Source organism: Sorghum bicolor, chromosome 7, assembly GCF_000003195.3.
Source record: "Sorghum bicolor cultivar BTx623 chromosome 7, Sorghum_bicolor_NCBIv3, whole genome shotgun sequence".
In the NCBI taxonomy this organism is placed as follows: domain Eukaryota; kingdom Viridiplantae; phylum Streptophyta; class Magnoliopsida; order Poales; family Poaceae; genus Sorghum; species Sorghum bicolor.
Window position 1 is genome coordinate 6429310 of NC_012876.2, and position 70156 is coordinate 6499465.

The window sequence follows — 70156 nt, forward strand, 5'->3', positions numbered from 1 at the left end:
AATCCTCACGAGACATGTTATTAGGGGAAAAAATTCCTATGAATTCCCATAATAACTAGAAACATCTAGCATTGATATGGTAGACTCCAATTATTTCACCAATGCCTTGGATTTATTCTGTTTTCTAAACTACCCATCTCGGCATCCAAATTGTCCACACCTACCATTATATAAAAAAAAACTACTAAATTTGCATCAAAACTACCGACATATGAAAACTAATACAAAGTAACTCCTAAATTACTTTTAAATTATCCACCTTTCGATTATGCAAGATGATATAAAATAATTTATTTATTTTGCATCTAAATTACCCAAGTTTTCCATTGTAAAAATACAAACTATAATATATCCCACGTAACTACATTTAGATTAGCAATATATGGTATATAACAAATGAAATGACCATACAAAATAGTAGATATGTTTCTAAATTAGCCACTTCTAGCTACCAGTATTAAGTTCAAAAGTAAATATAAATACTAGTGTATGTGCCACCGCGTAGACGGGGTACTCCCTCCGTATAAGATTTAAAAGTCGTTTTGGACAAGATTTGGGTCAAACATTGGGAACAACAATAACTTTTAAATTATTGAGTTTGCAAATGTGAAAATTATATGAATTGATTTGTCTTGAAAAATACTTTCATAAAAGTATACATATATCTTTTTTTCTAAATATTTTTATAAAAATAAAAGGTCAAAGTTGTATTTTTGACACCGTGTCGCTGTCCTAAACGATTTCTAAATCCTAAACGGAGTATATATATACATACAATAGGGGGTAATAAGTATATAATTTATAGTTTGTCGATTGTGAAAAAAAACACCATAACAAACTGCGTACGAGTGATAGTATGAAACTGATAATTTGTTTTAGATTATTTGGCATATAAAATATTCTATTCCTAATTTTAAAGGCTAGCAAAGATGATAATATCATATTTGAATTCTTACTTGGATAAATACTACGTTTAGCACTAAACTAAACACTATGCCAAAACAGCACAAAGGAGACACCTCAATAGTGACTCAAAACTGCAACGCGTCACTAATAAGTATATTAGTGACGTAGTTGAACGAAGCGCGTCACTGCTAAATTTTTGCCCATGTCCCACGAACAAGACGCGTCACTAATGAGACGGTATCAGTGACTCTTCTCAAGAAAAAGCGTCACTAGTAATAGAAGTGACGCGTTTTAACTCAGCGCGTCACTGATATATGGCTGTATTAGTGACTCTTCCTAACAAAACGTGTCACTGGTAATAAAAGTGACGCGTTTTATGTAGACGCGTTACTGATAATGAGAGATATTAGTGACTCGTCCCAACAAAACGCGTCACTAGTATTTAAAGTGACCCATATTGTCCACACGCGTCACTCATATTCATACATACCGGTGACTCTTCCTGTTGAGCCACGTCACTGAAAATCATTATACTGTGAGAACTAATTGTTCTAATTATCCAGAAACAACACGACACGTGGTCATGCCACAGTGCATTTGATCCTGAGTCAAGAGGCATCAGAGAATTCAAGAGGGACACGCAGGTTTTGGATATAGCTTCATCAGTGCCGTGGATGTGCATATATAATACTTTATCCTTTGCAAAAGTTCTGGCTTTGTTAGTTGAGTTGAGAACGATCCTTATTACGGAGAAGTCATTTCGTGCATGAGCGCACGTTCACCCCCTAGTGAGACTTTTGACTGTTCAAGAATTAAGAGTGACAACATTTGTTTATTACCATCGTGAATCAAAATCAACCGGGCTATGTTTTGGTAATGGAGTGGTAAGAATAATAAGAACTATGAATACTATCGCGCGTGCACTTCATCCTACCAAGATCTTGTTTATTTCGATGTAGACAGATCAATCTATATGTGATGGGTGGATAGGAGTGAAGCTTAAACTAAATTCCACTCGAGCACGAGGGGATGAGGCTGCAACTGCATTAAGAATTGATTACATTTTTACAGTTAGACCGGAATAAACTTCTTTTTTTTTTTCTAAAAACAAAAAGTGTATTTGGATCGATCAGGTGGAAGTCTAAAACCAAATCCCCTCTTCTCTGCAAATGAAGATCATGCAAGTTCACTTGAGATTGCACAGAAATCTCAAACAGTGCATGCATGCATGCTTTCCTGCAGAGCCACGCAGGGCAATACTTTTCTCCCAAAAGGCAATAATTTGGCTGAAGAAAAGGGAGCCAACGATGAATGCAGCAGCCACTGTCGATATGCATCCATATATGTCACCTCTCCCTTACCCTTTCGGCTTTTCCTTCTTCCGTGGGCAGGGAATATACTGCTTGCCACTTTGTGCATTGTGCCACACACAAATGGAGGAGGGACCAACACAAAGGCACATTGCTTTCAGTAGTTAGCTAGCTAGGAGCCTAAGGTTTTGAAGAATATAAAACTGAATAACACTGACAGCTGATTTGCCGGCCTGAAGTTCTGGAGAGTATGTATATGTAACTGAACTACACTGATAACTTATTTTCTGGGCTAAAGTTGTGGAGGAATATATGTAACCGAATTACATAGATAACTGATTTGTCGGCCTAAAGTTCTTTAAGAGTACAGTACATGCATCCATCTATCCATCCAAAAAAACTGGCATTCTGGTTTTATCCTAAATAATACTATCTTAGCATTTTACCAAGTTTACATAAGAAAATACCAAAATTTATATTACCGAATAAGTATAAACATATTTACCATGGAACATATTTTCCTAGTATACCTATTTGGTGTCAGATTTGACAATCTCTCTGTAAAAATTGATGAAATTTAAGGGTTTGTTTGGCACAGCTCAACTTCACTAGTAAAGCTATTTTTTTAGAAAATAGCTTCATGAGTGACTTTCTAGATGAAGTTGAGCTGTTTTGGGAAAAGTGTTTGGCAAAATAGTTTCACCAACTACTTCATGCATAGTTGAGAGAGAGAAATGAGGGAGAGAGCTGCAATAAGCTACTTTTTTCAGCTTCATCCAACTTATATCTTTGTGAGAGGAGGAGAAAAACAGCTTCACCCATGAAGCTATTTTGGAAATAAGTGTTTGGCAAAAAAAAACAGCTCACAACAGCTCATGAAGCTGTTGTGAGCTGTACCAAACAGGCCTTAAGATAGTTTGACTTGGGATAAAACTAAAATATTATGTTCTGTGATTTGCCTCCAATTGCTTGATCAGCTGTAAGCCTGTAAGGTGTGCACCGTAGTCCTGTTGATGAGCATGAGCTTATATAGGTAAAGGAGATCGATCTGCTGCTAGCCTGCTACTCAACAAATAAAACGATGCAGAGTCGCTAGATCATCCACTATATATGTTAGTACGTCCTGTTCATATGGTTATGGCGATGTAGAAATGCAGATTAGTTGTAGCTGCTCACTGATGTTGTTCATTTGAATGGACGTGTCTTTAAAATGAACATATGTAGATACCAAGACACTGGCCTCTTGAGTAAATTACAATTACTTTCAGAACATTTCATTTCATCGAGCATCAGAGTCGAATAAACGCCAATCGTATATACAGTATTTGCTTCATCATCAGAGAAAAACCAAGTAAACAAAAGGAATTAAACCCTCTCCACTCGATCCTATCATCACATTCACATGACATGAGCATCTACAGAGAAGAGAATCACGGTGCAACAACCATAGCACCTCCTGCTCCTCTATTTCTTCCCCGACCCTGAGTGGGAGAGCGGGAGGACTCTCCTGATCATCCAGAGAGCGCCGCACCTCTTCGCCGCCTTCTTCTCCGTCACTAGCTGGCCATGGCGGCTTCTCATCGCGCCGCCTTTCTCTTCCCCGCGCAGCAGCTGGCCTCTTGCAGCGACGGCCGCAGCCGCTTCGTACCCCATTGCTGCAGCTAGCTGCCGCTCAGTCCAAGAAGAACCGTGTGTGAAGTTACCTCTTGGTATATATGCTCTCAGTTACGTTGCTTGCCTGCCTCCAACTCCAACAGATGGTGATGACTGATGAGCCTGGCTGGTGGCCTATTTGTAGGGCAGGGCAGAGTTGATGCAGGCATGAGGATCCAGGGAAGAAGAAGATGGATGTGCGGGCTTGGCGGCCAAGGAACCGTTGAATCCTGCATGCCTCCAACCAGTGGTCAAAGCACACGTTTCAAACGAGCAGAGTAGCGTGTGCTTGAAAGAGTAGTGGCTTCTTGACAGCTGACGCCGTGACGTGTACCGCCGAGAGCAGCTGGTGGAAGTGGAACAAATGCTTGGGCCGTGTTTAGTTCCTCAACAATTTTTTTTTAAAACACTGTAGTATTTTGATTTGTATTTAATAAATATTGTTCAATCATATACTACCTAGTAGGCTTAAAAGATTCATTTCACAAATAAATTACAGACAAACTGTACAATTAATTGTTAATTTTGTCTATATTTAATACTCCATATATGCCTCTAAAGATTCGATGTGACGGAGAATTTTAAAAAATTTTGGGTTTTGGGGAGGAAGTAAACAAGGCCTTGGAGGACAACTTCAGTGAGGCCTTGTTTAGTTCTCCTGCGAAAAGTTTACTTTCGTTTGTATATAACAATTATTGTCCAACCATGGTCTAACTAGACTCAAAAAAATTGTTTTGCAAATTACATGTAAACTGTGCACCTTTCAGTAGTAATGCCTTTTTTTTTTAAGAAATGGCTTTCTTGAATTCTAATATTCCGTTTGGAAGGGATTTGTTCCACGAGGAGATATTCCCAAGGTCAACTCGTTCTGATTCTTGTGTGAAAGTGGTGTTTCTATTATATTTTATTTGGACTTGGTCCATTATAATTTGATTAAAATAAAACATTAAGACTCATATTAAATGCTAGGTGTATTTAAGTGTTTTACATTTGGATTTTGACTAAAGTTTAACTTAATTTAAAGGTAGCTTTCTGTTATGAAGTTTGGAGAGAAGAAAAATGTGCCAGTGCACATATGTGGCTAAGTGTGACGTGCACGGGCTGACCCGCAATGACATGACATGATGTGGTGTGGGGTGGATTGTTCTTCTGGCATTGCGTTTTAATGTTTTGTGGCAACCCTAATCACCTGGTTCCAGAGGTATAATACATGCATGATCGTGGAGTTAGAGAGCATACATGGTTGTTTATTTAGTCTAGAATTCTCTGTTAATTCATATGCTACTATATGTAATGGTCTATATGATGGTTCAAGTTATTTTGGATATCACCTAATAAACAAACTGGAGGCAGTTTCCACTCACCTCATTCTTTTTGTGAAGGCATTTTTAAATCTCCTCAAATATTTTGCTTAGGCGTACTGAACTACCTCTTCTTTTGACCTTTTTAGACATTTTAGAACATCAGTTCTGCTCAATCACAGTTAAATACAGACTATTGGATAATTTTCACAATATTCTTATTTGATTTACCTTTTTAGACATTTTAGAACATCAGTTCTGCTCAATCACAGTTAAATACAGACCTTTTTAGACATTTCAGAACATCAATTCTTCATGTTTGTCAATATCTATCACAATTTTCTTAATAAACCAAGTTAGACTGATTGTGTTGGTAAACTATCCTCAAGCATGCATGTTGGGAACTCAACCATGCCTGCACCCCCTAGCTATGTCAGAGAGAAAGGGCGTAACTCGACTGCGACGACCAAACCTTCGTGCCCTCAACCTTCGGGCAATAAGGAACGAAGGTCCGAAAAAATTTAACACTGATGCAGATCGGTTTGGTGAGACATGTGTGCAGGGACCAACCTGGAGCGGAGGAACTCAGGGAGAAGGGCCCATCCTCCGGCCCTGGCGTGACGAAGGACGTGCTGACCCCGACCAAGGGTGAGCCGAAGAACCCTCATGAGGCGGACGGAGATCCCTCGGCGGCCGTACGACGGAGGATCTACGGGCCTCGACGAAGGTTTGAGCTACGACAGGACCAGGGCTCAGTTCGAAATTACTCAAGTAGCCCTGTAGGTTGTAGACTGCGGTGGCGGAATATGCTAGAATATCCTGCCACCGTCACGGGGTATTTTTGTAACGGGTCTCGGTCGGGATCCGTGTCCTATAAAAGGGGTTGTAAATGCTCTTTCAGAAGTTAGTTGGAACCAATTTATTGATACACTGTCCGTTCTAGGGTTCCGAGCTTGACTGCTGACACACTCAAGCCTCTCGCTGCAGCGAGCGAGCGGGCTCGACTAATCACCGCTGCCGGAGGTGCTTTAGCCACTTTCAACAATGCAACACAATGAGGAATTAACTCTTTTGTATATTCATTTCTTGTTCACAAAAAGGTACATGTCACGACTCTCTATACAATTCCCCTTCTAACCTCTCTAGAGCAATCAAGACCAACTTTTATTTCTAAAAGTGGTTAAATGGTCATTTTATAGCCACAATTACACTTCAGCGACAACCCATCGACTTCGCTCGATGAGAAGAGTCTTTGGCTGATGGGGTCTTATTTGTAGGCTTGATTCTTTTGACTTTAATTGTTGTGATTTGGCTTTCATCTTTGCCATATCCTGAACTTGATTATTTGTCTTCGACTTTGCGCACTCTCCTTCGTCGTCATTCTATGAAGACTCCTTCATCCTGAGCACTCCTATGAAAACAACTGCATCTTTGAAGCTGTTTTAGTTAGTACTTGTTAAGCTACTTGGGGGGGGGGGGGGAGGGGGTGAACCCGCAAAAGGTTGATTGGTGGATAAAAAAAAGCCTTGTTGAACAATATTTCATTTGAAATTCAAGGCAAAGTTGCCGATGATAAATGTTGGAGATGGGTTGCAACTGAGATAAAAACAAAAGCTGGCTTATTCTTTTCCCAAAACCCAAAAGAAGCAGTATTATCAACCAAAAATATGAAATTATAGATCACCGTTATTATTTTAGATTAGATTCGAGGAAAGTAGTGGATTCACACAACACCAACAAAGTAATTCTACTATTCTCCCACTTAATCTTGCGTAGTTTTTTTTTTTATTTTTTGGGTTTTCTTTCCCATGGTACTTGTTCCTCTCATGATCTTGCTCCATCCACAATTTCTTGAGCTTAGCCAACAATTTGAAAGTGGGCTTCAACATCTAAATGGCCTTTTCAATTCTACCTCTTCCTGTGCTAGTGTCATGTGAGGACCATGATAGATGTGATTGCCTATTAGCTAGGACGACACATATAGTGCGATGTCCTAGGTCCACATGAACACTTTAATAATAACATTATTCTATATATGCTACTACGGGGTATATATTATTTATCACACATTTTAAAAGTTCCATTAACGTATTACAACATAATACCACATTTGTATCATTTTACTTGCAACACTAATTTTGTGTTATTATTATTGTCATTAGTAACACATTAACAACAACAAGATTTTAGTGTTACAATCCATGTCTGCAGAACATACTTTGTGAAACTATAAAATTTCTTTAGAACACACTGATAAATTTGTTATAAGAGTATGTTACAATATTCTTATATTTGTAGTGGTGTGGGGCTGTTTATATAGATTTAGTTTAGTATTTGCACATACCACTTGTAGTTAAGTCTTTGGTTTTTCTCTTTTGAGTAGTAGGAAGGTGTTTTTAATTTGTTCTCAAAATTGCCACTGTGGTAGTGATTGCTATTTTCAACATATAAAAAGCAAAACCATCCGGTTGTTTAGTTTACCCCAAAAACAAAAAAAAATTCAAGATTTCCCGTCACATCAAATATTGCGGCACATGCATAGAGCATTAAATATAGATAAAAATAAAAACTAATTGCATAGTTTGCCTGTAAGTCTATGATTGGACATTAATTGCCAAATAAAAATAAAAATACTATAATACCCACAACTAAAATTTTTTTGAAACTAAACAAGACCTGAGCCATCAAAAGTAAAAATGTACAAGCCTCAACGATGTTACTGTTGTCGGGACATTCATCAATTAGAGCCTCCACAAACTTGGATCACAAAACCCACTAGCTAGCTACCTACAACACACTGCTCGCAACACCAAGATTAACATCATAATATTCACTCTATATGGAGTAAGTACTTTAACAAGTTACAAATTATGACGGACGGAATGGAACCATGCATCAAGTGTACAAGTACCATTCATTTCTTCTTCTTCTCCAACGACGGTGATGCCTTGGGGAGCGGGAGGACCCTCCTGAGGATCCCGAGAACGCCGCACCTCATCACCACCTTCTCCTTCTCCTCCTCCAGCCGCTGTCGCTGCCGGCTTCTTCCGCCGCGCTCGTCTTCTCGGCTGCGCAGCTGGCTTTGGCTCCTCTCAGCAACGGCGGCAGCTGCCTCGTACACCATTGCTGCTAGCCTGCTGCAGCTAGCTGCTGCGCCCTTGCTTTGTTAGTTCTGATGCTGGGACGCCTGATGCTGGTGAGCTATTTGTATCCTACTGCTAGGCAGGAGCAAGAGAGTGATGCGGCCATGCAAGAGATCGAGGAGGGATCCAGGAAGGTGTGCAGGCTTGGCAGCCACGGAACAACTGTCAGCGGTACGGTCAAAGCCTCAAAGGTACTCCTACGCGTGAGTGTGACACACAGCAAATCGGTGCTATCCTGAGAGGTCATCACGTTCTCAACGAGTGCGCATGGTCACTGTTTATGCAACCTTTTTTTACCGTGCTTTCAGCAGCTTGTCAAGGAAACGTTTTTTTCCTGACCTCTCTACTAAAATGTACTCCTGCCTACTCTACTACCCTATTCGTTTGAACTTATCTGCTGAATCTGCTTTCACAACAAATTAGCGAACAATACTTTGACACATGGCTTTTCACACAAGCGAATGAGCATGTTTCGAGATGGATTTTTCAGGGTTACGTATCTAGCATTTCATCTTTTCATGTGCCCTGCTAGCCGTAGGCTACTAAAGCACGAACAGGAAACTGAACTTGCATACAAATCCATGCTAGGTAAATCTTTGGAAGATGTAGAAACTTCATGGACTTGTGTGCACCTACGGCTTAATTTTTATTCCAAATATAAAAAGTGACGGGAACTTAGAAACTTCATTCTAAATTTCTTATCCAAATTATAAATCATTCTAAATTTCTTGAAAAGTCAGAACATCTCAAGTTTTACCCCCTCATTTCTTACCCAATGGTAAAAAAGTGACGGGAACTAATAGAAAGGCTATATAGGAATTTAGTTTTCGGGACTCATAGGTAAATTCAAATAAAAAAGAGCTATGAAAGGAAGTCAGATTTTTTAGGGGTCTCATGGTAATTTTCTCATTTTCTATGATGCTTTTTACGGATGTGCCTGATTTAAGCGATCACCTAAAAAATGTACATGAAAATTATCTTCTTAAAACATATATGAGAACTTAGAACTAATATTTAGGTTTTAAATAAATTATTTTAAATAAAAAAAATTTTAACTAAAAAAATCATAGATCTCGCGACCTCTATTGGTTCATTTTTGTAAGAGTATATTTTTGGTAGAAACAATTACTCCATTCATTCCCAATTATGTTTTGACATTTTCAGATACAATTTTTTATTGTATATGTTTAAGGAATTTTACCATATATCTAAATATAGTATATACCTAAGTGTATATACATATATAAAAATAAAAATTATGTATCTATAAAGCCCAAAAAAACGTTTTATAATTTGGAATTGTACAAGCGCGACCCAACATCGCCACTGCAGCTGTTGGGCCTATTGGGCCTGCTATGTGGTGTTGATGAATTGGTAGCAGTTCAGTTCTCTCGCCTGTAACCCCGCTGCGTAGCGGCGACCGCCGACCGGCATGAGCACCCGGTCCCCCACCACAACTTGCCGCCGGCGAGCCGCGGTGAGTTCCTTCCCCCCCTTTCCCCTCCAGGCTACTCAAGTCCCGCCTCCTGGCCGCGCTCCACGACCACCTCTTCTTCTTCTTCTACTCCAGAATCCAGATGCCGCCTCCTCGGCTCACCCCGGCTTAACCACCCCACCTTGCAGATCCAGTGGGCGATTCCCTTCCTCTCCGCGTGGGCGAAAGGATCCAGTGAACTACTTCCACACACTCGCTGCTTCTCCCCTGCCCATGGTTAGCCTCTCGAGCTTCTTCTCCTTTCTCAATTAGATAGCGTTTTGGGGCACAAGTGTCGTGTATTGTCGTTTATACCAGTTTACCACCGCGCCGTTGCTTCAAAGTATTGCGTCCCTACCTGCTTTTAGTAGCTTTCTGATTTTTATATGGTATTATTGGGCTGCTAAACCACATGAATTTTCATCCCTGCTTATCTTTCTGTCCTTTGTAAGATGAAATGAAATGATGCTGCGGTATATTGACTGTAATTGTAGCTAGAGAAAATAAGTCCAAATTGAAAAGAACGCATGCTCTCTTTGCCATATTTAACATCACTTAAGAGCGCTGTAATATTAATCTGATCCCATGTTCAGTTTCTGTGTAATCTACAAGCTGTTTCCTGTTGCCGTTTCATTGCATCCTATTGATAGATGCCTACCTATTCATTTGTCTAGTATGATTATTTGGCGATCAGTGGTTCTGTTGTCATTTCATTTAGATGCGTGAATACAATGATATTCCCCACTCCCCTCCAAAAAAAAAGGAAATAGGTAAAAATTTGGATGCATAAGCTAGCAAAGTTGTTGCTATTGCTATTTACTCATATGCAATTTCTGCAGGCTACGCCGCTTATAGCAGGACTTGCAGTTGCAGCAGCTGCTCTTGCCGGTAGATATAGCATCCAAGCTTGGAATGCTTATAAGGCACGGCCTGTAGTTCCAAGGATGCGCAAATTCTATGAAGGTGGCTTTCAACCTACGATGACACGAAGGGAAGCTGCTTTAATCCTTGGTGTCAGGTGCACATTACATAATACCTGTACCACAGTCAATCTGTTTTTGTGTTTCTCTTTCATATCAATAACCTGGTCTCTAGCACAGTTTAAGTTTATGTTAATCTGGCTGTGGATAATCATTTGGGTCTAGAAATGGCAGTGGGGTGAGTGGCTGTTTGACACTTTTAAGAAGTGGCTTCGCAGATTTGCCACTTTGGAGATGGGTTTCACAAAACTGCCACATAGATCATTAGCTCTTTGATGACACTGCCAATATTCACTTTTTATTCATTTTCTGTGTCTTTCCTTATTTCTAACTAACAGGCCTTTGAAATGACCAGCCTAGCTATGTACATGTATTTGGTTGGGCAGGCCGTTAACGTGCCACTAGGAGCTGGCTAGTTCGTGCACTGGCCACTGGTTGGTTGGCCACATGGGTCACTGGCTGGCCTAGTGCGCAGAGAGTCGTGGCCACCAGCACACAGAGTCGGAGCCGCCGACGCTAGCGGAGTTGGAGCCTTAGGAACGCAGGAGGTCGATGCATCTGGCCCAGTCAGGGTTGGGGTGGACGGTGCTTGAGGACTTGGCAATGACGGGTGTCAGGCAGCGCATGCGGAATTGCTTCAGATTATCTGCCCTCAGTTCAACTCTTGTAACTGCATAGGTCAATAGGCCTAAGGGCATTCTGGTTTCAGGTGTCTGAAATTGGAAAAAAACCAAAAATAAAAGAAAAATAAGTAAAAGAGGGGAAATGACAAGCTAATCAAGTTGTTAACATTCTAGGGGCCTTTTGGTAGAGCTCCTCTTGCTCCAGATTCTGTGGAAGCTGATTCTAAGTGATCTGAAAATGTTTCTCTATGATTCTCTAGGATAAACTCTATGCATACAGTGATTATGCGTGGAGTGAATCAGGGGAAGCTGCCTTTTCAGTTCCCAACCCCCTAATTCATTTTAGAGAACCACTTCACAGAATTAACATAATTAAACAAAAAAAATGAAACAGTCCATGGTACACAGTAAACCACAGTACACATCCTTATCTTAAATCTATTTTATTGTTTTATTAGGGTGCCTCGTTAATTTCCAACTGTATAAATTGCAAAAAAGCATAGCGAACTTTACTTTTCCAAGTAAGGAGTAATGTTGGAATATAAGGCATTTTCATATTTATTTTAATCCGTAAAAAAGACGCAATAAAAGGGATAATTACGACATGAATTATTTGAGAAAAACAATTCATGACAAATATAAAAAGGATGACTATCAATTTGCAGAAGCAAATTAAGAAGACAGAACATACAACTAATATCATTTTATTTATGTGAATCATCATAGCTGTGCGCAAGGTATCCTCAATAACCGAAACAAAGATGAGTACAGAAATATATGGTACCAGTAAAATATTATTCACATGATCATCCAAGCAAAACATGTAGGATAATAGCAAAATGCTACCCAGGAACATCATGATATTAACAGTGAAATTAATAATAGGATGAAGGAGATTATACCCTGCGGCAGAACCGCTCGCACCGGGAAAAGTCATGGTGGTGCTTTGTCGTTGTAGTCGTCCCGCTCGATGCAGTGCAGAAAAGGTTGCCGTGTAGTCGCCGCAGAATCACTAGCGAGTAGTCGCGTCGCCAACGACACTCCCCAAAAACGTAATCGCCCGTCCTCACCCGAGCAGATGAAGCGCACGACGGAGACGCGTTCCGGAGGCCTACTCTTCCATCTCTGGTGCTCGCCGGAGATGGAACGGAAAGGACTTGCGCAACAGGATGTGGTTTTTGCTTCACTTAAGAACCGAGAGAGTGCGGGTCCTTTTATATAGGCAAGCGGAAGGAGGAAGGCCAGGCGCGGAACCAGAAAGGTCGCGACTCTTTGCGGTGGAGGGAGTTACCAGAAACTCCTCTCAATCAAAACCATGAAGGCAGGAGTTACGGGAGTTACCAGAAACTCCTCTCAATCAAAACCATGAAGCCAGGAGTTACGGGAGTTACCAGAAACTCCTCTCAATGAAAACCATGAAGGCAGGAGTTACGGGAGTTACCAGAAACTCCTCTCAATCAAAACTATGAAGCCAGGAGTTACGGGAGTTACCAGAAACTCCTCTCAATGAAAACCATGAAGGCAGGAGTTACGGGAGTTACCAGAAACTCCTCTCAATCATGATCATGAAGGTAGGAGTTACAAGATTAAAGGCCTCTCCCGCCCGTCCGCTCGCTCGCTGCCTGCCTCGCCATGCCACACCATGCCGTCTCTCGGTTAAATTCCCATACGGTACAAAACAAATTACTGCACACATAAGGACCATAGAGTTTAATAGATATTATTAAATTAATGGTCTAGGCCCATAATATCCAACAATCCCCACCAAACTCTAGGGTACACAATTTGAAGTTCTCAAATACCACATTCCTTTTATATACCAGTGTTTCGATGGAGACTGTTAAGTTGAACATCCATCTAGAAGACTAGCTACACTCAGCCACAACTGAACAATGGACAGAACCTTGAATTGACAGTTTTGTGTGAGATGAGTTTCGCAAAGCCTCTTAACTGATACTATGCTGCCAAGTGCCTTCCCTCTGTTTGAAGCATATAAGTCACACTTCGGGACCTTTTCATGAGCATCTAGAGAATACCCACATCTCATAGATTGTGACTAGCAATCGAGCTCATATAGGTGTGTTCCTTATAGGATGTTCTGTAGGACAACATACACGCTATACAAAGCCGCTCGGATCACATTAAGAACTTAATCAACCTGCCTTACAGTACTGGAGAGACGGTGCATCTCCAACGAGCTGAGTTATAGTCTAAGGGGTCTCTCCCTCAGTCAGTCAACAACTTGTTTCACCATCCTAATTCATGGGATCTCCAATCACATAGGACAGGTTACTACTGTTGCTGGCTCTACGTGGGTCTCAAACCCAACTCCCTCGACGCGCCTTCTATCACATTTCGTGACAGACCCTTAGTGAATTGATCTGCCAGATTGTTTGATGTATGGACATAGTCCAAGCTAATTACTCCGGAGTTTCTCAATTTTCTGACAGTCTTCAAACGCCATTTCACATGCTTTGTGGACTTCATGTTATCCTTAGAACTGTTTACCTTTGTAATCACAGTTTGGTTATCACAGTTCATAGAAATTGCCGGGATTGGTTTCTCAACAATCGGCAAGTCCATCAGGAGATCTCGAAGCCACTCAGCCTCAGCGCTAGCAGTATCCAATGCGGTCAGTTCTGCTTCCATTGTAGACTTCGTTAAGATAGTCTGCTTGCAAGACTTCCAAGAAACAGCACCACCTCCAAATAGGAACACATATCCACTCGTGGCATAAAGCTGATCCGCATCAGAAATCCAATTAGCATCACAATAACCCTCTAGTACCCTTGGGTACCCAGAAAAGTAAATACCATAACTCATTGTCCCTTTCAAGTAGCGCAACACTCTTTCAAGAGCGTTCCAGTGACTATCTCCCGGATTTGACACAAACTGGCTTAATTTGCTCACAGCAAATGAGATATCAGGCCTGGTTGCGCTAGCTAGGTACATGAGAGAGCCAATTATCTGTGAATATCTCAATTGGTCTCTTGCAATTCTGCGATTCTTTCTCAAATGAACGCTTGGATCATACGGGGTAGGAGCAGGCGTACACTCACTGTACCCAAATCGGTTCAAGACCTTTTCCACATAGTGGGACTGCATAAGAGTTACCCCACCATTTCCTTCCTCCCGTGAAAGCTTAATGTTAAGAATGACATCAGCCTCACCCAAGTCTTTCATCTCAAAATTGTTTGACAAAAAATCTTTTACTTCTTTGATCACATTTAAATTGTTGCCAAATATTAATATATCATCCACATATAAGCACAGTATCACACCATCACCACCACCAAACCGATAGTATACACATTTATCAGCTTCATTCACAGCAAAGCCGGCTGATGTTAAAGTTTTGTCAAACTTCTCATGCCACTGCTTTGGGGCTTGCTTTAGGCCGTACAAGGACTTCAATAACTTACAAACCTTACCCTCCTGACCATTTGCAATGAACCCATCGGGCTGATCCATGTAGATCTCTTCCTCAAGCTCTCCATTTAAGAAAGCTGTCTTAACATCCATCTAATGAATGAGAAAACCATGTGAGGCAGCCAGGGATAGCAACACACGAATGGTCGTCAGTCGGGCAACAGGTGAGTAAGTGTCAAAATAATCTTCACCTTCCTTCTGGGTATAGCCCTTAGCAACAAGCCTTGCCTTGTACTTCTCAATTGTACCATCAGGCCTCAGCTTCTTTTTAAACACCCATTTGCAGCCCACAGGCTTGCAACCAAATGGACGGTCAACCACTTCCCACGTCCCATTGGACATAATAGAATCCATCTCACTTTGCACTGCCTCTTTCCACATATCAGAATCAGAAGAGGAATATGTCTCAGAAATGGTTGTGGGAGTGTCATCCACGAGGTATATAATAAAGTCTTCTCCAAAGGATTTAGCAACTCTTTGCCTCTTACTTCTTCGAGTGACAGTATTATCAGCCTCCTCAGAATTTTGCTCAAGCTAATGGGTGTTGTCATCAGCGTGTATATTTGAATCATGAGATTCAGGAACAGAGTCATGACTAGACACGCTAGGTGCTCCTATTTTCATAGGAAATTCATTCTCAAAGAACGTGGCATCTCTAGACTCCATGACCGTCCCAACAGCCATATCAGGAGCATTAGAGTTTATTATTAAAAACCGATAGCCCACACTATGAATGGCATAGCCGAGGAAAACACAATCTACAGTTTTCGGTCCAAGCTTTCGCTTTTTGTTTATTGGCACGTTCACTTTGGCCAAACAACCCCAAACGCGAAGATAAGAAATATTTAATCTCTTTTTCTCCCATTCCTCAAATGGAGTAATTTCTTTGTTCTTCGTGGGCACTCTATTTAGGACATGATTCGCAGTTAGAATTGCCTCACCCCACCATTCCTTAGATAAACCAGCAGTCTCCAACATGGCATTCACCAAATCAGTTAGAGTGCGGTTCTTTCTCTCAGCAATCCCATTGGATTGAGGTGAATATGGAGGTGTCCTCTCATGGATTATACCGTGGACCGCGCAGAACTCAGAAATTTCAGTAGAGAAATATTCTCCCCCGCGATCGGACCTCAACCGTTTGATTTTCTTCTCAAGTTGATTCTCAACCTCAGCTTTAAAGGTTTTAAAATATTGCAACGCCTCATCTTTTGTTTTAATTAGGTACACATAACAGTGTCGAGTGCAATCATCTATGAACGTTATGAAATATCTCTTACCACCTTTTGTTAAAATTCCGTTCATTTCACAAATATCGGAATGGATGAGTTCAAGTGGTGCCAACTCTCTCGCCACAGCAGCCTTGTGAGGCTTGCGAGGTTGTTTTGCCTCAACGCATGTATGGCACTTTGAATTTTTGGCAACATCAAATTTAGGAATTAAATTTAAATTAGCTAAGCGAGACATGCAGCCAAAATTAATATGACATAATCGAGAATGCCAAACATTCATCTCAACATTAACGTTATTAACCACATTGTTCACAGCAAGAGGTAAAGTGTCAACTAGCGACAAGCGGAACAAGCCTCCGCTTTCATAGCCTTTTCCAACAAAGGTTCCATACTTTGACATTACACATTTATTAGACTCAAACACAAGTTTAAAGCCATCACGACACAACAAAGAGCCACTAATCAGATTTTTCCTTATGGAGGGGACATGATGCACGTTCTTGAGTTGCACGGTCTTCCCTGAAGTAAGCTTCAGATCCACCGTACCAACACCATGAACACCAGCACGCGCACCATTCCCCATCAGCAAGGCTCCACTCCTCCCGACCTGGTAACAGGAAAACAAGGACTTATCAGCACACACATGTATATTTGCACCTGTATCAACCCACCAATCTGGTGAGGAACAAACTGAAAATGCAGATAAATTGCCATACCCAGAAGCACCTGCATCAGTCTCAATGGTGTTAGCTGTCTTCACCTTTGGTGGGGGCTTCCATTTAGCCTCAGGACACTCTCTGGAGAAGTGCCCATTGTTCCCCCAGGTGAAGCAAGTCATCTTCGCCTTGTCAAATCCCATCTTCTTGTTGTTACCTTTCTTGAAGGAAGTAGTGGATTTCTGCTTAAGCTCCTGCTGGGGCTTCTTCCTCTGTGGTTTAGGACGAAACTTTTGCACCACGTGTGCACTAGTAGTCGCCTCACCGTTCCCGCTCTTTCCCTTCCCCTTGACATCCTTTGCTCTAGCCTTGTCCTCGACATCAAGACTGCCAACCAACAAGTTCAGCAATACTAAACTGCTGCCTCTTGTGCTTCAAGGTAGTAGCAAAATCAGTCCAGGAATGTGGCAGCTTAGCAATAATGCAGCCTGCCACAAACCTGTCAGGGAGAGGACATCCGTACAGCTCTAATTCTTTCACCAATCCCTGTACCTCATGAGCCTGTTTGACTACAGAACGGTTATCAACCATCTTGTAGTCATGGAACTGCTCCATGATATACAGCTCAGAACCAGCGTCAAAAAGACCGTACCGGGCCTCAAGAGCCTCCCACACAGCTCTGCCCGACGGGAGTGGTATGTAGGCATCAACCAGCGAATCATGGATGATGCTCAACAGTGCAGCCTTGCACATAGTCTCAGCATGTCCCCAGGCCTCCTCATCCTGCTCGGATCTCACACCGGCAGGCAGCTCCTGGAGCACATGACCACAACGTATGGCTGACAACCACAGAAGGGCTTTCTCACGCCACCTCTTGTAGTGAGTGCCCTCAAATGGCGTAGGCTTTAGCATGCCCGCAAAGCCAACAGATGAAAATGACCTGAAATTACGTTTTTGGATTGTTGGAATATAAGGCATTTTCATATTTATTTTAATCCATAAAAAAGACGCAATAAAAGGGATAATTACGACATGAATTATTTGAGAAAAACAATTCATGACAAATATAAAAAGGATGACTATCAATTTGCAGAAGCAAATTAAGAAGACAAAACATACAACTAATATCATTTTATTTATGTGAATCATCATAGCTGTGCGCAAGGTATCCTCAATAACCGAAACAAAGATGAGTACAGAAATATATGGTACCAGTAAAATATTATTCACATGATCATCCAAGCAAAACATGTAGGATAATAGCAAAATGCTATCCAGGAACATCATGATATTAACAGTGAAATTAATAATAGGATGAAGGAGATTATACCCTGCGGCAGAACCGCTCGCACCGGGAAAAGTCATGGTGGTGCTTTGTCGTTGTAGTCGTCCCGCTCGATGCAGTGCAGAAAAGGTTGCCGTGTAGTCGCCGCAGAATCACCAGCGAGTAGTCGTGTCGCCAACGACACTCCCCAAAAACGTAACCGCCCGTCCTCACCCGAGCAGATGAAGCGCACGACGGAGACGCGTTCCGGAGGCCTACTCTTCCATCTCTGGTGCTCGCCGGAGATGGAACGGAAAGGACTCGCGCAACAGGATGTGGTTTTTGCTTCACTTAAGAACCGAGAGAGTGCGGGTCCTTTTATAGGCAAGCGGAAGGAGGAAGGCCAGGCGCGGAACAGAAAGATCGCGACTCTTTGCGGTGGAGGAGACAGAAACAGACAGGTTACCAGAAACTCCTCTCAATCAAAACCATGAAGGCAGGAGTTACGGGAGTTACCAGAAACTCCTCTCAATCAAAACCATGAAGCCAGAAGTTACGGGAGTTACCAGAAACTCCTCTCAATGAAAACCATGAAGACAGGAGTTACGGGAGTTACCAGAAACTCCTCTCAATCAAAACCATGAAGCCAGGAGTTACGGGAGTTACCAGAAACTCCTCTCAATGAAAACCATGAAGGCAGGAGTTACGGGAGTTACCAGAAACTCCTCTCAATCATGATTATGAAGGTAGGAGTTACAAGATTAAAGGCCTCTCCCGCCCGCCCGTCCGCTCGCTGCCTGCCTGCCTCGCCATGCCACACCATGCCGTCTCTCGGTTAAATTCCCATACGGTACAAAACAAATTACTGCACACGTAAGGACCATAGAGTTTAATAGATATTATTAAATTAATGGTCTAGGCCCATAATATCCAACAAGTAATCCTAATGGGAAGTTTTTATAATAACGAATGCAACACCTAGCTTTGTACAGTTACGGGTTGAGAGTCAAGATTCTACCATTCAGGATATGTAATGTAGTAGAGGGCTTGATTAGCAACTAAAGCATTAAGAACTAATGTACAAGGGGAGGAGCAAGAGTAGAGGTCAAAGTGACAGGAGGAACAAACTCGCAGGGTTAGATAAGATAAGCAGCACAGCAGTGGTATGTGGGATGAGAACATCTAGGGTTAAGCTTGCCTTACTCTTGTCCTTAAATATAAAGGCTAATAGCATATATGTGACAAAGATGCTGCCCCACATTTTAGAGACCAAATCACATGATGTCGTGCATAGCTATCTTATGAGTTATGACCTTACAGGTACATTGAGATAGTGAGATGGGATATACGGTATTGCAGTGTTCATGTATCACCTCCGTGGCCCCTTCTAGATGGCTAGATGTGGGTTAGTTTGTCACTAGAGGTCCTTTGCATATGAAGTTTAAACATCCACAATTGGGCAATGTCTGTAGAGCTGCCCATTTTGTCATCAGCCGTGAGCATGCAATGTTGAATATACATAGCTTCAGAGCAACTATATTGGTATTATTTCAAGAGTTTTGATTCCCAAACTAATTAAATGTAGCCCAGTTAAAATATCCCCTTGAAAATTCAGGCTCACCTTGCAACAATTGTTTTGCTTGTTTTTTCCACTTTACCCCCAAAAAATACTCCCTCCTTTTGCTCAAATATGAAAGGTTTGGAATGTCATATCAGCTGTACTTGATGTGAACATACTGAACTGAATGTTGCATTGCATTAACTCTTCCAAATGAATGGAGTTTACATATGTGCCCGTCTGATCAATTCTTGCATCTGTATGAGTGTCACTTCTTTGCGATTCAATTTTCGTTTGTACCTTATAATTCGGGTTGCGTTATGTTCTGTCTTGATTCAGCGGCCCTCTGTTTACGTTGATGGCTTCAGGGAAACTGCCAATGCAGAGAAGGTCAAAGAAGCACACAAGAGGGTGATGGTGGCCAATCATCCAGATGCGGGTGGAAGTCATTACCTTGCTTCAAAGATTAACGAGGCGAAGGATATATTGACAGGGAAAACAAAAGGAGGTGGATCGGCCTTTTGATTGGAAAATGGACATGTCCTTCCACTGAAAGGACAATTTTGTACCTCCAGACTCGCGTTTTAGAAGATAGACAGAAATCTTTCTGCTACAAAAATTTGTGGACAAAAACGTAGTGGACCTTTTTGGAGTAGGCTATTCACTGCTTAATAAAGCTCGGTTCAAGCCTGAATCAATGATGTAACTGCTGTACATGGTAAAGTGTCCTTTGTCACTTGTATTTTGAGAACATCACTACACGCTTCTTTCAGAACTAACAGCCTCATGTCGTGGGCTGATTTATTTTCTTTGGACATTGCTGCTAATTGAGTCTCCTGTCCTTCCTTTTCCTTTTTTTTTTGGGTTATGGTGTTCTTCGTGTCGTGGATGCTCTTATGCTTGTTTTTGCCTTTGATTGCAATTTTGTAGTACAAATTGGATGGAATCCCGAGATTCACCAAGAAAAATTATCATGAACTGCCTTTTATTTATAATTCGGCCGATGAGTTACCTTTCTGGGTACCACAACAGTGAGCTCCTGAACCCAATTCAGAGATGGAGTTCTTGTTACTTGCACTGGTTCTACTGCATCCATGGGGATGGAGGTTCTTTGTGTTGTACTCTCTCCATCCCAAGTTATAAGTTATTATAGAATCTTGAAGAGAAGCATCTCAAGTTTGAACAAAATTATACAAAAAAATTACAAAAGTTCATGATGTCAAAAAGGTACAAAAATTTGCAAAAATTCATGACATCAAAAAGATATTACTATAAAAATATAATTAATGAATGACCTAATGATACTGAGTTGGTATCATAAGTGTTATTATTTTATCATATAAATTTAGTCAAACTTTAGATGCTTCGACTCTCCAAAATTCTTGGAATGACTTATAATTAGTAGGCAACGGATCTAACCTTCATTCTAAACTATAAGACTCTTTGACTGTTCCGTATACACTATGTCTAGATACATAGTAGAAGTAATGTATGTAGAAAAGCAAAAAATATCTTGTAATTTTAAATGGGGTTTTTGTGATGAGTCACGCAGGTTGGTGTGCTATGAATAGGTTAATCGTTGGCTTAGGTTAGTTTAGTACTATGTATGCATAATTATTAATACTCCTATTTGGTAACAAATGATAATATCCACGTGTCCAGGCCACCTTGCTAACTGTACTTAGACCTCACGTCCCTTTCCTTTTCGAGAATAAGGCAGCAGTTCCTGCCGACAGTATAAGCTAGCTGGTTCATCGTGGCTGCAACTGCAAGGAAGGAATGTTGATCTGTTGATGGCACGCCATCAGGTTTTCAGGTCTTATTAGTCGAGGATGGCGGTATCGACGTGAAGCCCATCAACGCTCACCTGCCGTCGGCAACCTCCATCCATTGTTTGGTTGTGTTCACAGTTAACAAGTCACAAATAATCACCATTCTTTCTTTCTTTTTTGGCATGGATACTTTCTTCATCAAGCTGCTGCTCTGTAATCTAGTAGTCTGTAAAAGTAAAACCAACAGGTCCTTCTTCTTCTAGTCATGGCGTCATCAGTTTCTCGATACAAGTAACCTCTTTCTTTTTTTCTTCACCACCACTATCACATGGCTGTAAGTTGGAACTAGTACCACCAAGTGTACTGTCTTCTCTTGGCAATCCCATTTGGACTTCAGTTTAGCATTTTCACACGTCCTTTGATGTAGCCCTCATCAGGTCTAGGATACTGGATCCTGCATGGGGGAGCACTAACCGTGCTGCTGCTCCAACGAATAGATTACTCATCCTGAGGTCATCTCTGCCTGGAGATCCGGGAAGAAGCATAGAAGAATCTCATCTCATTAATTGCCGGCTTACAACCTATGTTGACTTTCAGAAATTCTGTGATTTGCTTAATATAAAACCGTCAGAACTGTCGGTCCGCAACCTTCAACCACCACTGGACCGTCTGATGCATAATCGAACGGTTCCCGGTTCATCAGAACATATTTACAAGTGCAGTTGTCGGTAGTCAGTACTGAGCAGCCACTTCTCACCTGCAGTCAAAAATCCTCTTTTGCAGTAAGTCTGCAAGTGCAAGTCAATGCCACATTGTCATCTTGTTGGTTAAATTGATAGATTGATTCCGTGGCTCAACATTTTAAAAACAAAATAGGCTACTATTTCAAGATCATGTGCATTGGCATATGAATAGCATGGAGAGTCACCTCAAAGGCTCAGCTGTAGCCTCTCCTTACCAGTGACCTCCAAGCACAAGAAGCAGCTCTGCAAAGCCCTGCCAGTCCCAAACCCAAGAAAGCCAAGAAAGAAGCTCTAGCTCCACCCCCAGCTCATTCACATTTCTGCAGCAAACAAGGCCAAGATCCTGCAAGCAGCAAGCAGAGGAATTGAAGGAGTATCATACAGTTAACAAGAGTAAGTGCACCCTTCACAGAGGTAGGAGAGATGGATGGGAGCAAGTACAGATCAAAGGGCTATGCAATGGCCAATGCCGGCAGGAAGCTCCCCTACGTTTTCCTGCTGCTGGTGGCCCTTGCAGCCGGCGTGCTGAGCATCGTTGTCCTGCAGAAGGTGAGGGAGCAGCGCGTCTTTGCTGGGCGTCTCCAGGAACGTGACCGGCAGCTTGTCTCCGTTCGGATCCTTCTCCAGGTATGGTCATGGTCATGGATCACCCACCCCTTCTACTTCCAGTTGCCTGCAAGTGTCATTTTCCTCAGTCTAGTTTGTTTCAAGAAACAAAGCAGAAAACCAGATTTCCAGAAGAGCGCATAGCATCTTAAAAAAAAAGAAAAGAAAAAAAAGAGTGTAGCAGATCAGAAGCTGCTATTAGTTGTTATTGTCTGCATGTTGGTACCACAAAGTGACACAATTCAATGTATTTGTACAACACTGACATAATGTTAAGAATTAGTACTTCAGGATTTGCTTACCTCTAAAGGGTTTTATAAAAGGACGACAACTAGATAGTCAGTTTGATCTCAAAATTTTGAATATATCAAAAAGAAAAATAATGAGAGAGAGAGAACATCTCATTTGTAGCAAAAAAAAAAAGGGAAAAGAAAAAACTGGCCATTTTTCCAGCTTTAACTAGGTTTTTGGAGTTATTACTTGTGAATGTAGTTCCAAAACCAAAGAATCTCTTATTTTTACCCTGTAGTGAAGCTATATTATGCTTGTTTGTAGGCATTTTATATAGTATGACATCTGTAGCTAACAGGCAAAGAACTTGGATTTCGTAGCCACCCTGTTACATGCGCTACACAACCTTTCTCTGTAGCAGATATGGAATATGCGAAAAATTCAAGAAAATTAACTAACTGAATATTGCTGCTTCATTATTCTCAGAAAGAGAAGGCAATTAACAAAGAGATGAAGAGGAAGGTGGAAGAAATGAAAGCAACAACATCTTCACTTAGAACTCAGAAGATAGACCAGAAAACCAAACTCAAGGGACTGGAAACCACAGTTGCAAATCTTAAGAAGACTCAAAAAGATCTGGAAGCAGCTCTCGCAGAAAAAGATAACCGCATCAATCAAATGGAAGAGGCAGCCACAAATCTCAAGAAGGCTAGAAAACAACTGGAGGCAACTCTCACGGAGAAAGACAGACACATCAAACACATGGAAGAGAAGACCAAAATTGCTACCAACACTCAAAAAGAGTTGGAAGCAGCTCTCTCGGAGAAAAACAGCCGCATCAGACAAATGGAAGAGAAAGCCACAGGTTCAAACGCTGACCAGATGGCAGCTCTGATGGAAATCCTGCAACGGAAGGAGGCCGAACTCGAAGAGATCAAGACCAGGTTCCAAGATTTCAAGAAACCAGAAAGAGCTGAGGTGAATAGCAAGAGCACTCCTATGCAGATGAACAATACAAGCACAACACCAAACGCCGTGCTAGTAACAAAGGCTACGAACTCAAGCAGTGTGGCTCTTCCCATCAAATCTGATGAAAAGAGATCTGCCAATTCCACAGCAGTAGGAAATGCCAAACCTGAAGAAAAGAGATCTGCCAATTCCACAGCAGTAGGAAATGCCAAACCTGAAGAAAAGAGATCTGCCAATTCCACAGCAGTAGGAAATGCCAAACCTGAAGAAAAGAGATCTGCCAATTCCACAGCAGTAGGAATTGCCAAACCTGAAGAAAAGAGATCTGCCAATACCACAGTAGCAGAAAGTAAGCGCACAATACAGAGATCTTTGGAAGAAAAGCCGGTGAAGTCCACAACTAGTATGGAAGATGATGGCATACAAGGAAACTTAAATGATTTTGATGACGATATAGATTTTGATGATATTTATGGAGAAAGTCATTCAAAAAAATCTGGATCTCCTCGGAGGAACAAAATGGATGGCATTGGACAGTCTGAGAACTCCCTAGATCAGGACAGTGATAGGGTCCGATATAATAGACTGCTGGAGAAGGAACACAAAACCAAGAAGAACAACGCTCAGGGTACCTTGGAGAAGATCTCCAAAGATAACTCAATTGGTGCCAGCCATACTGAATCCAAAAAGGCAGTGGAAGGGATGACCGGTGCTGCTGGTGTGAAGCCTAACATTAAGATAGCAGTAAACAGCGATGAGGCAAAGCAGCAAAACAGCAAGCAGAAAAGGAAAAGGTCTAAGTCCAAAAACAAGAAGATGGCCGATATTGCAGTTGCTAATGTTGGTGGTGCATTCGCTAAACAAAGGACACCGGATGGCACATCTGTCTCAAAGTAAGTTTTCAGACTTACAAAAGGTTGAAAAGAGAACCTCTTGGATTGTTGGATAATGGATAAGAAGAGCAATTCTTTGGTATGCTCAGACACAATGGACAGAATGAAGGCAGAATTTCATTGCATACGGAAAATGAAGGCGGGTAGTAGCTGAGAAGATAAAGGCGTCGACTTTAGGTTATAGCAGCAGATGACTTCATTTCTACAATACTATGATTTGTTTTATTCTATAAAGCAATTTTGAATTTAGCTGTTCACAATTTTTTGCAACAGTGTTCTATTTTCTCTTCTCTTCTCAACATTGTAAACTCATGCTGAACACTACAGTAATGTGAAATGCAACAGTGAGTCCTGCAAGCAAGTATAGTGAGTGAGTCCATGAGCCAGCCTCACACCCACACAGAGCAACATGGTACCTCAAAAACTACAAATGCAGAGATACTGGTATAATGATATGTGCATTCAGACTAGACTAGATCAGCACAGCACAAATGAAGTAAGGTTAGATCCAACTGGCAAATGCCGTAGGAGCGAGGGAAGCCCAAGAACACAGCATTCCACTCCAACAAAATCAGGAACGAAATCTGCAGAGTACCTGAACCATTCCACTTCCACCAAGATGTGACGGTTCCCGACTTCCCGTTCATGGGGCACTCTGTGGGCTCCTCCTTTTTTTCTTTTGAGGAGAGTGGGCTCCTCCGTTGGCTACGCCGCCGCGGCCGTCCGCCGGAGCACCGCCACGTTCCGTTCCGGCCCCCGGAGTGTCATCTCCTTCGCCCTTCCCTTCTCTCACCCTTTCACATTTGACTTGGATCCTTGAATCAACACCGACACTCGGGCCCACCTGTCGGTGGCTCTATCCACAAGTTGACCTCCACGTCCGCGCCCACCGTTGGCGATGGAGGTAGGAGGCCGGAAGAGAGCAGAGCTTCTCGGTCAAAAGAAAAATTCAGGTTCGCCGAAGAGTTACCGATATAGATATAGTAACTAGTTGATCAGGATTCAGGATCAGGAATACAGTCAATTAGGAAAGACCAATAATGCGGCATTGATCAGGAATACAGTCAATTAGCAAAGCCCAATGCAGAATCCACTGGAACCATGAACCTAAAGATTGAATTCAGTACGGTAGCCACTAGCCAGTTCACCCAGAGGCTACTCCCAAAAGAAATTGAGATCGCTCCAATGCTACACTCCCAAAAGGAACACAGTCATTCCGGCCGCCGATCTAGCTCATCAATTCCTCCTGATCACAGCCCCATACCTCCCGGCGGCAATCTGCACAGCAAGTCAAAAGCTCAAACCTTGGGATATCAATATCATCCAGAGCTGATAACTGAGAGATCTCTGGACGAGACAGCTTACAGGAGCCCGTCGTTTCTTGGCCGCGTTGGCGTCGTCTTCCTTCGCCGGAACCCTCTGGAACGAAGCCAGGTCCGTCTTCCTCCTCCAACTGGCAGCTGTAGATCCTCCGCCGCCCGGTGCCGCTCGCCTCTTCTTTCCTGCTTGCTGGCTACCACTCTCCTCCGGGTCCTTGAGCATGGAGCAGCACATCAACGTGTCATTAGGCAAGAAGCCTGCTGCCACTACTACCTAGACTTGAATAATTTGTGATGGCTGAAGAAGATATCACTTACTGAAGATTCGATGGGTTCATCATCATCCGAGTCAAGGGCCTGCTGCTCCTTCTCCTCTGTTGTCGTCAAGCACTTCTGCTTCTCAAACACGCTGAGTGTGTCAGTCTGCAGATTTTGGGAGCTTGTTCTTTCCTTGGATTGGCTTTCCTTTTCCTGGAGCTGTACAATAAGATTACTCAGCTTGTCAGCTTGAATGAAGAAATTAAAGACATATATCAGTTGATGCCTTACTTTTTCTTGGTCAACAGAATCCTCTTTGGCAGTAGTCAATTTGTTCTGCAAATTATCCAACCAGAGGTTCTTCAGAATTGAAATTGAAGTTAGAAATGTTAGACAGTTTGGAGTTTGGACATTCAGTCATTCCATGCAGACTAGTTTTTCGTTCATGTAAACTGGTAGAATATCTTACTATCGCTTCCTCGATGTTTTGCTGCAGGCAAGCGTGAAATGCCGTCTTGTCGTCCTCCTTGACAAAATCATTGATTGCACTGTTCAAATCGTCTACGGAAAGGATCTCCAGTTTCTGGAAAAGCAAGGATGGGATGACAAAACGTACAGATTTTTGTTAGCATGCATCAACCTTCATCATGTGCAAGCCTATTTGCTTGAGCTTATCTACCGAATTTGCCAGCCATTCAACAGTATTTTTCTCTCACAATAAATCAGCAAATAGTATTTTCAGCTATGGCTTTTTAGACAAGCAAACATGCTCGTCTAGCAATGGAATGGTGGACGTACGTCCTATGCAAAAAAGAGTGAGAGACATCTTGACTAGTATTAGAAAGGATCAGGAGGAACTTCAGTACCAAGTTACTGTCTGCAATAAGCGCTTCAACTGTCTCCTGGTTGAGATCATTTGTACAAAGCTCTTCAGAAATGTTACAGCTTTCTACGGAATATAGAAAGAAAAAAGTTCAATAGACCACATTACTCAACCAGAATAACAATATTGATTTGCTAATTAAGTAATATATAGAAAAAGATGAAATGTCAAATCTTGTGTCTCGTTGCATTAAACAGAAGTGCCAACCATACAAGAGACAGCCTGAAATTACAGTCACATGTTTGTTAATATATTTAAACTGGCCACATACTTTCTTGTAACCTTTTTTCTACTTTTTAGGGGCTCTGTTTCATAAAAAAAAACACTCATCTGCTTGTTTTTCTTTTTTTGACGTTTTTCAAATTTTACATAGGCTCTCAGATGTAACTTTATTCACTGCATCCTATTAATATATAGCAGTAAAGGTATGATACTATGAATGTACTAGTAAGAAAAATATAGTATACTTTTCATCAACCAATCTACAATGTTGACTGTCAATATTCTCTCAATAAGATAGTAATATAGCCTTGTTAACAATAAATTGATTGGCGAACTAAAAAAAGTATTCTAGAACAGAAACTCATATGAGTGTACCCTAGCATTCCTCTCTCATGTATTGTTTTTAAAGAAAACCATAATAGGCATACCTTGCATAGTTTGATGCCTTTGCCTTGATCTTGTAAGAAGAAGGATGTCTTGTGGGTTTGCAACCTAAAAGAGCAATGGTAGTAGTAACCAGAAACACTATGTAATAGTAGTATTAAAAAGATTACATCACATTGCTAAGTTATTCCATTATAATTATTTTATGAGGTACCTTGCCCACATAGTGTTGACCAAATTGCTTTGAATTTATCATCGAATACCCAGTGTAATTGACCTGAAGAACAATTCAATCTCTTTTATGTTTACAACCTTGAGGGACAAAATTGCCATCAAGAGCTCCTGATTTACCTTTATTCTAACTAATGGAAGCATAGGCTTTGATCCAGTGGGTGCTCCTTCCCTGCTCTTCTCAATAAGGTTGTTCACCTGAAGCCACTCTGCCGTCAGTATGTAGTACTCCCTCCATCCCAAATTATAAGTCATTCGAAGAATGTTGGAGAGTCAAAGCATCTCAACTTTGACCAAAATTATAGAGAGAATTACAAAGATTTATAACATCAAATAGGTATAATATGAAAATATAGTTAATGAACAATGTAATTTGGAATGACTTATAAATTTGATCAAACTTGAGATAGTTTGACTCTCAAAGATTCTTGGAATGACTTATAATTTGGAATGGAGGGAGTATAGATATCTAACAACTGAAGGATCTGATTATTCTATTCTTGAAGTAATTTAACCAGTCACTGCAACATATTCTTGAAAACGGACAGAGTTTTTTTTTTACAAAATACAAGCTATTAGTTGGGGACTTACAACTTTGTGCAAATGCTCACAAATGGTTGCTTCATCACCAGGATCAACATCAACCTGGTCCTCCAGTACAACCTGCATGACATTCTCTTGATGTAGTTCACTTGACTGAGGTGGACATGAAGTAAGAACTAGATTACCTCTGCATACTCAAAAGGTCTAACAGACTGCAGAGGTATTTTGGTTGACCTGTACTCTCTCCCCTGTTCAAGGGCAACATGAGAAATAAAAAATGAAAAAAGGAGATATTTGAATGTTAGTGCAGCATGTTGCATCAGTACTGACCTTGATTTCCAACAAGAGCACATGCTTTGGATTTGCTTCAGCATTGATCAGTGAGGTAGCAATTGAGAAGCCTGGTTGGGTGATATGGAAACCCATTCCAGGAACCTCCTGTTAGTAGTTGATAGAAGGAAAACAAAATTATATTTAAATACAAAATGCATAAAGAAGGAACACTTGACTAAACATGCATATGTTGCATTTACTCCTCTTTTTAAATATGTAATATGTCTTGTTACCTGGGGATCAATCAGACATTCATGCTCATGGCCCCAAATTACCAAGTCCACAAAACGTGGCAAGAGGAGCTCACTTATGGCATCTCTAGGACTTCCACGTGTCCTACAGAATTACAGAGAATAACTTCTGATCAGGAAGCGTAACCACAAAAATAAAATCACAAAATGGTTATAAAATCTTCATATAGATGATTTCTCAGTCAGAGATTGTGCACCTCTTTTGGTGAAGGACCAAGATGTTGAACCAGTCAGGGCCCAGTGTCTCATCTTGGATTTCAGGTTGCATCCAGTTAACCGCATCAGGTTCCTGATGAAGAATAATACATTATACATGTAAACAAATGTATGAAAATTGTACATATCTTAGGGAAGCTATTTGGTGAAGTACATGTAACATTCTCTTGAGTCTCCCATCCTTAATATTGCCAAGTCCATATAGGGCAATATAAGTTTCACCCTGAAATAAAACAAACTATTTATCAGACTCTTATAAGTAATAACTGAGTTTTGTTGACATTCATAGAATACAAAACTCCAAGTGGATATACCTTTCTGATAAATAGTGGATAAATTTTTACTTTGCCAACACTGGTGCATCCAAGATCTGTCTTGCCAAAATAATTCAAAAGATTTCCTGCTGTCAATATATCGTTTACTGACAGGTTATCCTACAAGAATAGAAACAAGTGTATTATAATTTATAAGTGAACAAAAAATGCTACCACCGTTTGTTTTAAGAAGGCATACAATAATTTCACAATTCAAATTTGATAAGCTTTGATTAACAATCAGCTTAACATATTTGTAGAGTTTTGCATTGAGGTAATAGGACTGATATCATTGGATCCATACTTTAAAGTGCTTCTGTATGATCATTATAATTTTATTTCTATGACTATAAACAACGTGATACAACAAAAACTAATGACCTTGTATCTGGAGAGAGAGAGAGAGAGAGTATTTATCCTTTTTAAGTGGAGAAACATAGAGGAAACAAAATCATACTCCCTCCGGTCCATTTTATCTGGCGCAAGTTAGAATGACACGGTCTCCTACTTTCATCATTCATTTACTTTATATTATATTACTTATGCTTATAAACTTATAATCATTGGATTTATAATTCCTTACAAATCTAACTATATAAAGTTTGTATTATAGTAGTTAAAAATTATTAGCTTAATTATTGGTCAAAGTTTTTAAAGTTCGAATCTTGGTATGTGTGTGCGCCAGATAAAATGGACCAGAGGGAGTAATTCATAATGTTCATACAAGTCCAGTAGGATCATCTTGGTTCCCATGGATGGTAAACACAGGCAAGCCAATTTTGTAGTTTGGGTCTTCATAATTCACTTGACCAAACCTGAAAAATCACTACTTGACAATTAGACCGGAAAACAGCCCGTCACTGTATCTGAAAGAGTCATGTTCAGGAGTTGGAGAGAATGATGGATCACTGCACCTGTTCTGGAGGCTGGCTGCTTGATCACTGATCACCTGAAACTGAACTGGGCAGTCGTTCATGCAATAGCGCAGCAGGATCTCAATGGCCTTCACCAATGTCGAATTGGAAGGTTTGTTCTCATGAAACAAATTGCCACAAAGGAGTAGGAAATCCACCTATAATTCGTCATATATACCTCAAATTCTTCATGGTTATATTTGTCTAAAAAATGGTTCATATATATGCTTGAATACTTTGTGTAATACAATTGGTAAAAAAACAAAAAAAGCACGACATATATGAAGCAGATAGGACAAATCATCTAAAGATACCAACACCCGTTGCAAGGCATTGAGTTTAGTCTGAAAAACATTGTAATCTTTCATAAAGTACAACACGTATGTGCATTGGAAAAGAGAGGGTGCACACACAAAAAAATAGAATCTTTTGATAAGATCCTTATTATGTACCTTATTTTTTACGGCCAAAGAGCAGATCTCTTCAAATGTGGCGAAGGAGTCAAATCTGCGCACCTCGTCCTTCTCAAGGTAGCCAAGGTGGCAATCCGTCGCCACAAGTATGCGTAGAGTGTTGCCCCCCCTGGAAAACACGATTCAAAAGTTAAATAAGAGATTGTCATTTGCATGTATGATATTCTTCTTAATGAACTGATGCATAAAAATTCTTCTTAATAATATGATGCATAACTCTCTCTTGTGTTTTTGAGAAAAAAAGTTTGCAGGCACAATTTTAGCAGCCATGTTCCCAAAAGGAAATGTAAATGTGGAACCGGAAGAAATAGGAACACGTAGCAATACTTTATAATGTTTTTATACTATGAGAATATAAATGTTCTTGGAACGGGAACGGAAATGTTCCTAGAATGAGGAACACAACCATGATGTGTCCATGAAGGTATTATATATATATGTCTTGGTCGAGTGAGAACTGGTGCTCAAGAGCTCTCATGTGCCAAATAAAAGAAGTTGCCTTTCACTTGGGAATTTGATGCAACAAACTGATAGTGGCTCTGAACTTTGGCATTTCCTAGACCACTTAGGGGCTGTTTAGTTGGTGAATTTTTTTTGGTTTTGGCTACTGTAGCACTTTCATTATATTTGATAATTATTATCTAATCATAGACTAATTAGGCTCAAAAGATTCATCTCACAAATTATAGGCGAACTATGCAATTAATTATTTTTATTTTTATTTAATGCTCCATACATGTGCCACAAGATTCGGTGTGATGGAAATCTTAAAAACTTTGCAAAATTTTTGGTGCACTAAACAGCCCCTTATCTATGCAATCCAAAATGATGGGGGTTCCATACTTTGATGTGTGGAAAACATCCACCCAAACATTAATTGACTGGATCATGCACAAAACTAAACACCAAAAATTTGACAAGGCCAGTTTTTTCATAGCATAAAATTTGGTTGGGCCATAAGTGGCAAGATCAAAGATGATATCAATTCATCAACCTAGATATGAGAAATATGATATCAAATTTGGTTGAATGCTTACTTCCATGCTGGTTTTATCTTGCCATGGTTGTTGATATATCTCCTTAGGCTATTAAAGCAATTAGCAAAATCAAAAGAGGTTTCTTGTGGAGTGGTAGAAATGATGTAAAAGGTGGTCATTGCTTAGTGGCTTGGGCCTTGTTTAGATGTGAAATTTTTTGGATTTCGCTACTGTAGCACTTTCGTTTGTTTGTGGTAAATATTGTCCAATCATAGACTAACTAGGGTCAAAAGATTCGTCTCGCGATTTACAGGTAAACTGTGTAATTAGTTTTTATTTTCGTTTATATTTAATGCTTCATGCATGTGTCGCAAGATTCGATGTGATGGAGAATCTTGAAAACTTTTTGGTTTTTGGGGTGAACTAAACAAGGCCTTGGTCAAAAGTTTGTGTCCCTAAAGAGCTTCAAGGACTTGGCATTTCCAAATATCCAAAATCTCTATTGGGCACTTAGGATGAGATGGTTGTGCAAAAGAGTGGTCCCGGTTGATCATCGGGAGTATTTCAACTTCAGATTCATGAAAAAATGGTGCTCAAAACCTCTTCTAGTCCGATAAGAGGGTGGCTGATATTGTACCTCAAGTGTTTTCTATAGTATCTAAAAGACGTGTCCACAAAAGGATGGTTCTAGAGGTCCTAATGATTCATACCACACTTGTAGGGCACTCTAACTGCTAGAGTCATTTATGAATTTCTTGGATTGTTGGATGACATTTCAACAATAGCCTTGCAGCAGGATGTGGAAGATTCTTTCATTTGGCAACTCTCTAGTGACATCTAGTAGGCAAAATTGGCTTATGCAACATCTCATGTGGTTGGTTGCTAGAAACATATGATGGACAACTAATCGACTTGCAAGATTTGGTCTTCAGCATCCTCCTAGTTGCCCTCATTGTGATTAGGATGAGGAAAACATCAACCACCTATGAACATCAACCACCTATTATTATCATGCGTTTTTGCATTTTTGCTCAAGAAATCTGGTTCTCCCTCCTGCAAAGGGTTGGTTTGCATCACCTTTGTCCTCAAATGGAAGACTTTTCTTTGAGGAACGATTTGTCTTATTCAAAAGGGCCTTAATTTCCTTGTGATTCTAGTTTGGACTCTCTAGAAGCATCACACTAGGTGTGTTTTTTATGGGCTTCCTCTAGTGTGGTTCAAGCTTTGCTGCTAGCTATGGAGGATATACATCTTTGGGGTTTGGCCAGAGCACGAGGTGAATTTTCTCCTTGCCCTTATGCCAGAGGAAGGTCAACTAGCCTATATATATAGTCGTGGTTGGTCTATTACTGTAAAGAGCATGTTTCTTGGTTTTAATATCTAGATTTGGTGTCGGTTTGTGTAGTAAGGGATCTTACCCTGTGTTTTGTTCTCTTCTTAGTATAGTGCTACCTCTGTTGCGTGTTCAAGAAAAACTTTTTGGTTGAATGCTAGATGTGTGCATGAGTTCACTAGATGAGGTAAATTGGCAAATATGGTCATGATTAAATGGACATCTATGTGGGTGTTTCACATAATAAGAAAGGAAGTTACTTCTTATTTGTGCAACACAGATAAAAAAATCTACTAGCATCAGATTCTAAGTGGCCTTATGTCTACAAACTAATTAAACTGAATGTTATTTGATTTCTCTATGCTAGCTTATCTATTACATCATCTATTTTTATACTACTACCTATAGTAAGTTGTTTTTTATTTGCCATTACCAAGTGATATGTCACATCCGGTCCAATTTGCAATTTGGCCCATAGTGGCCTATGTCCATGTTAATGAGATATTATGAAGGGTTTAGTCCCACATTGGTTGTTGAGTGCAGGTTAAACCAACATATAAGACCTCTAGAGTCCATCCCACCATCCCAAGTTAACTCTTTTACGCGAAGTGAGGACGAAAGCGTAAGTGAGATGGTGGCAGGTGTGGTTCTTCACTTAGCATGTAGAGTGGATTTGAGCTGTTTGGACTCTGAGCATTACATGATACAAATAGGATAGGATTAATGTGTTTATTGCCAATTATGGATGTGGACTCCGGTGTATGAGAAAATTACTATATGATGATGATGGACTCTGGGTGTTACTGTTACATGATACAAATAAGATAGGATTAATGTTATTGCCAATTATGGATATGGACTCCGGTGTATGAGAGAATTATTATATGATGATAATGATGATGATGATGTCAACAAGAATTTAGAATAAACTTGATTTTATTATATATTTGTAGCTAATGACTTTATTTGTATACTCCCTCTGTTCTTTTTTTACATGTCACATGTCCTAAGTCAAATATTACTATCTTTGATTATCTATTTTTAAAAATTCTTATAGTTTTCATGGCATATGAATTATAATTGTGAAACTCTTTTTCATAGTGAATCTGTCTAACATAAATCTTATGTCATGAACCAATATAATATTTTGAAATCGATGGTCAAAGATACAAAAGTTTGACATAGGACAGAGTAATATGACATTTAAATAAAAATGGAGGGAGCATATATCATTATTCAAATTAAAGTTAATTCATTTAGGGATGTTCACAATTAACTGGAGAGATCATTAAGCTAGCTAGAGATAAGTACATGATGTAGCACGTCCATGAAATGATAAGGACACATGCAACTAAGGCACCAATATCCCCATTATTCTCCTTTTGATGGAAAATAAAATTATCTCATGAAATTACAAACTACAATGAACTAGCATAAAACTAGAGAACCAGTTGCTTTAACTAACAAGCATGAATTACAACACACAAAAAAACAACAAATACCTGACAGCAACATTTTATGACTAGGAACGCTGAAATGCACTTACACTAGCTAGCATGTGGTGATTAGGGGGTGTTTGGTTGTGGGTGTTAAAGTTTACTAGGTACTATATCATTTTTGTTTAATTTGTTAATTATTATCTAATCATGGGCTAGTTAGGCTTAAAGTTTCGTCTCGCAAATTACTCTCTAGCTATATTTTTAGTTTCATAAATAGTTTATATTTAGTACTCCATGTATACGTCGAAATATTTGATATGATGAGAGTTAAAGTTTAGCTCTCCAAACCAAACAAGTAGTGATTTTTGGATAGTTCTGTAGTCATTAAGTCAACCCCTATATTGGTTATGACATCCATCAACTTTATCACTTTAAATTATGACTAATGTTTTCAAGACGTCTGGTCGTGTCTAGACGCTGGGGGACCGTCCAGGTCGTCCAGGACGATTAGTCGTCGTCCAATACGATTAATTGACCCTGGACGAGTCCCCTGGTCGTCCCCTACATATGGGGACGGATATATACCATATATATTATGTAGCTATATACAATACACATTATACCATATATATATATATATATATATATATATATATATATATATGTTCTAGGCTCTAGAGTCTAGATAGGTCAGCTGGCCACTTACCTGGCTGCTGCAGAGCCTTTTCTTGTCTCGCTGGCTGCTCTACGCTGCACGCTGCATGCTTGAAGGGAGCATCTTCGTCGTGCAGTCCTCCCTTGCACAGCTGCACGCTTGCAGCAGCAGCCGCAAGGAAGAGAGGGAGGGCAGCTGGAAGGGAGGGAGGAGAAGCTGGGAGACGGAAGGGAGGATAGGAGAGGAGGAGGAGCAGCTGAGAGACAGAAGGGAGGAGAGGAGAGGAGGACATCAATGGAGGTGGCTGCTGCTGCTGGACGGGAGGAGAGGAGAGGAGTGAATGTGTTGTGCTGAAATGAGTGAGGGGTAGACAACACAAACTCTAATGGGCTTGGGCCAAAATATAAGACAGCTAGCTAGGCCCAACTCTAAGATGCAGCCCATCCATTAACTGGACCATCTCCTGACTAGACGCACGCCAGACAACCTGGACGGACGATTAATCGCTACTAGTCGACGACTAATCGGACGACGGTCGTTCTGGCCAAGTCGGAGGCCTAGTCGAGTACCTCCAACCGTCCAGGACGATTAGTCGCGATTAATCACGATTAATCGGACGTCTTGAAAACATTCACTACCAGAATATTTGAGTTCTCCGAGTGGGTGGGATTCTCCTAGTACTTGATAGTTATGCAGCTTTTAGCATTTAAGAAGAGTTGGTTTACTACCCAACTCCCGACTAATTGTCTCCGAGTAATTATTTCCGTGTGCCCTTGCACAGTTGGTAAGTTGCTCTTTACTGCACTAGGAGAAATGCATCAATCTGGTAGTGATTGATTATGACCGCCACCATACCAGCCATGTCTACTTGTTGATTACATTTAGATAACCATGTGTTTGCTCAAATGATAAAACATGCCAAATAATATTGATTACTGATTAATACCAAGAAATTCTCAACATATGACAAAAGATACCACCATAAGGGATGCATTTGACATGGCTCTTCCGATCGATGGCTTCTCCTACGGCTTCTGGTGAAGCAGTACCAAATGACGCCAAAGAAAACAACTCCACACGTGGAGCACCATGGTAGCCAAAGCCGTTTTCAACTAGATAGTAAGTATATATCCCATGACTAGTTCATTGTGAATGATCTGATGATCGATGGCTATGACACTAAGCAGACTAGTGGCAAACGTGAATATAAAACAAAAAACAAAGAAAAATAGGAGAGAGAGAGAGAGAGAGAGAGAGAGAGAGAGAGAGAGAGAGAAGGGTGGCAACATATTGTATGAAACCAAACTGGAAAATCAAAGTGATGTCAGCCTTATTAATGGAAAAATCAATATCAAGCAAGTTATTATCAACACATTATTTACTATATGGAAAAAAAAGTGTGTGTAATGTATGCATTTAAACTTGCTAATATGTATATGCAAAACACAATATACAATTTTTGACGTAACATACCATGGGGGAGATCCTTACGGTGAATTTTTATAAAACCAAAACAGAGGTTACAAGTACAGAGCTTATACTTACAAAGAGAGAAGAAGGAGGGGGGTTGTGGAGGGGCTATACGAAGCCAAGAACTGAACAGACATACTAGGAGAGTGGGGAAGGAATGTTACAAATTATCAAGCCACAACAGGACTAAAATTCTATCAACATCCTTAATTCTAAGGTCTTGTTTAGTTCGTGAATTTTGTTGGGTTCAGCTATCGTAGCACTTTCGTTTGTATTTGACAATCATTATCCAACCATGGAGTAACTAGGATCAAAAGATTCGTCTCGCAAATTACAGACAAACTGTATAATTAGTTATTTTTTTATTTATATTTAATGCTCTATGTATGCGTCCAAATATTCGATGTGATGAAGAATCTTGAAAAATTTTGAGAACTAAACAAGGCCTAAAAGATTGATAGGGTAGCTTAGGCCTTAGGTTTTGAAGATAGGAGAGACTGGAGGCAGCAGGGAAGCCAACATTCTTAACTATATATAAGCAGCAATCACGTGTAAGGTCGTTGCACCGACGAAACAGGATTGGAAAAGGATTGGTTAATGAGCGGCGTTGTGATAGATCCTGTCCTAATCCAACATACCCGTTAGCAGTCTTTTGATAGTTTGGACAAAAGTCACTGACATCCCAACTCCTTGTTGTATAATAAAGATAACTACATATATATGATGGTAAGAAGAAAAGAAAATTTAAACATGATTTTGGTATTGATTTATCTGGTGAGTTTAGCTTTATACATGTCATTATGGAAGTTCCACAAAAATAACTACGTACTCATAATGTGGAAGTTTTTTTTTAAACCTACTCATAATGTGGAAGTTAATCATGAGTGCATGCAAACGGTCTCTGGTCTCATATACTCCGAAATTAAAGGAGCACCGTGAGGGGGATAGATCGCTGCATTATTGCTACATGCTTACGGCCTCTGGTCTCATATACTCCGAAATACGATTCTGGTATATTCATTTGGGCCTTGTTTAGTTCCAAAAAATTTTGCAAAACAGGCACTGTAGCATTTTCGTTTGTATTTGACAAATATTGTCTAATCATGCACTAACTAGGCTCAAAAGATTCGTCTCGTCAATTTCGACCAAACTGTGCAATTAGATTTTATTTTCGTCTATATTTAATACTCCATACATGCGTCTAAAAATTCAATGTGACGGGAAATGTGAAAAATTTTGCAAAATTTTTTGGGAAGTAAACAAGGCCTTGGTCGAAAAAGTGATGAAATGGAGATAAGAAGTCGCATAGTGGCAAAATGGATAAAATATAATAAAGCCGAAAAAAAAATGAAACGACGCGAGGAAAATTTAAAGAAATCGAGGTTGTCAAGGTGCGTGGTATATATATGTGTAAAAAAAAATGCAAAATCAAATACAACTCTAAATCTGCTGATGTAGGCTGAGATATATACATCGATATAATATGGTGGAGGAACCAGGATCCTAAATTCCAAATTAGAACTCTAGAAGAAGAACCAACAACGCATCAGATCGTAGTAGAGCTAGCTGAAGCCTGAAGGAAAAAGCCAAAACAAAACAAAACAAAAAACAACGCATCAGATCGTAGTGCAGCTAGCAGAGGAAGGGCGCTGAACTGCACATGCATGCCCTAGCTAATCGAACTCTCTAACCAATCAATCTAGTAGCTAATTAACACAGCAACGCGCCGCGCGCGGCGGCCGGCCTGCAGGCAGATCGATCAGCTACTAGCAGAGCTAGGGCACACTCACATCCTGGCGCTGCCGTCCGTCGTCGTCGCCGGCCCCGTCGCCGGCGCCGGCCGGGGAGATCCAGCCATCCGGTGATGCGGCAAGCCCAGAGTGCCTCACTGAGTCACTGGTCAGCTCGAAGGCTTCTACTGCAAGCTCCTCGCTTCTGTTGCAGGTATAATAAGAGCAACTCCAACCATTATGCAAATAGACTTGGCATTTACCGAAATGCATAAAACTCCAAAAAAAACCCCTCCAATCGTTATGCATTTGGACTTTGTATTTTACATAGCTATGCATTTGGAGGGGGAAACTTGGCATATATGCCAAAGGAGTCCGGCTATGCAAATAAAGATCACGGGATTCTCGGTTCCACCTCGCGGGCTTTTTTCTTCCCTTCGCGCGGTTTCCCTTCGCGCCACCACCACTTCGCGCGATAGGAGAAGCATCGCGCGTCCTCCTTCGCCAGCTTCGCGCGCGCGTTTGGACGAAGCAGCGCACAATAGGACGACGCAGCGCGCGATAGGACGAATCTACGACGCAACGGCTTGACTGATGGCGGCGACCTGCCTTGACGACGAACTGATGGCGGTGACCGGAAACTGATGGGGAACAGGACCTGATGGAGATCGAGCCAAGGGGCGAACCTGTACGACGACGAACTGATGGCCAACAGACGACGAACTGGTACGGTGAACGGGAACTAACGGAACGGGAGATCGGTACTGCGATCGGTACTGCGAACGAGAACGACGAACTGCGCAGCTCACGATCGGTACTGTGCGGCTGTTTGGCGCGGGATCGATTGGCCGCGCGGGAAGGAGTGCCGCGAAACAAAATTTCCTGAAAAAAAATATGATGGACTTGGCATTTTGCATAACGGTTGGAGATCACCCGATTTTAGCCTTGCCATTTTCATTTGGGGGTTTGCAATTTGCCTAAAATGCATAACTTCAAATGCATAATGGTTGGAGATGCTCTAAGCTCGCGACGCGAGAGTGCGGGAGCGGGTAACCTTCCAGTACAAGCCAACGCCATCCCGTGATCTGAACTTTGGGCCTGGGCTCAGAACGGATTTGGATCGGATGAAGCGCCACGGGAACGTGGAGGCCCATACGGCCCACAGCCCAGCAGCGCCGGCGATCCATCATCCCTCTCCAGAGTCTCGATCGGCTCCTCGGCTCTGGGTCGTCGGCGAGCCCGCACACGCGACGCGACCGCCGCAGCGATCCCGCCCCGCCCGTCGGCGCCGGCGGACCTAGACCGCCTCCGCTCCGCAGCTTCTCGCTCAGGCCTCAGCAACTCTCGCTGACCCAACCCCCGTAGCTCCAGCCATGGAAGCCGGCGGAGGCGGAGGCCAGCTCTTCTCCGTGGACCCCTTGGAGCGCCAGGCCGCGCGGGGCCACGGCGTCGTCACCTCCATGGCTGCCGGAAGCGACGTCATCGTCCTCGGCACCTCCCGCGGCTGGCTCGTCCGCCACGACTTCTCCTTTGAGGACGCCCACGGTAAAGTCTCCCCCCCACCCTCGCGCTTCCTCCCCTCCCCCTTTCTGCATCCCGGCATCGCCTCACCGCCCCGCATACTCTCACCTCCTGCAGATCTCGACCTCGGGAGCGGCCGCTCCGGCGACCACTCCGTGCACCGGGTGTTCCTGGACCCCGGCGGCAAGCACTGCGTCGCCACGGTGGTCCACCCGGGGGGCGTCGAGACGTACTACCACCACGCGAGGTGGCCGCGACCCAAGCCGCTCCCCCGCCTCCGGGGCCTCCTCGTCAATGCCGTCGCCTGGAACCGCCAGTCCATCACGGAAGGTGGTCCCCGATCCCCCCTCCTCTCGATTCAATCATCATCATCATCTATTGGATGATCGTCTGATTGTGGGTGCTGCAGCGTCGACCAAGGAGGTGATCCTGGGCACCGAGAGCGGCCAGATCTTCGAGATGGCCGTCGATGAGGCTGACAAGAGGGAGAAGTATGTCAAGCCGCTCTTCGAGCTCACTGAGCAAAGGGAGGGCATCAAGGACCTGCAGGTTTCAGATACTGTCGATTGCTGATGCTAAATACATTCTTCTGCTTTCACTTTAGTGGCCGTGATTGAGCAGTTGGTTGTGCAGATGGAGACTGCTGTGGTTGGAAATTCCACAAGATACTATGTCATGGCTGTCACTCCGACACGGCTCTACTCTTTTACTGGCATTGGTTCACTAGAAGTAAGTATTAATTCTCATGCATTTTGATTGGTATGTTGAGGGATTATCCTGGTTAAATTACTTGGGAAGGAGAGTTTGCTAGCTAGCTTGAGTCTTTGATGTCCTCGTCAGTGTCAGTGCTTATGTTCAAATGATGTGGTGCTTATGTTTTGACTTTGAATGCTTTATTTTTTGGAGAGCAACATCACACATTATACATTTTGTTTGAAAAGGGCTTTCCATTGTATTTTGTATTGAAATTTGTGATGTCTCTAATAACAACTATACTGCACAGACTGTTTTTGCTAGTTATTCCGATCGTGCCATACACTTCATGGAGCTCCCAGGAGAAATACCTAATAGGTAACCAATGTGATTTCTACAGTGCTCAAGAGTAGGAAGCTGCATTTATACACAGTATTTTTGTGTGTTTCTAACATATGTGCCCATTTGATGCCACCCAGTGAACTACATTTCTTTATCAAACAAAGAAGGGCTAAACACTTTGGATGGCTTTCTGGATCTGGAATTTATCATGGTGAACTGAATTTTGGGGCACAACACAGGTGAACCACTGAATTAACCTTATACTCTAGTACAAGTTGGCTAAGCCTTGGCTTGGCTCATTAGTCATGTAATCTACCCCTCCGTTCCCAAATGCAAAATATTCTTTTGGGAATACATGGTTATACTATTGAACTCTGACTACTAATGTGTAATAGCATCTTGCTTGCCATATATGTAGATTGCACATTGTTGAAATCTCAACACTTGTAATTAGCTTTGAACACTGATACTGCGATATGAGTTAGCTATCATCAGCTTCTATTTGGAGCAGGAGTACATCATATAAGATGGTACCAGTTTGATGTTTTGCTTATTCGACTCCAAAGATGCAGCAAATTTGAACTTCATAACCAAATGTTGCTACTTGAGCTTCTCTTTAGTAGTAGAGTTGTAGCTTACATTGAATAACATGTCTCTTTCCAAAAAAGAAGCTCTGTCACTCGCCTGGTTGCTAACGAATTTGAGTTGGCCAATGGAACTGCTTACATATATTTTGACAATAAACCTCATCTCAAGAAGCTATGCCAAATTAATTCTCAGACAGTTTGAAGAGTTTTTCTCATTAGGTCACCATATCTTTACAGTGCTACTTTTTTAGTGTAATAATCCATCACCAAAGCATTTAATTAAAGGAAACACAATCTACTTTTCTGGATTTTTCTGCACTTTGTTTTTCCTAAATAAATTTTGTTTTCCAGCTCTACTAGTGGAGATGAGAACTTTGTGGAGAATAAGGGTTTTTTTGACTATTCAAAATTGGGGGATTCCGGAATTAAACCAAGGTCATTTGCATTGTCTGAATTCCATTTTTTGCTTCTGATTGGGGACAAGATTAAGGTATAAGTTTCTCAAAAGTTTTATCTTTTCACCATTTCCCTGTAATTTGTTTTGCATTCTCACACTATGTTTTCTTTCCCACCATGGTCTGTATTTCTTTACAAAACCAATGCATAACCTGAAATTTTTAGGTAGTGAACAGAATAAGTCAGCAGATGGTGGAGGAACTTGTAGTTGATGATACACCTGAAACTTCAAGAGGAATAATTGGCCTCTGTAGTGATCCATCTACAGGACTTTTCTATGCATATGATGAAAGTTCTATATTCCAGGTTTGGGACTTTTGGGTTCTTGCTTTCAGTCATGTCATCACTTCTTGCTGATTTGAATAGCTAATGCTATCAGTTATTTAGGTTTCCACTTCAGATGAGGGTCGTGACATGTGGCAAGTTTACTTGGATATGAATCATTATGCTGCTGCTTTAGCCCATTGCCGTAACCCTTACCAGCGTGACCAAGTCTACCTAGTTCAGGTATTGTTCATATATCTTGATGCAGCGCCCAACACTCCAACTTTATGTAGTTTGCATAAGAACCCCACATGCTCATTTTGCTTCTATATTCCTCTTCTGTATGATGATAAGCTGGAGTTCTTATTTCGATATTATGATAATCATTGGTTAATGACTTCAGTTCTATGTAAATCTTTGTTTTGCAGGCTGATTCTGCATTTGCTGCAAAAGAGTATTACATAGCAGCATCCTTCTATGCAAAGGTGATACTCGTGCTGTTATTTGTGCCCTGTTGTAACATTTATTGTATTTATGTTGTTTTTTTGTATTGAGACTGCAAATTACATCATGTGCCCTGTGGTAACACTTTGCTTGGTTATAGATAAATTACATCCTGTCGTTTGAGGAGATCAGCCTGAAATTTATATCAATAGGTGAGCAGGTAATTGTACTCAAAACTCTCAGGTGCAGTTATATATTGCATGTGAAAGTGCTATGTTTCTTATCATGTGTGAAAGTGCTATGTTTCTATGTACCCTTATCAGTCAATTGTGTGTGATCATAATTCATAAATTGCTATATTTCTGTGAGATCAACTTCTGTTGATTTAATTCATTTTACGTATCCCTTATCACGATGCATAAGGTTTTATGTTGCTATTTCCGAGGTTAATAATGAGAAATACAATAACATTAAGGTCATGTATTTTACTTAAAGAAAGCTTCCTTTGATGATTTGACACACTTCTTCTCAAGCTGTGCACTATGTATGTTTTTTTATGGGCATCTTGGATTGTTTTTTTTTCTTGAGCACGCAGTAAGGAAGAAAAGAGAGTGCATAGAGTAGAAGGGAAGAAGAGTCCCCAAACAAAACACACTCTAATACACAAAGAAACATATAGCCCAGTGGAGGGCTGGACTCAATCACCCCAAATCCATGACCTGATATGGACGTCTTGGATTTTTGTCTGAAAGTGTGGACCATGTGTACTTGGCAGGATGCTCTCAGAACTTTCTTATTGAGAAGGCTCGATAACCTCACCAAAGATGACAAGATGCAGATTACGATGATCTCAACTTGGGCTACTGAGCTATACTTAGACAAGGTGCCTGCCATTCCATTTCCAGCTTCAGTATTGGGTTGAGTAACCACTTTTGCAGATCTTATTCACTGTTTGTATAATTTTGTAGATTAATCGCCTCCTGTTGGAGGATACCACTGTCACCACTACAAATTCAGTAGCAGAACCTAATAGCTCGGAGTATCGTTCGATAGTAAATGAATTCCGTGCTTTTCTTAGTGACAGCAAAGATGTATTAGATGAAGCAACAACAATGAGACTACTGGAAAGGTATGCTATATCATTGTCGAGAATTATGCTTCAGTTATATTTTTATTTTTAATTCTTGTATATATACAGTATATTTAGGAGTACATATACATAAATTAATTTGCAATAAATAAAACACAAAAATGAATACTTGCAATGTTGATAAGCACTTTTGAGAAAAAAGGATTATTAACTCCAAGGAACTAAGGTAGTCAGAAACATTGTATCATCTTTTTTGCTTATAGTTTTCCCATAGTCACCCTCAGATAGGGATGAAAATGGTACGGATATTTTCCGACCGTATTCGAGACCGAATTCGTTTAGAGGGGTTGAGATCTGTCCGTATCCGAGTTCGAATGTTTAATATCCGATACCGTATCCGTATCCGAATATTTAAATCGTATATTTATGATGTCGATATCCAATCGTATCTTATCCGACATTGTTGATATTATCCGTATTCGAATCCGAATCCGACCAAAAATATGAAAACAAATATGATATCAGTGATATCCGTTCATATCCGATCCGTTTTCATCCCTACCCTCAGACCTGGGGAACGTTGTCTCTGACCTGGGTATGTGGGATCATTTCACAATTAGGCCTTGTTCAGTTCCCAAAAAGTTTTCCCAAAAACTTCAGATTCCCCGGCACATGCATGGAGTATTAAATATAGACAAAAACAAAAACTAATTGCACAGTTTGTCTGTAAATCGCGAGATGAATCTTTTGAGCCTAGTTAGTCTATGATTGGACAATAATTGCCAAATAAAAACGAAAATGCTACAGTGTCCAAAATCCTAAAATTTTGGGAACTAAACAAGGCCTTAGTTTATCACATTCCTCGACCCTGTCGGCCCAGGAACTTTGTGACTTTGGTTTCACCTTCAGTAGCATACTTAATTAGCAGCAAAAAAATGATGTGAGTTGACTAATAAATAGATAAATGCAATAGTGCCATACTGCCATTTCTTTTGTTTAGCCATACTGCCATTTCTTTTGTTTAGATTATTATTCCATACCTGTATGGCATGAGGTCCCTGTCTTTCCACTTCAACTTTTGCAGTTACGGAAGAGTGGATGAACTAGTGTACTTTGCTGGTTTGAAGGAGCAGTATGAAATTGTGGTTCATCATTACATTCAGGTGTGTTTAATTATATGAACATTTATCATCTCAGGGAATGTGTAGCGCTAATAATTCATCTTTTACTATGCACTAAGTGGCTCAGTTGAGACACCAGGTCTAATGCTTTTTCCATTATTGTGTCAGCAAGGAGAAGCAAGAAAAGCATTGGAAGTGCTTCAACGGCGCAATGTTCCTGTAGACCTTGTGGTACATAATTCTGTTCTTTCAATGATCTGTTTTTTAACTTCAAAATTTCGTGCTATTTCTACCTTATTAAATTTGCTTATTTGTTTTCTTTCAGTATAAATTTGCCCCAGATTTGATCATGTTAGATGCTTATGAGACTGTTGAATCATGGATGATGGTGAGAAACAAGTTGAATCCAGGGAAACTCATACCAGCAATGATGCGTTATGTGAGCGAACCACATGCGAAGTATGACATGCAGAAAGTTCATTTTACATTCTTTCTTCCATTATAACATTATATCCACGGTCTTCATATTTTAACAGCTTTTTCTGCAAAAAAATCATCATGTCAGAGAACCCTATATTTTTTCTATTGTGAAACTTTTGTTATATTTCTCATTTTATTCATGTAGCTTTGGATGGAAAGATAACTCCATTAAACTTAAACCGACTGCCCTTCCAAAACTTTGAATCAAAACATAAAAATGCTTCTATTTCATTGTTTCTTGGGCTCCAGACCAAACTGCAATTTAAAGTGGTTAACATGGTTTTCTGCAACGTGCATGGTGTAATGAAATTATGTTTGTGACTCTTGCAGGAATGAAACACACGAGGTTATTAAATACTTAGAGTTTTGTGTGAAAGATTTGAACAATGAGGACCCTGGAGTGCATAATCTGTTGCTATCACTATATGCCAAGAAGGTAAATCCTTTTGCCATGGTGCATTATTTTTTTCTCATGCTGTATGCTAACAGCCGGATCTTCCTGTCATTCTTTCAGACTACAAACAAAACATGTGTCTTAATTTATCGTCACATTTACTTTGTGTCTGTTGGACACAATAATGCTTGTGCTTGTGCATAGTAGCAATATTACATCTGTTGCATTCGTGCCATATGCAGTTTTTCTTTCGAGGGAATAAATACACATATCCATAAGGTTAAGTGGATATTTGCATACATGAACCCATTGTAATGTTCATGTATTCTGATATACTCATCTGTAGGAGGATGAATCCCAGCTTTTGCAATTTCTCGACACAAAATTTGGTAAAGGACAAACAAATGGCCCTGACTTCTTTTACGATCCCAAGTATGCTCTCCGCCTATGTCTTCAAGAGAAGAGAATGCGTGCTTGTGTTCGTATTTACAGCATGATGTCCATGCATGAGGAAGCTGTGGCACTTGCTTTGAAGGTACACCTTATTCCTTGCTAAGTTCCATCTCATTAGTAGTTGTGCCTCTCCATGTTAATAGTTTAATTCTTCGTGTTCCTATTTTTCTTATACTTTGTTTGGTTCTCACTAGGTGGACTTAGAACTTGCTAAGGCAGAAGCTGACAAAGTAGAAGATGATGAAGAGCTTAGGAAGAAGCTGTGGCTTAAGGTTGCTAAGCATGTCATTGAGCAAGAGAAAGGAGTCAAGAGAGAGAATATAAAGAAAGCAATAGAGTTCCTTTCTGAGACCAATAACTTGTTAAAGATTGAGGATATCTTACCATTTTTCCCAGACTTCGTATTGATTGACGATTTCAAGGTAATATTAAGAAAATTTCTAGCTTTATTAAAAATATTATCTCTATTCTTCAGTTCTTTCTTCAGTTTGAGATTCATGTCACCTGTCTGTAACCTCTGTTCTATGTTTGCATTCTATAATTTTGGAACTGCTTGAACAGGAGGAAATATGCAAATCTCTCAAGGACTACAACAGCCAGATTGAGCAGCTGAAACAGGAGATGGACGATGCCACACGTGGGGCAGACAATATCAGAAGTGATATTGGTGCCCTCGCTCAGAGATATACAGTAATTGATCGTGAGCAGGATTGTGGGGTAAGGCACTGGTGATTGTAGTATCCAAAATACTCCGTACTCCAGTACACCTGTTGCAGCCTTTTACGTTGATGTATTATACTTGTTGCTTTCTTCATTACTTCCCACCATTTTGCATTTCTGAAATTCAAACATATAGTAAGCAAAATTTGGAATGATACCTTTTGTATTTCTTTTGCCTCTGAGTGTATTTGGATTTGGATTCTTTACCATTTTGATAGACATGGTTGTATGAATCTATGCTTGCTTTTCAAACTCTTCCGCACTACTGTTGTGATGCTAACTTCTGTCCGGACCTAACAGGTTTGCCGGCGCAAAATATTGACTGTTGGAGGGTTACACCAGGTAGGAAGAAGTTATACATCTGTTGGACACATGGCCCCCTTTTATGTGTTTCCCTGTGGACATGCCTTCCATGCAAATTGCTTGATTGGACATGTAACTCGTTGCAGTAACCAGGTGCAAGTAAGTCCCATCTACAATATTTCAGTTGATCGTTGTGGTATTCAACAATATAGCAGGCTTATATTTAATCTCCTATACAAATCGTTTATGGATGAATTTGTTATGTTGTAGGCCGAGAGAATATTGGACCTTCAGAAACGGCTTAGCTTGATGGACAGGAAAGCGGCAAAAGAGAATGGGGCAAGTGTTAATGGTGAATCTATTACGAGCACAACCCCAGTTGATAAGGTCTGCAAATATCTGAATTCTCATATCCTTCACCCCACAGCTACTTTGCTGATGCAGTCAATCATTATTTCTGCAGCTGAGATCACAGTTGGATGATGCTGTAGCAAGCGAGTGCCCCTTCTGTGGTGATCTGATGATCAAGGAGATTTCACAGCCGTTTATTCTCCCCCAAGAGTCGGATGAAAAGGCATCATGGGAAATCAAACCACAACCAACGCCTCAGAAGATTCTCCCGATGACCATGTCTATATGATGCTACGGACAGTACAGCCTAAAATGGAATCGGTTTTCAACTTTTATCTGGGTTTTTTTCGTGGTACATGTATTTCATATCCTTTTGCTGTTGGGTGAATTTTTTTTATATATTTGCCCAACTTGTGTATTAGCTTGACCTAACACTGCTGTCGAGAATAGCGTCTTCATGCTAGCTGTTCGTATATAGAAACATCAATTCAATTGTGTCCCCGCTTGTGGGTCTTGTATAGGATGCATCGAGCTACTTGGAACATCTCGGTACACTTTGGGACTTGTGAACTTTTTTTTTTAACCTAAAGTGTACAACGATGAAGTCTTGCTCCGGAAATATTTCTTTTTTCATGACAGGATAATTGGACCTACATGATGAAAATATGAAACATTTGTTTAAGGTAACGATCATTTTGTGACACATCGTGTTCGTTTCATTACAATAAAATTCCATTCAAAAAGTCCGTTTATGGTAGGATTTAATTAAGATCCAATGATATGAAACCACAAATTGCTGAGAAGCTGTGGGCTTGTTGCTTACATTTAGGGGGTCGGTTTGAATAACGACAGATGGGTATTTGGTTTGAATAACTACTTTATTCTAGATGAATTAGCAAGTTATGAGTCTATCTCATGAATTTAAACAGAATCACCAATTCCTCATGTTTATACTAGTTATTAGCTTGTGAGGGATGTCTGATAAAATAATCCCATTTTGATTCAGGCACCAAATAAAAAACTAATGGGTGAGAAGATGATAAACCACTCTATTCTTGAAACCAAACGAAGATTTTCTACCCGTTTTATTAAGATATGGCATTCGGAAGTATTTTTCTGAAAAAACAGTTAGGCCCCATTTGGATTCTTGGAATTGAATCCATTTTAATAATTATAATTTAGACACATTAATTTAGCTAATATAGTTATATCTGAATTATATTTATATATTATTATTGGCTATACAAGAGAGACATATATGTGTTACATTTCTACCATAGGGGAGTGAGTTGAAGATCATGTTATAAGTTGCAAAATAGAAACATAGCTTGGTAATTTATAGAATCAATTTTCATCTCTCACCCTATGAATTTGAGGTGATGCACTTGTCTTATGGTTGCATATACATTGAAATTTCAGTTAAAATCATTGTTTTTATATTTTTGAAGGGGGTGCACTTATTACCCTGTGGGTGTATAGACATATGTCTTAGGAGTGTATATATAGTGAAATTTTGGTCAAATTCGTTGTTTTTACTTTTTAGGAGTGTATTTGCATCCTCTAACTAATATATGGCTTTGCCCCTATCTCCAAATAAATCAACATCTAGAGTTAAGTAAAAAAAAATTGACCGAATTTGTAGAAAAGAGCACCAACGTTTATGACCCCAAATAAACACATTATGAAAATACATGGTGTATCAAGTGATACTAGTTCGGTATCATAGATTTTGATACACTTTTTTTTATATAAATTTGGTCAAATATAAAAAATGTTTGACTTAAGAAAACTCTTCAAATTGATTCATTTAGGGACAAAGGGAGTATCCCCATAAAAAACCTTTGACATCCTAGTATTTGAAGTTTATCTCAAAAAACTTATTCTAGCCCACCAGACATGTCATGACTATATCCACATTAATTCAAGGTAAACTAATTAGTCCCAAAGATGACAACTAATTTTGTACTATGTTTGCATGTGATTCTTCCTTAGTTTTATGAGAGTGCACATGCAATTATTGTAGGTGGTTACCAAATATAGAAGGCCTAAAAACCCGTTTCAGGAAAACACAGTAATCAATATGGGCATGGTCATTCTCCTCATACCAATCTGTCAAAAACTTAGGATGCCATTTTTTTTTGGACTGAGAAGTTTGTTTTGAGGCATTGGACTGAGAGTTTTTGAGAACACAAATAATGAGGCCTTGTTTAGATCCGAAATTTTTTTAGATTTTGATACTGTAGCATTTTTGTTTTTATTTGACAAACATTGTCCAATCATAGAGTAATTAGGCTTAAAAGATTCATCTCACGATTTACAGATAAACTGTGCAATTAGTTTTTGTTTTTATCTATATTTAATGCTCCATGCATGTGCTACAAGATTCGATGTGATGGAGAATCTTGAAAAGTTTTTGGTTTTAGGGGACAAGGCCTGAGTATACGTGCAAGATGCCAGCGTGAGCAACACTAGTCTATTTTTAGATATAAAAAAAACTGAATGTCACCCCTGACAAGACACGCGTCTCCTATCTATTTTAACTACAGCAGTGGCGGATAGCTAGAACGAACGACGATAGTTACGTTTGTTCAGGTGGTTTTCATTTCTCGTCCGGCGCTGCAATATGCCAACGAAAGTCTGAAGGTCAACAAGAATCATCTTTTGCATGCAATGACCGAGAGAAGAAATAGTAAAGACTAAAAATGGATTTGAAAAGGTTAATTAATTACGACCGGCACATGGGGATAAACACGACGCGCTAATTTTAGCAGTTTACGAGGCAGTGCAAGCGAGTGATCAGAAATCGCAGCTGCGTCTCCTCCGTCAGTGCCGGCATGCACTGCACGAGACGAGAGGATCGATCGCCGGCCGCCGCCCTCCTCCATAAAAAGGATTCGCCGCGCGTCTCCTCCACCAGCTGCAGGCGCCCCCCGCCGGCCACCTCTCGTCTCCTTGCATTCGCTTCCTCTCGTCTCGCGTGTGCAATAATGGCGGGCGGCGTGGTAGTGAACGCGGCCGGGGGCAAGACGTACCCCGGCCACATGACGGCGTTCGTCTTCTTCACCTGCCTCGTGGCCTCCTCCGGCGGGCTCATCTTCGGCTACGACATCGGCATCTCCGGCGGTGTCACCTCCATGGACTCGTTCCTCAAGGAGTTCTTCCCCTCCGTGTACGCCAAGGCGGAGGCCAACAAGGACACCAACCAGTACTGCAAGTTCGACAGCCAGCTGCTGACGCTCTTCACGTCGTCGCTCTACCTGGCGGCGCTGGCGACGTCGTTCGTGGCGGCGTCCGTGACCCGCGTGTTCGGCCGCAAGTGGTCCATGTTCTGCGGCGGGCTCACCTTCATGGCCGGCTCCGCCATGAACGGCGCCGCCACCGACGTGATGATGCTCATCATGGGCCGCATCCTCCTCGGCGTCGGCGTCGGCTTCGCCAACCAGTCGGTGCCGCTCTACCTCTCGGAGATGGCCCCCGCCAAGCTCCGCGGCATGCTCAACATCGGCTTCCAGCTCATGACCACCATCGGCATCCTCGCGGCGAACCTGATCAACTTCTGGACGGTGAAAATCGAGGGCGGGTGGGGGTGGCGCATCGGCCTGGGCCTCGCCGGCGTGCCGGCGCTCATCATCACGGTGGGCGCGCTGGTGCTCCCGGACACGCCCAACTCCCTCATCGCCCGTGGCTACAACGACGACGCCAAGAAGGTGCTGGTGAAGATCCGCGGCACCGACGACGTGCACGACGAGTACGACGACATGGTGGCGGCGAGCGAGGAGGCGAGCGCCATCGAGCACCCATGGCGGAACATCCTGGAGCGCCGGTACCGCCCCCAGCTGACCGTGGCGGCGCTCATCCCGTGCTTCCAGCAGCTGACGGGGATCAACGTGATCATGTTCTACGCGCCGGTGCTGTTCCTGACCATCGGCTTCGGCGACGACGCGTCGCTGATGGCGGCCGTCATCACGGGGCTGGTGAACATGTTCGCCACCATGGTGTCCATCGTGTGCGTCGACAGGCTGGGGCGGCGGGCGCTGTTCCTCCAGGGCGGCACGCAGATGTTCGTCTCGCAGATCGTGGTGGGCACCATGATCGCGGCGCAGTTCGGCACCGCCGGCGTGGGCACCATGTCCAGGAACAACGCGTGGCTGCTGGTGCTCTTCATCTGCCTCTACGTCGCCGGCTTCGCGTGGTCGTGGGGGCCGCTGGGGTGGCTGGTGCCGTCGGAGGTGTTCGCGCTGGAGGTCCGGTCGGCGGGGCAGAGCATCGCCGTGTGCGTCAACATGACGCTCACCTTCATCATCGGGCAGTCGTTCCTCACCATGCTGTGCACGCTCAAGTTCGGGCTCTTCTACTTCTTCGCCGGGTGGATGTTCGTCATGACCGCATTCATCGCGCTCTTCCTGCCGGAGACGAAGGGGGTGCCCATCGAGGAGATGAACCACGTCTGGAGCAGACACTGGTTCTGGAGCAAGTACGTCACCGTCGACAGCAGGCAACACGACGGCGGCGGCGGCGGCGGAGGCAGCCGCAGATCCAACGGCGGCGTCTGATGATCGAGCTGAGATCGTCGCTTGTCGCGCGTTCTCTAGCTACGTACGTGTGTAATCTAAGCTAACAACGTAGCTGACCGTCGAGTTGCTTAATTAATTGACGTACAGGACAGGGTGGTGGAATGTCTCTCATCTGCATCGATCGCCGACTGACTAATTTCCATGCATGGCATGCACAGATTGATTTGGTACTTGATCGAGATTACTGTTGTCGTTACTGTTAGAGAGAGAGAGCGAGAGAGATTGGCACATATATAGCTAGCATATGCAGAATTAAAGAAGCTAGCAGTTCGTTGTCTGTATCCTCTGTACGGTATTTGACCAGGAAGTTAAGTCTGATCTAGGATTAACCCCTGCATGTAAGCAAGGTAAATTTTAAGTTGTCTTAAATGTTTTAGAATTCATTTAATAATAAAGGACGGATGGGACAGTTGTTACTTCATTTTTCATCTTATCCTTGTTGTTGTTCTTCTTCTTGTTGTTGTTGTGTTTGATAGTTTTCCACGCTGATGTCTGAAATCAAGGACCAAAAGAGATCAAGAGAGAAAGAGAAACAAGATGTATAGTGCTGGTTTTTTCTCGATGTTTAGATTAAGATCTAATGGATATGCCAAAGGGTCTTTAGCCTGGTGGTTAGAGCATCAGGGTAGCATTCATCATGCTTGAGTTTGACTTCGGTTGAAGTGAATTTAAATAGATCTAGAATAAAAGAAATATAAAAAAATTTAGGCACATGAGAGATAGCATCCTCATGTTTTCTTTCCTTATTACGAATGAATGATGGTGATAGTCTTTTTACTTGGATCCTGATCCCTCTAATTCACGCAAAACACACACGCACAAGGAAATAACAATACACTTACATGATGTGGAAGTGGAAATGGAATGCCCTTTTCTATTTTTTCCCATATATTTATTTTTCCCATTCTATATTATATTATTCTCAAAGCTGCAGGAATAGAGCAAAGATTAGGAAGCATTAATCGATTACCTGCTGACTTAGGTCTTGTTTAGGCCTTGTTTAGTTCACCCAAAAACCAAAAACTTTTCAAAATTCCCTGTCACATCGAATCTTGCAACATATGCATGGAGCATTAAATATAGATAAAATAAAAACTAATTGTATAGTTATCTGTAAATCGCGAGATGAATCTTTTGACGAGCTTAGTTAGTCCATAATTAGACAATATTTGCCAAATAAAAACGAATATGCTACAGTACCCGGAATAAAAAAAAAGGAACTAAACAAGGCCTTAGTTCCCAAAATTTTTTGGATTGCGATATTGTAGCACTTTTATTTTTATTTGGCAACTATTGTCCAATCATAGACTAACTAGGCTCAAAAGATTCATCTCGATATTTACAGTAAACTGTGCGATTAGTTTTTGTTTTCATCTATATTTAATGTTTCATGCATGTGCCGCAAGATTTGATGTGACGTGGTTTTTGGAGTGAACTGAACAAGCCCTTATATTAGGAGTTGTATCAGTAATTTCTTGGCCAACAAGCATTTTATTGAGGACATTCTTGCCCAGCAAGTCGCAGTAGCCATGTTGCACGGTGTTGATGACCCATGTCGTTTTCACCAGCAAACAGCAAGTCGCACGCAGTAAACAATGAGCCTAGGGTACGTGGGCAGGCTGTGCGTCCGGGCGGTGCAGGCCGCCGTCCGTGCCGAGCCGAAGCAGCCGGCGGCCAGCAGTAGGCGGCAGGCGGCGCCGCCCATGCCATCGTCGACGGCCGCCGCCACCGGTCACCACCACCTGCAGCCGGCCGCGAGCGCGAGGCGGGCGTCCGGTGAACTGGCTGCAGGGCCGGCGGCGAGGACGACGACGATGACCGCCGGTGCTGAGGAGCAAACGATGGCGGCCATGAGGAGGAGGAGGAGGCGTGCCGAGAAGGATGAGAACCTCATGAATCTCGTGTTCTGGGGGCCACAATTAATCACAGTAGTTTTACGGTTTCAGTGATTTAATTTGCAAAATAGCAGTTTTCAGTAGTGTATTGGTAAATGTAGTTTTGTCTGAACTTATTTTTGTGTGTGTGCGTGCGCTTCAAACCTGAATGGAGAAAAGGTAAACCTGAATTCGAAGTTTCGAACATCAACGCCTGGAACAGCCAAGGCCTTTTGGATACAGATGTATCTACAACAAATCACATGTGTTGCAGTAGATTGAAATGGACCTTAGTTCAATACACTCCAACTCACTTCAATACATAAACATCCAAACAACTCACTTAGTTCAAATTGACAGCCAAACTGCCAAAGTATGATTATAGAAAGATTATTAAAGATAGGAAAATCACGTGCGAGCAAAAAGAGGCATCAATGTTAGATGAAACTTGACAAATTTGCAAAGTTTCTGAAAAAATATTCCTAGGCTGGTTTGTGTCCAAACTCAAGAAAGTTGCGCCGGCTGTAAAAACCGACCAGGCCGATTTTGGCAGAGTGCCCACGGACACGGTGACCTGAACAGGTGTTGAGAAACCAGCGTCAGTTGTATAAAACTGGCCTATGTTGATTTTGCCAGAGTGGTCACTGTGGCCTGTACAAACAGGCCTGAACCGCTTTTGGTGGTCCAAGTTTTAACTCGTCTTTTCCCTTTGGACATTGATCTGATCTTGTGGGGCACACAACCGTAGACAACTTCTTCGACCAGTGTCTTGAGCTTTGTCGGGAGCCAAACGTCGGACACTCGGCAAAGAGACTCTTTGCTGAGCACCAGCCCTCGACAAAGGTAGGACCTTGGCAAAACTTTCTTTGCCGACAGCCGAGCTCTCGGCAAAGGGCGGCGCACGGCGAAAAGACTCTTTGCCGAGCGTCAGGCTCTCGAGCACTAGGCCCTCGACAAATTATGGTTGTGGGCAAAGAAGACGGGCAGGCTAACTGTTGTCACCTTTCGTCCTCTTTGCCGAGTGTCAGACACTCGGCAAAATAAATCTTTGAGCTCGAAATTTTATATCATTGCCCTCAAATGTTGTAAAGCAACAATGGTACCTCAAATAAAGTACTACCAAAATCAAGTTTGGGTAGATGAACCTTTGTGCACCAAGAAAGAACAAATAAGTGGCAAGAAAAAAGAAGAAAAATTCCTTGTTTGTCTCTCATTTTTCATGAGTGTTTCTATTTGTATGTCATAGGTTTTTCAAGCATCATTTCCATGTCCCTGAATGTGGTCAGGTACAGTGTCCTAGACGACTAATTGCTCCTAAGCTAATGAAGAATTCACCAATCCACCTAATCAAGTTTATCTATAAACTTGTTGCTCCTAAGCTAATGAAGAGTTCACCAATCCACCTGCCCAGCTGGTTCCCAAGCCCGTAGGTGTACCTTGGTGCAATTGTAGCTATCGAAGAGTTCCAATCCGAACAAGTGCACCGGCAGGTAGAGCACATCGGCTGCAAGGCTCAGGCCATCGAGGTCGCAACGGCTAGCGAGCAGGCGCACCGCCGCACTGGCACATCAGCGAGAAGCATGGCCGGGCTCCATCCTCCATAGGGTCTAGCAGATCCGGCAAAGCACCACCGCCTCCTCCTGTCTGTAGGCTCCAACGGTGACCCCACCTCCACTCAAGCCTTGTCATGCCCAAGCTCGCGTACCAACAGCCTCGAGCACGGCAACCCGCCACCGCTCGAGCTCTGCCACACCTGAGCCCACGATGGCCTCTAGCACGTCGACCCCTAGGCATAGTTATTTAGACCGGACCGAACCAGCAGTCAGACCAGTAAAAGACTGGACTGGAGCTTTGGCATGTACGGTCCACCTTAAAGGACCAGTAAGCAATTAAACCGATGAAGCGATGGTTTTTTTCTCGAAACTGGTATAAAACTAGATTTTGGACCGTGGGAAACCGACCGCCCGGCAACTGGAGGTGGGATTTCAATGTGGGAATGGGGAGGAGAGGAGAGAAATGATGGAAAATTGTGTAAAAAGAGGGGACGGTTCAACGTGGGAATGGGGAGGAGAGGAGAGAAATGATGGAAAATTGTGTAAAGGGGGGGACAGTTCAACATGGGAATGGGGAGGAGAGGAGAGAAATGATGGGAAATTATGTAAAAATGGGGAGGGGAGGAGAGAAGGTGGGATTTCAACATGGGAATGTGGAGAAGAGGAGAGAAATGATAGAAAATTGTGTAAAAAAGGGGGACGGTTCAACGTGGGAATGGAGAGGAGAGGAGAGAAATGATGGAAAATTATGTAAAAGGGGGACTCGGAGTCAAACTCTACTCTGCAGGATTAGGAAGCAAGTTTTCCACCACTTAGCTATGAATTCAGTAGTGTTCTTGTGTCATTCTTCACTCTATTTGAACTGGGTTAAACCGGCGGTTCAACCGGTTGAACCAATCAAACCGTAAATTGAAGCCTTCAACGATTTGATGTCTGGTCCGGTCCTAATAACTATGCCCCTAGGTGCCTATATCGGTGGCTTTCGATGGAAGCCAAGAGCTATTTGTTCTTAACAGAGTGTGTGTGTCAACGTCGGTAAGCGAGACAATGACCAAAATGAAAGTGTTGGAAGGTTGCTTCAAAGGATAAGAGTCTAGATCACAGAAAGACCGGGTCTCTTAGAATTTGCCTCCTTACTAAACAGTGTACTTTAGACATAGAAAATGATTGAGGCACTGATTATGGGGGTGTTTAGTTTCCTTCTTTGGCCAAAACTTTTGTTGTTTTATACTATCTTTTGGCAAAATGGATCTAAACAGCATGGACAAAAAAGAGCAAAACTTGGGCTACAAAACTTTTGGCATTTAAGACCCAAGAGGCCTAAACTAGGGAAAAACATCATCAAGTGTGTGTTGTGTCTGCATGGCTAAAGGTTTGTCATGCATCTAAACATCAAAATATAAAGTTTGAATGGATAAAAGTTTTACAGCAAAAGACTAGGGACAAAAGTTTTTTGTCATGCATCTAAACATCAAAATATAAAGTTTGAATGGATAAAAGTTTTACAGCAAAAGACTAGGGACAAAAGTTTTACCATTCCAAAAGCATCTAAACATTCCCTATGATAATGCTTTAATTTTTTATGGATACAAAACGCGCTGTTACTACTTATTGGAACTAAATCCTGATAATCCTGATTATAAGTACGAGTGAAAATGGCTAAACTGAAAAAATGGAACAGACAAAGTAGCGTTGCAGATGAGAAAAACTTGAAACATCCTCTCCAACGATTTGCATGCGTCCCCTGGTCCCTGGAAACAGTATATGGACGCTCTTAGCACCCGTAATTTGCCCTTGGCTCTCATCACTGTAGCTAAGGTCGATCTTAAAGAAGTTTCAAGTGAGTTTTATTTATATTAAATAGGTTACTATATAGTTACTTTTGATCAGATGTCAGTGTATTTAAGAAGAAAGGGAAGAAATGAGTTTCATCTAGACGAAACTCTCTTCACACAATTACCAACTCTGTATGAGTCTTTAAATAAAATGCTTTTGAAACCATAGAATGAAACTCTTCATTAACAGGGGGTATTTGATCCTAGTTCCATTTCATTTCGTATGACATGGCAGTCTTGGAAACAACGCCACCATTGAGACTGGCAACATATCAAGTGCAAACCAAGCAAGTTGTGCAAACTTGTAAACTCTTAATCAAGGCCACAGGATCGTCATCCGATGGCTAGCAACAGAGGTTGGCTATTTTTATAAAAAAACATCCGCCAGCCATCATTGCTAATTACTTCTTTTGTAGTTGACCCCTCCCTAATCTTCTGTAGCTGCCCGTCGCTTGGTTCCTCTCGTACGAGGTATCCTCGGTTTTCTTTTACCGTGATTAGCCGCCGCCGCCCATCCCCACACGCGCCATGTACTCCGACGCCCATCCCCATCGAGAAGGAGGCCACGAAGCCTGCCAGGATGGAGAGCCGTACATCGACGCCGTCCGTCAGCGCGCTGCACTTGAGCAACGACAGCGACGCGACCAACAAGGTGAGGCACGTCGTCGTGCCGGCTGTGCAAATGTACAGATGCTGCTTCCGGACGATGCAGTTGATGAGGACGATGGTGATCACGGTGACCACCGTCTTGACCACGCTGACAGCCATGGAGGCGCCCAGGAGCTGGCTCTGCGTCCTGATGCCGGAGTCGCAGAATATGGTCAGGTCGTACTGACCGAGGATGACGATGTCATCACGATCAACGCGGTCGACGCCGGAGTTGGAGCCCACCTTGAACAGCTAAGCACACCTAAGCCGAAACCTTCTCGTCCTGACGCCAGAGTAGTAAGTTGCACAGAATATTTTTTTTATTTTCATACAACTAGTTATGCCTAGTCAGTTGCTCATACAATTTTACACTTTTATAGGACACAAATTGCAAAGAATCTTTGAAGCCTAAGATTGGAATGATATTTGATACACTCACAGATGTGGAGAAATTCTATAAATCATATGCACATGAAGTTGGTTTCTCTGTTCGTGTTGGTCAGCACAAGAAGCAAAATGAGGAGATAGTATTCAAGCGGTATTGGTGTTCAAGGGCAGGATATAGAAAGGATAGCGTACAAGATGTTAGTGATCAATCTGGGAAAAAAAGAAAGACACCAAATATGATGGAAACAAGATGTGGCTGTGAGGCACATATTGTTGTCAAACTTTGTGGTGACAAGAAATTTCGAATGCATTCAATGTTTGAGGAGCACAACCATGGTTTTGTCTCGCCAGATAAGAGGCACTTGCTACGGTCCAACCATTATGTTAGTGAGAGGGCAAAGAGTACTTTGTTCAATTGTCATAAGGCTAGCATCGGCACATCCCAGGCATTTCGACTTCTCCAAGTCAGTGACGGTGGATTTCAGAATGTTGGTTGCACGCTGAGGGATATGCAAAACTATTATCGTGACCTGAGGACCAAAATCAAGGATGCTGATGCACAAATGTTTGTGGAACAACTTGAGCGAAAGAAGGAAGTAAATCCTGCCTTCTTTTACGAGTTTATGGTGGATAAACAAGGACGACTTGTTCGTGTCTTTTGGGCAGATGCCATATGCAGGAAAAACTGTAGTGTTTTTGGTGATATTCTTTCGGTAGATTCCACATATACCACTAATCAATATAATATGAAGTTTGTGCCTTTTACTGGAGTGAATCATCACTTGCAAAGTGTCTTCCTTGGGGCAGCATTCTTGGCTGATGAAAAGATTGAGTCATTTGTATGGTTGTTTCAGACCTTTCTTAAGGCTAATGGTGGAGTGGCACCTCATCTAATCATAACAGATGAAGATGCGAGCATGAAGGCGGCTATTGCTCAGATTCTACCAAATACAGTTCATAGACTTTGCATGTGGCATATTATGGAAAAAGTACCTGAGAAGGTTGGGCCGTCCATAAGAGAGGATGATGAGTTCTGGGTTGCATTAAACAAGTGTGTGTGGGGCTTCGAGAGTTCATATGATTTTGAGTCTCAATGGAATTCTATCTTGATAAAATATGGGCTTATAGAAAATGAGTGGTTCTCCACAAAGTTTGAAATTCGAGAATCATGGATTCCAGCATACTTCATGGACATACCTCTAGCAGGAATCCTTAGGACTACATCACGATCAGAGAGTGCAAACTCTTTTTTAACCGTTTCATTCATCGAAAATTGACCTTTGTTGAGTTTTGGCTAAGGTTTGACACAGCTTTGGAGTGCCAGCGCCAGGAGGAGTTGAAAGCCGACAATGCAAGTCTTCACACCAATCCTAAATTGATGACACCATGGACCATGGAGAAGCAATGTAGTGTCATATATACACATGAAATTTTTAGGAAGTTTCAGGAACAACTCCTAGTTGCAAGGGACCATTGCATTATTCAAGGGATATCAGAGTCTGAAGATATAAAAATTGTCACCGTGAGCAGCCAATCTGGAAAAGAGCGAGTGGTTCAGATGAACAGGTCAAACATGTTTGGCACGTGCTCCTGTAAATTTTATGAGTCATATGGCATCCCGTGCCGTCATATCATACAAGTGCTTAGAGGCGAGAAGCAAAATGAGATACCATCGACTTATATTATGAAGAGATGGGAGAAAAGATGTAAAAGGTGAGTTCATATGGCTGTTTTATTTTGTTTTGTTTTGTTTTCTGTGGATGCGCAAAAGTGCTGATCAGATTCTTATTTTCACAGAGAAGTGTTCTTCGATGACGAAGGCAACCTTCTGGATGAAAAGGCTAAAGATCCTATGGAGGTGGCAACGCAGAAAAAAATTTCAGATTCACGCAACAAGTTTGAAGATCTTATCCAAATGGCCAAAAACTCGGAACAAGGGATGGAGTTCTTATATTCTAGTTTATCCAATCTTGTCGAACCTCTCCAAAAGATCATTCCTGCTGCTACAGTTAATAAACAGGATGAGTTCGAATCATTTCTTGGTAGCAAAATTCCACAGGAAGTCGAGATACATCCACCAAATGATATCAAGTCCAAAGGGCGATGCAAAAGAATTAAGAAGAGCAAGGAGAAGAAGGCAACAAGAAAACGGAAGTGTGGAAGCTGCCAGCTAGTAGTGGATCATGATGCACGAAATTGCCCAAACAAAGTTGATGGCTGACTGTAAACACCTTTTTGTACTAGTGCTAATTTTCAGTGTCAATGAATTATAGAGCATGAATTTTTCAATGTCTCAGTGCTTCGAGTGGAAAATCAAGAAAATGTGTAATTCAATGGAACACCAGCTGCATAGCAATATAGATTCAGGCATCAAACTATGCTCATATTTAACTCATTTATGCAGTGCAACACAAGTTACAAGCCCTTGCACAAAATGGGACATCCAAATGATTCATATTCGATATAAGAGACCTGCGTTTCAAACATCCATATTTATTTCATAATATCAAATTTACAATCTCATAGCCCTGGCCTTCATATCGATCAAGACCACAATCTTTTAAGCATTCGATAACAGATACCCAAAAAAAGGAAATGTGACCACTGGAACTTCCAGGCAAACTGCAAAAAGACCACTATCCTGACCAAGCACCTAGATTACATATTCTAGACGTCGCCAAACATTTATAGATTAAGCCACTTTTTCTCTGAGCCTGCTTGTTCCAGATTTCCAGTTGGTAGCCATTTGAACTTCTCCCACTTGTTGCTTAATGAGATGTTTCTCCTGAGGACAGAGAAGACACCAACTCTGCATCATAACTGTCACCTGCAGAAACAGTGTATCTCCATTCTTGCACTAAGTCCCTGAAAACATAGACAAATTCTCAGGTTACAAATTGTAAGGTGATCATCAACAATTAATTTGGAGAATTTCATGAGTAATTGAATGGCTTGCACAGCAGTATTGACTATACAGGCTATAGTCTCACCAAATCTGAAAAATGGAGGACGCAGCAGGTGCCGAGCACGATGTGGAGGTCCTGCAGCTGGAAGGCGTCCCTGGCGACAGCGCGCACGGCGTCCAGCAGCCAGTCCATGAACGGGTACCCGGCACCGCCCACCACCCACTGGCCTTGCAGCAGCCCCGCGGCACCGCTGGAGTGCCGGCCAGGGGCGCTCCTCCTGCGGGCGTTGCGAGTCGAGGGCGGGCGAGGGAGACAAAACAGGGGACCAGGCGCCGGAGTCCATGGCGAGGTCGGCGGCGACTCGAGGGCGGCGTCCGACGAATCAAGAGAGGTGACTCGCGGACGGCGGCGGCGGCTGCTCTTCTGTGCTCGAGATATTGCTGGTTTCCTACGGGATGCGGTTTGGGAGTGATTTGCAAAAAATGTAATTACCATTGCTAGCCGGCGGGCAGTTAAATGCAAAATGAACCTATCTCAGCTCCCATCCATCGGATGACGATCTTGCGGTCTTGATTAAGAGTTTGCAAGTTTCCACAGCTTGCTTGGTTTGCACTTGATATGTTGCCATTGAGACTAGCCTAAGCATAACAATTAGATCATGTAAAGGCGCGTCCTGGGAAGATATGAGGCTCAGTTTAAACAACAAGTACACTACAGGAGGCAGTGGCTTCCCCTAGTGCCAAATGCACTCGGGGAAGGCCCAGTTACACTCGGGGAAGAGTCTTCGGGGTATCGCCTCACGAGAAAGGCGCCTTTTCTGAGAGCCAAAAATCATGCACTCGGGAAAGGCTTTTCCGAGAGCCATGCTGGCACTCGGAGAAGAATTGACGCCGTTGGTGGCCAGCCGACGCCATTTCTTTCTTAATTTTTTTTAAATTTTCTTCCTTAAGTGCAACACTAACGGAAGAAACCCTCTTCCCCAAACGCCGCAGCCCAAGCACTCGGGGGAGAAACCCTCTTCTCCGAGCGCTACTGCTCACACACTCGGGGAAGAAACCCTCTTCCCCGAGCGCCGTAGATCAGGCACTCGGGGAAGAAACCCTCTTCCCCGAGTGTCGTAGCCCATGCACTCGGGGAAGAAACCCTAGCTAATGAATATAATTAACCAGATTTCATACCTAATAAATATCCACAACAGCTCACATTATTCATCAACCACATACATATGTACTAGATTTCATGAATATCATTTTTTTAATAAAGAAATTTCATTATTTCATGGACCTGCAGTTCAAATGTGAAGTATAAAAAAATCAATGAAACGAAAAAACTAATGAAATATATTAAAAAAATTAAAATTTCCCCAAATTTTAATAAAAAGTTTTAAATAATGTGAAAAGGCCTCAGAAAAAATAGAGCAAAAAAACTAAAAAATAAAAATTCTTCCCCGAGTGCCTTCCCTGGCTCTAGGGAAGAGACCCTTCCGCGAGTGCTAGGCCCACGACACTCGGGGAAGCCAGCCTTTTCTCCGAGAGCCATGTCATGGCTCTTGGGAAAGGGGCTCTATCCCGAGAGTTAGGCAAGGCACTCGGGAAAGATTTTTTTGTTTTTAGTTGTAACGACGCCGCTCGGTTGGGCCGTCAAGTAACACTTTTCTTCCTCGAGTGTTGCACTCGGGGAAGAGGGCCTTTGCCGAGTGCCGCTCTTTCCCGAGTGCCATTCCCCGAGTGCAATTCTTCCCCGAGTGCAATACTCGGGAAAGATTGGCTTCCCCGAGTGTCCGGTTTTTTGCACTCGGGGAAGCCTGCGACACTCAAGGAAATTTTGTCTCTCCCGTAATGGTGGAGGCCTAGCATCTATTGTCAAAGTAAAAAAAGATAATGATAAATATTAATATATTACAAAGACAATGTATAAACGATTACCTAAACAAAATAATAGGTACTAGGTATGGATTTTATATCAGGCAATGATCCCGATCTAGGTCTAGCCGAATGGGATTGTGACTAGATCTCGACTCTCAAGCGACAAACAATGGCAAGAGTAAGGAATAAGTTCAAGCGACGAAGCCACAAACTTACAAAGGGTTACAAACTTATATGAAAAAAATTTGCTGGCCACAAACTTTTCTATGTCAAAACCGTGGACTCAACGTGCGGTGCTCTTCTCCCGAATGAAGTAGCAGGACATATTTATTAAGCATTTACTAATTAAAACAAGTCTAATATTATTATATATACTTAAGATACTTAGTAAATTTTAGGAGCCTAATTTCGTCGCAAAGCTCGTACGAGCCCGAGGACGCCCTGCTCACCCTTGCAAAAGATGATGCCAATGCCAATTATCATCAGGTGTAGGTGTATTTATGATGGCATATGAATCCATGTGGCTCTTCGTTTGGTGTCCAACTCGCATTTGTGATCCAACACAAAGGCAATAATCTCTTGCAATTACGTTTGGGGAACAGAAGGGAATGGCTTGCATTGGATCAACATAACAGGTGGTGACGTGGTTGGCTCTTAGCAGTCTGAGAACAAGAATATGGCCCAATAGCTCATGTTCCTGTTATTATGTTCCACGTTCCAAAATATCTATATGAATCAAGAAAGCCTGGAAAAAATGCTAGAGGAGGTGGAGATATCATATTTAGATACAGTAGATATATGAATTGATTTTCTGAGGAAGGTCAAACTCTGAAAATTGGTTGATTTTTAGAGGGAGGCCCATCTCTAATCTTTATATGTTTTTTTAGGCCCGTCTCTAATCTTCATATGTTTTAGAGACAAGCGTTTTAGAAGACCACACCGTTAGGCAATTGGTTTTTACCGCCTCTGTTAATAAAACCAGTTGCCTTCTCAAATCAGTTGTCTAATTAAGCTTGTTCAACTGGGTGATGCTGGAACGAAGTTTTTTCATGCTAATGCCACTATAAGAAATAGGAGGAAACTTATCAGTCACCTAACCTCAGCTCAAGGAGTTACTGCTGCTGACCACTCTGAGAAAGAGCAGCTGCTCTGGCATGAATACAAGGAAAGGTTGGGAATTTCAGAGTTCACTGGCTTTACTATAAACCCAAGAGATCTGTTGGAAGCAAGCTCTGATCTGGAGAGTTTAGAATCTCCTTTCACCAGGGATGAAATTGAGGCCCTGATCAAAGCTCTACCCAATAATAAATCCCCTGGTCCTGATGGGTTCAACAATGAGTTCTTCAAAGCCTCCTGGAACACAATCAAGGAAGATGTTTTTCACTTATGTGACCAGTTCTATTCTAATAATTGTTGTCTGCAAAGCATTAATGCCTCCTATATCACTCTGGTACCAAAGGTGGAGGATGCCAAATTTGTCAATGATTTCAGGCCTATCTCGTTGCTCAACACCTCCATCAAAGTTCTGACAAAACTGATGGCTAACAGGCTTCAATTAAAAATTATCTCTCTGATTCACAGGAACCAGTATGGGTTCATAAGATCAAGAACTATACAGGACTGCCTAGCCTGGGCCTTTGAATACATTCACATATGTCATAAGTCAAAAAAAGAGATAGTCATCCTAAAGCTGGATTTTGAACAAGCTTTTGACAAAATTGAGCACCAAGCTATAACAACTATCATGGCTGCTCTGGGTTTTGGAGAAAGATGGCTTTCATGGGTTACAGACATCCTTAATACAGGCACCTCATTTGTGCTCTTGAATGGGGTACCTGGAAAGAGATTCAAATGCAAAAGGGGTGTGAGGCAAGGAGACCCCCTATCTCCGTTACTCTTTGTCTTGGCAGCTGATTTTCAGCAATCTTTGATCAACAAGGGCAAAGACATGGGATTAATCAATTTGCCTATCCCCTTGCATTGCAAACTGACAAAGACTTTCCAATAATCCAGTATGCCGATGACACATTAATCATCATGGAAGGGGATCCTAGACAGTTATTCCTCAAGACTATTCTGCAGAACTTCTCTGAATCAACAGGATTAAAAGTTAACTATAGCAAATCCATGATGCTGCCTATTAATGTAAGTGGGGAAAAACTTGACATGCTTTCAAGAACCTTTGGTTGCTCTAAAGGGGCCCTGCCTTTCATCTATCTTGGTCTACCTGTGGGAACGACTAAGCCAAAAATTGTGGACTTCTTACCCCTCATAAACAAATGTGAAAGGAGGCTGGGAGGGGTCTCTTCTACGCTAAACTTGGCTGGCAGGCTTCAAATCACGAATGCAGTGTTCTCAGCACTTCCAACATTCTACCTGTGCACCCTGGAGCTACCCAAAGCTATCGTCAAACAGATCGACAAATTTCGGAAAAATTGTCTCTGGAGAAACAATGACATAAATGGACAAAGTAAGCCTAAGGCGGCATGGGAATTGGTCTGCAGGACAAAAATTGAGGGAGGACTAGGCATTATAAATTTGGAGCTGCAGAATCAAGCTTTGTTGATGAAAAATTTAGATGAATTCTACAATAGGAAAGAAATTCCTTGGGTAAACTTGGTATGGGAAAGGCATTACAAGAATGACAAGTTGCCAGGTGCTGTGAAGAAGGGCTCCTTTTGGTGGAGAGATGTGCTAAAATTACTTCCACAATTTAAACAAATGGCGTCGATCAAAATGAATAGTGGAATCACGTGTCACTTTTGGAAGGACTCTTGGGATTCACAGCTCTTAGAAATTCAGTTCCCATAGGCGTTCTCCTTTGCAAGAAACAAGAATATTACGGCACACAAAGCTCTCAGTTTCAATAATATCTCAGTAATGTTTAACCTCCCGGTATCACAAGTAGCCTATGAACAGATGGCGATCATACAACAGAAAATGGAAGTCTTGCAGCTGGATGGAAGTATTCAAGATGTCTGGACATATCAAGGAGGATCCACCAGTTTTAAATCTGAAAATACGTACAGAAGGCTCCTAGGGCATCAACAAACTGAGCCGGCTTTAACCTGGATATGGAAATCGGCTTGTCAGCCTAAACACAAGGTCTTTGCTTGGCTCTTGTTAAAAGACAGGCTCAGTACGCGTAACATCCTCAGGAGAAAGCAAATGAATATTGCCTCCTTTAACTGCGAGTTCTGCTTACAGGCAACAGAAGAAACTGTTGATCACTTGTTTTGGCACTGCACCTTCGCTCAGCAATGTTGGGGGTTCATTGGTATTCATAGGTGAAGGAACGGTTAGAAATATACAAGCCATCAAAGACCAGATGCATAGCCAATTCTTCGTGATTGCTACAATTCTTCTCTGTTGGACGATCTGGAAAGCCAGGAATGAGATGATCTTCAACAATAATCAGTTGTCAATTCATGATTGCAAGGAACTTTTCTTCAAGGAGCTACAGCTTGTATCCTTCAGGTCAAGCAAAGACTCTCAGCGCCCTATGGTATATGGATTCAAAATCTGTAATTGATGCCAGATGTTTTCTTATTTTCTTCTTTTCTTTCTGTCTCCTAATCCTGTTGCCCTGCTTGTAACTCTGTAACTCTGTAATTTTTTTCTTGTCATTCTTAATAAAATTCTGCAGGGGCCCAGAGTTCAGTCAAAAAAAAAACTTGCGTGGAGTGGAGAAAGCGAGTTTGTCCGGATCAGAGAAATTTGTTCTGCACTCATTTGATTTTTTTTTTGTTTACAAAAGTACAGTACAAATACTCCTCCGTTTGAAGCGAAAAAGCGACGGAATTCAGGGTGGGTACGTAACAGCAACAGCCTGAGCCAGCATGGTGAGCTCTGCTCAGGTGTTGGGCCCCCAGAAGGAGATGAACATCAACGCCCGGACAGGCTCCTCCGCCGCCGCCACCGTTCCCCTCACCTCCTCCGCCCGCCGCGACGAGTCCGCCGGCGGCGACGGCGAGGACGCGGTGGCCTTGGCCCCCCGCCACCGCCAGCCCACGCGACTCATCACTTGCCTCAGGCTCATGGTTGGCTTGGCTACACTACACGCACACAGCTAGCTACTGCTGCTGCTGCTGGTGGCTAGAGATCGATCGGCGAAGGAGAGGGAGAGCAAGGAGGAGGATGGAGGCGTTCGAGACGACGAGAAGCGAGGCTTTTATATATATATATATATACAGTGCGAGCGAGAAGGGTAGGCAGCAAGAGAAGGACAGCGCGCGCGGCCGGCCCCCGCCGGCTGTTTTGATATGATATTCCGGTGTGCCAGCCAGGGCAGCTCACGGTTTCGGCCGCCGCCCTCCGTTTCTCGCGGGAAAACTGCACGGCATCGGTCGTCCAATCCATGCTGAAACGGCGGGCGGGCGGCCTGCGGTTTTGCCGGTAGAGTGGGAGACTGGGAGTAGCAACTGAGTGGGCTGGACGGCCTCGCGCTGCGCAGCTATATATATTTTGTTTTGGTGCATCACCAGAGCAAATCCATAGTTTCTAGCCTGGGTCTTGGGCCTTGTTTCGTTCCCAACAAATTTTACAAAACTTTTTTTAATTTCTCGTCACATCAAATCTTACGGCATATACATGGAGCATTAAATATAGATTAAGAAAATCACTAATCACACAGTTTATCTGTAATTTGCAAGACGAATCTTTTGAGCCTAGTTAGTCCATGATTGGACAATATTTATAAAATAAAAACGAAAGTACTACGTTACCAGTTTTGCAAAATAGACACGTAGCATTTTTGTTTGTATTTGATAAATATTGTCCAATCAAAGCTTAAAAGATTCGTCTCACGAATCACAGGTAAACCGCGCAATTAGTTATTTTTTATCTATATTTAATGCTCTATACATGTGCTGCAAGATTTGATGTGACGAGACTTATGCAAAATTTTTGGAAAGTGAACAAGGCCCTGGTACACGTATACACATATACCAATAATAATGTTCATAGACAAAAGGAAAAAATATACCAATAATAATGTTCATAGACAAAATGAAAAAAGAAACAATCACTGTATTTGGTGTGTCCATCAAAATACAACTTCACATCATCAACTCTAACAAAGAGCGAGCAAACAATATTATGGGCTTGTTCGTCATAGCTCAACTTCACTAGTGAAGTTGTTTTTTAAGAAAATAGCTTCATGAACAACTTTATTGGTGAAGCTAAGCTATTTTGAAAAAAGTATTTGATAAAATAGTTTCACTAAATATTTTATGCATAGATAAAAGAGAGAAATGAGGGAGAGAGCTACAATAAGCTACTTTTTTCAGCTTCATCCTAACTCATGTCTTTGTGAGAGGAGAAAGAAAACAACTTCATCCATGAAGCTATTTTAGAAATAAGTGTTTAACAAAAAACAGCTCACGACAGCTCATGAAGCTGTTGTGAGCTGTACCAAACAGGCCCTATATTCTTCAATTCAACTGGTAAAAAAAAAAGAGAAGCAAAAAGTAGCAGTTCGCTTGTTTCTGCCATTACACTGAATCTATACATTGGTTACATATAGCAATTCCGAACTTGGTTACCTGGTTTTGGTTACCTAGGATTCACTTATACAAGGCTGAAGCAATCATGTCACAAATATATCAAATGTAAAGAAACAAGATGGGTTACAGACCATAATTTGTGTATATGATGATGATCAGAATGCACACGACGATATAAGCAATAGTCAAGCTCAACTGAGGTGAGCAATGTCAATCTCGTCAGGGAGCTTGAACGTATCCGCGGCCCCAAACTTCCTCCTGCCGTCCTCCCACTCGTCTTCGTCCTCCTCGGCCGCCATATCCTTGTCATCGCCATGGCTGCTGTCGTGGGCCAGCGACGGGGATGATGGATCGTTGACGCTCTTGGACCTGCAGGGCTCGTTTGCCAGCATGGTGACCTGCCGGAGGTGAGAGATCTCCACGACGACCGTGTCATCGTCCTTCGGAAGGGGCTGCTTCCATGGCTCTCCGTCGACCCTCATGAACGTGTGCTCTGCCGCGCCTTTGTGGAACTCAAACCGGATCCTATGGGCCTGTGAAACAGGATGGCGAAATCAGATTGATTTTGATGGGGAGACTGGCCCGTTTCAGTGTGCCACGAAACCAGAATGGCATCTCAACCCTGAGTTCACGTTTCTCAGATGTAGGGTTTCCATTTTTTTTTATCGAAAACAATGTAGGATTTCCATCAGGACATTCAGGAGGAATACGTAGCAGAAGCAATTCATACCTGTGCAATGCGAGTGCCGTGTCCATTTGGGGCCAGCAGGACCAGCCCGTGCCAGGCGTCACGGAAGCCAACAACCTCAATAAGTCCATCATCGACAAAAGGTGGAGTGAACTCCCTCTGCACATATAATAGATTTGTCAACTAAATGACATGGCTTGCAAATAACATGTTCTGTTCACAGAAACGAAGACATGAAAACTCACATCTGCTGCTCTCCTCGTGCCAGGTGTGCCCCAAGGATTCAAACCTCCAGAAAAGCTAGGCAGATTCAGACAGACGATGGACCGAATGCTGCAAGAGGCGCAAATGCAGAGATTACAAACCCATCTGCTACCCAAAAGAAATACGGATACCCAGGCAGTATGATGAAATAATG

General features: G+C 41.9%; 7 protein-coding genes and 1 long non-coding RNA gene across 9 annotated transcripts in view; 4 read left to right on the forward strand and 4 right to left on the reverse strand.

The window, feature by feature from the left end:
- On the reverse strand, window positions 6226-8332 carry LOC110437144. The gene is made up of 2 exons (XR_002455277.1): window positions 8082-8332; window positions 6226-6593 (listed from the first exon to the last, which is right to left on the reverse strand). It is a non-coding gene; the product is annotated as an uncharacterized LOC110437144 (long non-coding RNA).
- Window positions 9654-20353, forward strand: LOC110436961 (mitochondrial import inner membrane translocase subunit TIM14-1-like). The gene is made up of 4 exons (XM_021464811.1): window positions 9654-9790; window positions 9937-10024; window positions 10627-10805; window positions 19895-20353. Exons 2-4 carry the CDS (start codon window positions 10022-10024, stop codon window positions 20049-20051), a joined length of 339 nt encoding a protein of 112 aa, XP_021320486.1. The 5' UTR covers window positions 9654-9790; window positions 9937-10021; the 3' UTR covers window positions 20052-20353.
- Window positions 21935-25106, forward strand: LOC8080904 (peptidoglycan DL-endopeptidase CwlO). Of its 2 annotated transcripts, XM_021464810.1 has the most exons (3): window positions 21935-22668; window positions 23365-23978; window positions 24027-25106. In XM_021464810.1, exons 1-3 carry the CDS (start codon window positions 22465-22467, stop codon window positions 24742-24744), a joined length of 1536 nt encoding a protein of 511 aa, XP_021320485.1. In that variant the 5' UTR covers window positions 21935-22464; the 3' UTR covers window positions 24745-25106. The 2 variants fall into 2 exon arrangements, with proteins under 2 accessions (XP_021320485.1, XP_002443947.1); XM_002443902.2 differs by having other exon boundaries at window positions 21938-22668; window positions 23365-25106.
- Window positions 25716-38813, reverse strand: LOC8069680 (double-strand break repair protein MRE11). Its single transcript, XM_021465549.1, has 22 exons — window positions 38746-38813; window positions 35537-35835; window positions 35307-35391; window positions 31061-31190; window positions 30609-30766; window positions 30419-30509; window positions 29695-29814; window positions 29535-29603; window positions 29362-29453; window positions 29147-29249; window positions 28911-29018; window positions 28766-28828; window positions 28629-28700; window positions 28158-28235; window positions 28021-28083; window positions 27851-27914; window positions 27184-27266; window positions 26787-26900; window positions 26609-26653; window positions 26378-26536; window positions 26106-26273; window positions 25716-26018 (listed from the first exon to the last, which is right to left on the reverse strand). Exons 1-22 carry the CDS (start codon window positions 38811-38813, stop codon window positions 25977-25979), a joined length of 2274 nt encoding a protein of 757 aa, XP_021321224.1. The 3' UTR covers window positions 25716-25976.
- On the forward strand, window positions 39894-48570 carry LOC8080905 (vacuolar protein sorting-associated protein 18 homolog). The gene is made up of 23 exons (XM_002443903.2): window positions 39894-40230; window positions 40324-40536; window positions 40616-40755; window positions 40840-40935; window positions 41210-41277; window positions 41379-41480; window positions 42180-42318; window positions 42450-42590; window positions 42672-42791; window positions 42977-43033; window positions 43153-43212; window positions 43768-43875; window positions 43961-44121; window positions 45167-45245; window positions 45372-45434; window positions 45529-45662; window positions 46014-46119; window positions 46424-46612; window positions 46725-46952; window positions 47092-47247; window positions 47551-47712; window positions 47824-47940; window positions 48017-48570. The coding sequence occupies exons 1-23, from the start codon at window positions 40059-40061 to the stop codon at window positions 48191-48193; spliced, it is 2988 nt and encodes a 995-aa protein (XP_002443948.1). The 5' UTR covers window positions 39894-40058; the 3' UTR covers window positions 48194-48570.
- Window positions 50877-52899, forward strand: LOC8069681 (sugar transport protein 12). The gene has a single exon (XM_002443904.2). It carries the CDS (start codon window positions 50892-50894, stop codon window positions 52455-52457), a length of 1566 nt encoding a protein of 521 aa, XP_002443949.1. The 5' UTR covers window positions 50877-50891; the 3' UTR covers window positions 52458-52899.
- Window positions 61240-62191, reverse strand: LOC110437094 (ubiquitin carboxyl-terminal hydrolase 51-like). The gene is made up of 2 exons (XM_021465319.1): window positions 61766-62191; window positions 61240-61640 (listed from the first exon to the last, which is right to left on the reverse strand). Exons 1-2 carry the CDS (start codon window positions 62174-62176, stop codon window positions 61599-61601), a joined length of 453 nt encoding a protein of 150 aa, XP_021320994.1. The 5' UTR covers window positions 62177-62191; the 3' UTR covers window positions 61240-61598.
- LOC8069683 (diacylglycerol kinase 5) overlaps window positions 68955-70156 on the reverse strand; it is a 5140-nt gene continuing 3938 nt past the window's right edge. Inside the window, exons 11-13 of the mRNA XM_002445109.2 lie at window positions 69984-70071; window positions 69781-69897; window positions 68955-69583 (exon numbers count right to left, since the gene is read on the reverse strand). Coding sequence (XP_002445154.1) covers window positions 69242-69583; window positions 69781-69897; window positions 69984-70071 — 547 coding nt within the window. The 3' untranslated portion in view covers window positions 68955-69241. The remainder of the gene's footprint in view (window positions 69584-69780; window positions 69898-69983; window positions 70072-70156) is intronic.

Coding starts and splice junctions, on each gene's coding strand:
- LOC8069680 (XM_021465549.1), bottom strand. CDS start 38,813: ATGGCTGGATCTCCCCGGCCGGCGCCGGCGACGGGGCCGGCGACGACG. Junction 28,829..28,910: donor TGCTCTTGTTGGAAATCAAG/GTCAGTACTGAT, acceptor GCCCTTGAACAG/GGGAGAGAGTACAGGTCAAC. Junction 27,915..28,020: donor GTCAACACTATGTGGGCAAG/GTACCTCATAAA, acceptor TTGCTCTTTTAG/GTTGCAAACCCACAAGACAT.
- LOC8080905 (XM_002443903.2), top strand. CDS start 40,059: ATGGAAGCCGGCGGAGGCGGAGGCCAGCTCTTCTCCGTGGACCCCTTG. Junction 42,591..42,671: donor ATGAAAGTTCTATATTCCAG/GTTTGGGACTTT, acceptor TCAGTTATTTAG/GTTTCCACTTCAGATGAGGG. Junction 45,663..46,013: donor GTGAGCGAACCACATGCGAA/GTATGACATGCA, acceptor TGACTCTTGCAG/GAATGAAACACACGAGGTTA.
- LOC110437094 (XM_021465319.1), bottom strand. CDS start 62,176: ATGGTAATTACATTTTTTGCAAATCACTCCCAAACCGCATCCCGTAGG. Junction 61,641..61,765: donor TCCTCCATTTTTCAGATTTG/GTGAGACTATAG, acceptor CTATGTTTTCAG/GGACTTAGTGCAAGAATGGA.
- LOC8080904 (XM_002443902.2), top strand. CDS start 22,465: ATGGATGGGAGCAAGTACAGATCAAAGGGCTATGCAATGGCCAATGCC. Junction 22,669..23,364: donor CCGTTCGGATCCTTCTCCAG/GTATGGTCATGG, acceptor CATTATTCTCAG/AAAGAGAAGGCAATTAACAA.
- LOC8069681 (XM_002443904.2), top strand. CDS start 50,892: ATGGCGGGCGGCGTGGTAGTGAACGCGGCCGGGGGCAAGACGTACCCC.
- LOC110436961 (XM_021464811.1), top strand. Junction 10,806..19,894: donor GCTTTAATCCTTGGTGTCAG/GTGCACATTACA, acceptor TGATGGCTTCAG/GGAAACTGCCAATGCAGAGA.